Consider the following 71,895-nt stretch of genomic DNA (forward strand, 5'->3'; position numbering starts at 1 on the left):
TAGACTGGAAACAAAGGATCATTTAAGGCACCACTGTAGCCACCAAAGGAGGATGAAATGGCTTAGGAGTAGGGCGGGACTGTATAATGCTAGTAGATAGATCCCTCTGAAGATGTGGGAGGCTGGACAGATGTGTTCAAGCTCTTTCTCTATGGGCTCACTGTCACTCACTGCTTTTCAGAAGTTAGCATGCACCAGGAAACGCAACGGTCTGCAAACTGCAAATATGTAGTTTGCAACTTCACCATCTGGTGGACACACGGCTTCCTGCACTGACAGAGTGGCCAGATACTTTATGCCAGTTTAAGTGGAACACTAGATTCATGAAGGTGGACAGAAAGTGAAGAAGTTACATTTAAGGAAAGGCTTACTGTCTCATCACGGTCTATTTTAAGTATTAGGTAAGGCTTATCTTGGACAGCACAGGATTTATGAGACATCACAGTATGTGGTTTTTTTTCTTTAAAGATCAATACTCAGATCATCCTCTCAATGAATTAATCACTTCATCTCTTTGACCTTTTTATTGCAATCTATATTGGTATAGGAAGTCTTGTTATCTGTAGACTTTCAGCTATCTCAAGTCCACAGTGTCTCTGTGTTTGTACATATGAGAAAATCCACTCATGAAAATACAGATATATAAATGAAACCATTGTTATAAATATTTGCCCTTTAAACAAAAGGTATGCCATATATTTTTATTAAATCATAGAAAACATTTGCATACAAAATTTTCCATTTTGGGGAAACTAGAATGTTAAACATCTCAGTAACAAAAAAGCTTGAAGGATACATCATTCCTTAAGCAGAGACAACATTTAAGTAATTTTTTTAAGTTGAAATAATTGCTTACAGGTTGTTGGCTTCCTCTATCTTTAAGCCAGGGGGATAATATCTCTTATAACCATCAATTTCCTTTTAAGGATTTTTTAATTGAGTCAACATGAGTCAAACAGACAGTTAACTTGAACTCTGAATACAAAATCCACTTCTTTTAAAGCTGCATAGCCCTTTGACTACTGTAAATGCCTAATTCCAAGAGACATTCTCACTTCACAGGGCTGATTTCAAATCCTTTCTATAGTGGCAAACATGGGTAACAGTGTAGAATAGATCTTGGAATAAGTTAAATATTAAGACATAGAACAAGGCAGTAACGTCTCTACTTTACTTTCTACCAAATAAATTTCAAAGTTCATACAAACCTTATATATTTACCAATGGGTGAAGACTGAGGGATCCAGTGATATTGAAAATACTCAACAGCTATAAGAACCATGTTTTCTAAATAGCTTGGTGGCTATATACAAATGATTTAGTCAGAATCCCGCTTACACTCACCCCAGTGGGCCAACAGACACTGCAGTTCACCACCTGAAGACAGGCTGGTGCTCTGGAGCATAAGTTGTCTCTTGTTCTAACTCGGAACAGAGAGAGATTCAGAGGTGACAGGGACATGTTTGCACTCACACCAAATAGTTACATAATATAAACTCAAGTTAAATATTACCAAAAGAACTTTAAATTAAACTGAAGACCACTACTCTTAAGAGCATGAAATATTTTCCCTCTAGCTTTTAAAATGCACGTTACAGATTAAGACTTTGACAAGAAATGTGGAGGCCACCCAGCTTCCTTGGAGAACTCCCTGCCGTTCCATGAGAGACTGGAGGGAGCAATGACCAACTCCCAATGCAGGGACGGATGCTCTCTGAACTTCAATTCCCTAGACTCAAGTCTGGGTTTAAATGGGGAGGAGGACTTGAAAATGACATCTTTGGGACTGGTGTCATGCCCACGGTGATGGTGCTGTACTCCAGCGCACTTCTTTCCTGATACCCTTCATACTGCAGGCCTCATGTGTGCCTAGCTCCTGACCCCTACTCCCTCCAGTTAATCTGTAGACCTGGAGGTTTCCTAGGAAACATGTAAACAAATCTGGGAAATCTGGCTTTCTGTGTTTTCCTTGTGTCGGTGGAAAACTTTGTGGGCTAAGAAAAAAAAAATAATAGGAAGGGCTACCCCAGTGTCAGCTTCTCACAGCCGAGTCTTGCGCTTACCCTGCTGTAGAAGGCTGTAGAGTCAAAGCACTTTTGCTCGGCTTTTGGGAAATGGTATTAAACAGTCCAGCTACCTCATTCTTTGGATTATTTTATTCCTGAAATATGGCAAACACTTATAAGAGTCTTTGGCTTGTTACTGGAGGTGGCTTGGAGATGAAGCCAGGCTCTTGTGCAGGTTGGGATTCTGACTGTGTCTGTTTCTACTGCGAACAGATGAGAACATCGTGTTGCAGCCTGGCACTTTGCACTTGTGGAGCTGGCGGAGGTGCACGGTTTTGTAATGGGCTCTAAAGGTCCCTTTGTTACTGTATATCTTTTGGCAGAGATGACAGGTTATTGGCAAACCAGAGGGCAGGCTAGCAAGGCTCTGGTCTGCCTTCTCCATTAGGACACAGAGAGGGTATTCATCTTCCCCAGAGACAAGGCTCTGTCCTTCACAGTTGCCATCACTGTCCTCCATAAGGGCAGTGCCTTCCTCACTCACGCCATCAGAGTCCCAGGAGGAATGACTGCTGCTCTCTGACTTCATACTTGAGGTAGTGCTCAAATCCAGGATGGTGCCCTCGCTAGGGGGGCCAGAGTTGTAGCTCTCCAGGCTGGCACTGTGAACTTGAGATATTGGGTAAACCAGACTGCCCATGCCACTTGTTCCCTTGAAGATGACAGATGTCTGTGATGCTTGTGGCGTGAAAGCCACATCCTGATAGGCCTCCTTGGCCACATCTTGCAGAAGGTAAGCTGCACGAAAATGGTCCTCACTAGTCTCCAATGCTTCTTCATTCAGTACTTTCTGGTGGAGGCTTAGGTTCGAGCTGTGTCTGCAAGAGTGAACAGACAGTCAGAGGTGAGTGGCTTTGGTTGTTGTTAGAGCCATTATTCTGAGTAGAGAGACTCAACAGACACTAGGAAATCCTGTGGTGTGGCGGGAGTCACAGCCAGGGTTAAGCATCCTGTGAGCCAGGCTCTGTGGTCAGCGGACACTAGACCACCATGTGGTTATCAGAAGCCAGCATTCCACCCCACCCCCAGGAAAGCTAACAGTCTGGAAACTTCAATTTTCACCACCAGATTACACCTAACTGCCTTTATCTCAACCATAGAGGATGTCGAGACGACTTCAATTAGGCTAATGGGGAAATGAGGAACGATTACCATCTTTAAAACACACCATGTCATATGGCCATCGAACACTTGACACTGTCATATACAGAAATGATAGTATTTAAACTATATTGAATTAAACAGGTTATTAAACCTTACATTTCCCGATTCCTTTTTGCCCCTCTGGTGTGGTAGGTAAAACATTAGAGATTCCTAATGTGATTTCCCATCATCATCTTTCTATTGGATAGCACTGGTCTAGAGCAGGGGTACATGTGTCACTCCAGAAATCCTGTAGCTACAGCTGACAACCTAATCAGCTGGAAATCGTGTGTGTGTGTGTGTGTGTGTGTGTGTGTGTGTGTGTGTGTGTGTGTGTGTGTGTGTATGCTGGGGTAGGTCGTGTTTGCAATGTCTCATAAGGAACCAGACAGGAGTTTTGCAAATGCAGCAGTGTGAACACACTGCCAATCTTGCACCCAGTGATTTACTCCTAACAGGCAGATGATGAGCATCCATTATGGCGCATGCTGTTTACCCTCACGTTATCATGGATGTAACTTGTAAAATCAATGTTGCTCTTTCTTGGGATCCCCTGATCACTTCTGACAAGAAAAAAAAGAAAATCCCAATATCAAAAGGAGACAATCTTATAGGTGACAAGAGAATGATCCCAAAGAAGAAAGTGTCTCCCCTAATATAGATCAGAACTATGCCAGAGTCAAGAAAACACCTTCTCTATAAATAATTAAAATTTCCCTTCTAAATCTCTCAAGGTATGTGTATGAAGGAGACTTAATCACATTTCATAAAATGTAGATATTTTGTTATGCAGTTTTTTAGCCCTTTATACATTTTTGTGGATATAATGAGAATTATACCTCAAGATCACCCACTTTGCAAGCAGCTCTTCTCAGCTATAGCTCTGCCCTGTGATTATGTTAATGTTCCGCACTGAAGGGTTGGTACTTGTCTGGCAGAAAACCAGACAGCAGATGGACATATTAATTCCACTAAACTCAAGAGTTTTAAAAAAGTCAGACATTTGCAAGAACCTGGAACGTGAAGGTTCTACTACAATGTAAATTTCTTGGGTCTCCTGTCCAGTTCCTGGGTATCCAGTGAAGACTAACAGCGAACTCTTCCCTTCTTCTCAGGCCTTAGAGAGTTAGCCATTCCTAAGGTGCTAAAGCCATTCCCTATGAGCAGGAAATACTATGACTGTCTGGACCATGTACCAGGTTTTCTTCTCCAAGGACTTTGTAAATCTGCGGCCCCTGCCTCATCCTCTCTTCAACCTCCACCTCCCACTAAGGGTTCTCTCTCTCTCTCTCTCTCAGCTCTATTTAGTTGAGATCAGTGACCCTTAAAGCATGGTCTAAACAAGCCTAGCTCCCCACAGCCTTACAGTAGCTCCCAGGACAAGAGTTGACAACTAATTATTAATTCAGGGGAGTTTTCCAGGATGTATATAGCATGTGCTATTGGCAAAAGACTGAGAACCAACCTGTTTTCTACTGAAACAGATATTAGAGATCTGCAAATATGTAAAATAAAACTATTTACCTCACTATATCTGTCTGAGAAAAATAAAAGTCTTTTCCCATTAAAATGTTATATTGACATATAATATGTATATTCTTGTTTTAAAGAGACATGTCATTTTTTTCCAGTTTTACTTCCTAATATAGTAAGCAATGATTGCTACAACTTAATTAGAGAAAAGCTAAGGACTAGAAAATGTTATGGGACTAAGACATTTAATACTCGCTGGCTTGGACATTCCCCTTCATCCAGGGGGCCTGGATTAGCATACTGAGGAGCCTGGGTAAGCACCCTAATATGTGTCACCACAGCCTACACGACCTGACAGCAATCTTCATGGCCGCCTACGGTTAACTTGTGCTGTCTGTCTCTTCCACTAAACTGAAGACTTGTGTGAGCAAGGATTTTTCCTGAGTACCTAACAAAGAAAAGTTACTAGTCAACTCTGTCTCTGTTTGTCTGTCTGCCTGTTTTTCTCTCTCTCCCTCCCTCTTCTTCCTGGAGCTCTCAACCTTTGACTTAGCTGAAGAGACAGACCTGGGCCTGGGCTTACCCATAAAGTCCTACTTAAAATAGTGTTTTTGAAACTATAGATTTTTAGATAAATGTTCAGATTTCTTGACTTTCGGAATAAGTTGTATTGAAACATTTAGAACATAAGATGAGAATCTGTTATAGTTGAGACTTCTATACTTATAGGTCAGAACATAAGGAAACATTGACTGTATGAAAATGAAGTATCATGAAAAGAGCTGTTGATCTAGTCTGTGTTATAATCTAGTAGACCCTGCGGACTACAACAGTCTCACAAGCAGCAAAGATAACCTCACTGATATGAGTACCTCTTCCTTATAACAACAGCTTATTCATGAGCAAACCCTCCTCTTCTTGGAGGGCGAAGGAGAAGGGCTGGTTCACTAATTAGGGTATCCTAGTGGTTTGCTTTAAACATCCTAGCAACAGAAGCAGGAATTTTAACTAATATCTCCTGTGTCTTCAGTAAAGACAATGAGAGTGTTCTTATGAGCCCTAGCAAGGAATGTGTGTGGGAGTCTTTACATTTTCACCCTCTTAACAAATTAGGTGTTACAATTTGGACTAAGTTAGTGGTGATGCTGAGCTGCTTCAAGTCAAGCTTGTTTGAACAAACGCACTTTTCACATTCTCTGAGCCATTTATCACAATGTGTTCCGTCAGACAGCTGACCCTTTCATTACACCTCTTAGATCACCTTTGCGATACCTGCTCTCCCTTCCAGACGCTGGGAGGAGGCGCTCTAAATTATGACTGGTAGCCCACGTGCACAAAGAAAAGCCCAGTGCTGTGCTCCAGGACGATGAGCCCTGTGCGTGTGTGCTCTGAGACTAGTCCGTGTGCTTCAGGAAAAGAAAGCATCTTTCCAACATACATCATAGCCACTGAAATGAGCTGCCAATCATCTATATTTTTTGATAGGTTAACATTTTAAAAAGTCTCTAATCAAACTGCTATTTTTTTCCTGCAAATGTTGCTGGATGACTATAAGCCAGAGAAAAGTTTTCATGTGGTAGAGTCTCCATTTGGTGAAATGAAAATCAGGCTAGTTTTGAGAAATGGCATGATACTTTAAAAAGCCCTCCCTCCCTCCCTTCCTCCCTCCTCCCCACACTTGCCCTTCTGACCATCGCTAACCTGAGAACCAGCATACCATTAGCACACACACCTGGGGGCAGATGTGTTTCTCAATTTGGGATCTCTCAGACTAGAAAGGTAGAATGAATGATATGTGTGCTGAAATATATCAGAGTATCTATTAATAAATTAATATCAATACATTCATTAGTAATTCAATCATACCAAAGCTACATAAGCCCTTTAGAAGGTAATAGTGGAAATCTACCACAAAAAGCATCATGCCTTTCCAGGTCATGTTTTGTGGTTAAATACTTTTAGATTTTTGGAACTGAAAATTCATGAGTTTCCTCAGAATAACTACCAAATCATCTGGAAACTTGCTAGAAATGCAAACTCTCGTGTTTCACCCCTGACCTACAACAGTATATTTTAGGGTTAGCGTCCAGAAGCCTGCTTTCCTGACCTTTCGGGCCAATACGTGCTGAGGTTTAAAAACTGCTGGTTTGGGGCAGTGGTGGTGATGCCTTTAATCGCAGCACTTGGAAGGTAGAGTCAGACTGATCTCTGTGAGTTTGAGGCCAGCCACATCTACAGAGCTGTGCTTCAGGCCAGCTGGAGCTATACAGAGAAACTGTCTTGAGAAAAAGAAAACCAAGCAACCAAGCAACCAACCAACCTAGAGCTGCTGTCTGGGGAGAGGCCTGCTGACAGCCACCTTACCTGTCTCTGCTCCTACGGGAAGGGAAAGCAGCCCCGCAGCCCTCCACTGTGCACGCGTGTGTCTCTCGGGCGTGTGTGTTCTTCTCATGCGTCTTCATGCTGCAAGCGTTTTTAAAGGTCTTCTTGCAGATGTCACACTGGAAGCAAGCTTCTTCCTTCTGCCTCACTAGTGCATGCTCACCCAGGTGCTCCAGCTCTTTAGACTCTTCCAGAAAAGGAAAAGCCATCCCCCTGTTGGACAAAGCACCGAAGAGTCCCCCAGCAAGCAGGCGCTGCTGCAACTCCATGTAGTCAGGAAAAGGGATTTGGGGTACCAGGCCAGCTGTGAAATGGCGCTCGTGGCCACCATCCTCCACCTCTCTTGGCATCACTGAACTCAGTGCTACCTTCTGTTCAGCCTCCCTCTCAGTGAGCGTGGTCTGCTCAAGGGTTCTGCTGAGAGCTCCATGTGACTCAATCACAGATTCAAGATGGCAGGCTCTTTCTCCTTGTGGAAGAGGCTCCTCTAAGCTTAGCTGTGTATGCTGCTCCTCAGGTACTCTGTCTGACCTAGGACTGCTGTCCTCTGGCTCGTCTTCACTGACTACCTGCAGAGGCACCTCATCGTCTGAGCTGAGACTGTGTCTCTTCTCCTCAGCTATTTCCACAGCTTCTTTCTCTATTTTGATAGGCATACTGGACTTGCGGGATTTCTTCTTGGGAAGAGCATCGAATGGCATGTCTGTGGAAACCAGCTGTTCTGGGATCGAAGAGGACAACAGAGGGAGGGAAGGCAGCATGCCGGGTGTGTTGGCCAGCTCCGCGGGAGTGGCTGGACTGCGGTAGAAAGGAAGGACTGGCTGGACAGTCTTTAGATTAGGGAAAAGCACACCATTTTGCCCAATGCTTGAGAAAGCAGGTTGGCCTTTGGAGTCCTCCACGGAACCAGTGTAGCCAGGGAGGGGCCCACAGTCTGGAGACACCACTGTGAAACCTGGGCGCTTGTAGGTCTCAGAGCTTGCCAGGTTCAGGCTATTCCTGAGATCTTTGTCCCTGTTGTTTCTGTTCATTGGCATGTGCAGGCGAGGGTTGGGGTTGGCGCTGTGTCGGTTCCGGCTCCTCAGGGAGCTGAACACCATGTTACACCCTTCGATCGTGCACTTGTGCTTGATCTTTAGGTGGACGGCGTTGTAGTGGATCTTCAGAGTGCCTTTGTCATAGAATGTCTTCTCGCACGCCGTGCAGAACACCCGGCCCTTCTTAGCACTGAGGCTGTTCCTCTCAGGCTTCACCTTGGCCTCAGGGGACAGCTGTGTCCTTTCAAGCTTACTGGCAATGCTATATGAGCTGGAGTCGCTTAAGTGAGCACTGTCTTCCTTTTGGGGGACAGTTTCTGGACAGTTGAGGCACTGTTCTTTTTCAACCTGAAATGGGGTGGAAGTTAAGAAGCTGCTGTCCGAGAAGGGCCCATGGAGCTCCTGTTTGGGTTCCTGGCTTTGGTCCTGCCCCTGCTCCAGCATGTACTGTTCAGGCAGCGACCCTATCAGAGCAGGAGGCAGAGGGTTGAAGAACTGGAAAGGCAACATGAACGTCATGTTGCTTATAAGGTTCTCAAAGGGGTGCATGCCGCCAGGGCTTCCTTTGTCCACAGGAGTAGGGAGGCTGGCACTCCTGTGGCCGCAGCTCTCGATGAAAGCCCTGATGTCTACATTGGCCGTGGTGGGCGGTACGATGACAGACTGCTCTTCTTTCTCTTGGATTGCCATGAGTTCAACTATGGACTTGGTCTCTCCAAAGCGAAGGAACTGCTGCAAGGTAGCCACTTCCTCCTCACTGGTCATGATGCTCCAGTGATCCAGCACCTTCCCAGAGGCATCCTAAACACCAAGCAGAAGGTAAGAGAATGCCAGTCCACGGCTGCCTGCTCTCTCCCCATGCAGGCGTGTGTCATGGCGCCCCCCTCCAGACTGTAAGAGGGTATTGTGTGCACACTAGGAAAACACGACTGCGGATCAACACAGGGCTGAGCCTAATCGCTGCCCACCCCACTCCCCCAGGCCAGATACCCCGTGTAGATCATAAACTACACAAATGTAAAGAGCGGCCACACCACTGGCCTAGAAGAGCTAAGTAAATGTGTATTACTCAAACCCAAGTCAGGGAAATTTGGTAATTATTTCTCATCTTATTTCAAACTAGTTGGTTGTCATATATAATTTCTGTCACATATGAGGCACAATGATTTTCTTCACTAAAATAGGAGTATGTATCGTTTGAAAGACAGTAATATCTTCATCTAAAGAGTACAAGTGGGGCAGTGAAGTCTGGATATAGCTCAAGTATTCATTTGCTGCAGACTTAATCATCTCCTAAGCACCTACCTTCAACAAGCAAGTGAGCACATATTGATCTGCTACACGTGTTCATGAAGCAGAGCTATGGCTACGCTGGAGTGCTGCAGATCTGTCAAACTCTAGCAAGGCCTAACTTTTCCCAAAACTGCAATAAATATTTTATCACAGAACATGTATTCAATGGCCTACTGAGATTTTTCACAGTGCATGTGAGAGTTTTGAAGATGAGGAAGACTGTAACATCATAAATATTTCAAGCACCAGAGGTTCAAGGTAATTGATTCCACATTTTTAATCCTAACACTAGAAAGCAAGATTATTAGGATCATTAAATATTGATCTATATCATAATGCAAGACCATAATGCTACTCTACGTATGGCCATTTCTACTCAGCCGAGGGCCCCACACCAGAGGTGTGCTCACAGGATTCCAGGGCAAGATTACAGGCTTTAGAATTAGGAAGAAGTATGCTCATTTCTGGGTCTGCTCCATACTGGTGGAATAACTTTCAGCAAGAGCACTCACAGCCTTCTGGATTTTCAATTAGAAAACAAAGGTAAATGGGTTTAGTGCTGTATGTTTTTAATTCTAGCACTCAGGAGGCAGAGGCAGGTGGATCTCTGTGAGTTCAAGGCCAGCCCGGTATATATACAAATACAGAAATTATAGGCAAGCTAGGGCTACATAGTGAGACCCTATCTGAAAGAAAGAAAGAAAGAAAGAAAGAGAGAGAGAAAGAAAGAAAGAAAGAAAGAAAGAAAGAAAGAAAGAAAGAAAGAGAGAGAGAAACAAAGGAAGAAAGACAGACAGACAAACAGGGATACTATATTTATTTTATCATAAAAGTACTGGAAGAATATGTCCACTAATAAATAGTTATTGCCAATATATAATTGACCTAAAACTAAAGTTAATATTAGACTTGAAAATGCATGCATCTTTCATTTCACTGAAAAAAATTTTAACTGAAGCTTGCTGATATTTCCAGTGTAGTGGCAAGAAACAATCCTCTGATGCTGCAGAAAATGTGCTGTTTTCTCAGAAAAGTCTGATGGTCTGACTAAGAAACATTGCACCCATGATGTAACACAGAAAAAGAAGTTCAACTACTCTGGAAATAGATAAGGGAAAGAAGACTGAAGCGCTGAAGCAAAGAGGAGAACATGTGAGGAAGTTGAGAGAGAATTTGGTGTTGGTGGTGAAAAGAGGAGAAAGTGGGTGAAGAAGAGTCGATAGCAGGAAGGAGAGGACGGGATGGAGACAGAGAGGAAGGGTTAGCATATGAACACAACAACATCACACGTGGAGCCAAGACTTTCCAGAACAACAAAGGAACATCGGCCTGAGTGCTGTTTGCTGTGTAGTTCAGGCACGTAAGAGCCTTTTCTCGTCCCCCTGTTCTGACACACAGAACACCTCAGGTCAGTGGGCAGTTGGGTGTGATACATATAATGGAGGCAGCACCCCAAATAAAGCAAGTGGTTTTCTGTGGAAGTCAGATTAGTGAAATATGCTCAAGAGTTCACATAGTGCCCTCATAGCCTAAAGCTTCACAGAGACCTTAGGAAAGAACACAATTCCTCCCAGAACATGAGTCAGGGCCTTGGCACAGTGACTGGGAGGGCACTGGGTTACATCAGTTGCATGGGCACTCAAGGAGAAGAGCAGAGCCAGGTCACTGTACCTGTAACACATATCCACGGATGTAATCCTGAAGCGTCCAGTCCAGGGCATGGAGGATCTGTAGAACCTCATCTTGCTTCAGCACACTGAAGAGCCGGTCCAATAGGATTTTCAGGCGAACAGGGATAGCCTGGGTTCCATAGAGCATGAGGCTGCTAATATCGAACACCACATTGGACTGGACAATTTCCACTTGGCTTGTTGGATACACAGGGGGGATCCTCAGCTTACTCAGAGCTGAAAATCAAGTGCGAGACGTTTGGGAAAGCTCTAATTTTAGGAGAAGCAATGCATAGAAAGAATTTAAGAATAAGAAAGAACCATAGGGGTAGCTTGGGCTGTTCTTAGTTTTCTGTATCAACAGGGGGTGCAGGGGGGGGGGAGACCCAAAAATCCATAAAGGACTAATATCTGTAAGAGCCATAGGGCTTCACATTCTTCACAGAGACTTCTAAAATAAAAGGGGCAGATTTAAGATTTTTCTCCCATTCTTGTGACATGCCTGAGAAGGAAAATGTTCACACACCGGGGAAGGGAGAAAGAAGGGAACACAGAAGCAGCAAGGACAGAATCAGAGACCAGACAGTTGAGAGTCAAGAGTCTGGAGGTGAAGATAGCCTTAGGAACTTCAAAGATCTAGGCCCGGGGCCTAATCTGCGGTGTGGGACTGGGGCTTTAGAAATTAAGCCAACTAAATCCAGTCTGTTCAACACAAGAGTTACCAGCCTCTGGGGGCTATTTACATGAAATCAATCAAAGTTAAAGAAAGGTGGTAACACCGCCCTCCAGCAGCCTGTGCCACATTCCAGCACTCACCAGTTCCAAGTGGCTCATGACTGTCAGAGTTGGCGAATGCAAAAGCAGGATGTCCAGTTATAAATTTCAGCTAAATCATGAATAAGGGGCATGCTTGTATCAGGACACATTTCAGCCAAAAAAATACCAGAGGCTAATTGTGACTGTGGAACATGTCTATCACTGTCATACAACAGCACCTGAAGGATCTGTTTTGACATATTTAGAATGGAGTTAATAATATGTAAGTTAAAATGTGAAGATATACCTTATATAGCCTGTTACCTGGGACATACTAGAAATGACTACTTAGTTTAGGAGTCAGCTGTCAGTGTTTGATATGAAATCAGTTCCTCTATAAATTTAAGTTATTAAGAAAGGCCACTGAAGGGTGAGAGGGAAGAAATAAAATTACCATGAGCCACCCATCCGTGCCTGCACTGTTCACACTGACGGTGGTTTATCTTCCCAGGTTTGAAACATTGGCAACTGCAGTTCAGAGTACAGCCGATAGCCTGCAAGAGAGAACACATGCATGGGTATGACGTCAGAGCTACGTGCAGGGTATGCTGCGTTTATTAAACAAAGGGACTTCCCACACTCATAAGCATTCGCTCAGCAGTGGGTGCCTTGTGCCAGGCCAAAGGTGCGCAGTATGCATTAGGAAAGAGAAGCAGGGAATCCAGCACTTGAGAGACCATGAACTTCAACACAGATACTTTGCATATGATAATTAGCAAGACTCTATAAGGATTTCTTAGAAAATATTATGGTTTGAAACCTTGCTCTTATGAAAAAAAAATAAAAATAATATTTTTACCAAATTTCTGAGCTGATCAGAGCAGCAACTCTGAAAGAATAAAGATTAGTTTGGAACCAGCAAAAAGAAAAATCTGAAGCAACAGTGGTCCATGTACAGATCTGTTCCCCTCAGATGCTTACGATACGATAGAAGCTGAAAGGCTTAAATAGATTTGAGGACGCAGAATGGCTGATCATATTACATGACTGTTAGAGACAGATATAGGTCAGGCAAATCCTGCACTGATGCCTCAGGTTTTATATATGTGCATGCATGTACATGTATGTTTTCTGCAATGTTCAAAAAAGTACAGTGGAAATAGAAAACAGAGATGCATGTGTTCAACAAAGTCCCAGTGTTACGATTGAGGAGACACATGTCTAATGTTTTCTGTGTGAGTGTGTGTGCATGGTATTGTACATTTATGTGTGCATTCATGTATGGGTCTGAATATGTGTGTGTGTGTGTGTATGTGCTTGTGTGTGTGTGTTTGTGTGTGTGTGTGTGTACGGATGGCCCAGGCGTCTTTCTCAGTTAGCCTCCACCTTGTCATGAGTCAGGGTCTCACAGCAAACCCAAAGCTCACCAATTCATACAGACGGGCTGACCAGTGAGCTCCTACAGAGTCTTCTGTTCCATCCCCAGCAGCCCCTGTCCCACTCCTGGGGTTACAAGTCTGCGCTAGGATTTTACATGGGTCCTGAGGTTCTAAATTCAGGTCCTCCTGCTTGCATGCCAAGTACTTTACTAACCCATCTTGTCAAGAGTTTCTCACAAGCTAGAGGCCTAAAGGATATAATCTATTACTATAGCAAACCAACAAGACCCCTTAAAGGAGCTCAGTCAGTGAGGCTCCAACTCAGTTACTTGTATTTTTTTTTATATGTTTAAAGCTATAAAGTATGCTTCTCGGTGAAATTTGTATGGTTTGAGAGCTTTGAAACTGGGAGAATGTGTGTTTGGGGAAGAGACAATAGGCCTCTGACTTTGGGCTTAAACCTCTAGTCTGCCAGTGAAGGAACTGTGAGGCACAGTGTGAAGGACAAGGAAGGAGAATCTGGTCAAGGATTTGGGAAATTCACTCCATGGTTTAGTACAACCTGTCTCCTTCAAAAAAAAAAAAAAATCATCTGCTTGTAGTCCCGTGAAATGTACAGACACTCTGGGACAGTTTGGTAGCTTCTTTAAATGTCAAGCATAGAGTTACTGTATGACCCAGAAATTCTGCTCCTCCATATACAGCCAAGAGAACAAAAAACGTGTGTCCATCCCCAAATCATCCACACGAGTGTTTGTAGCACTATGCACAGCAGTGAAGGTGGAAACAATCCCAGTACCCACCAACAGATGAATAGGCAAGATGCAGTCTACCCACCAATGGAGTGAAGAAGTCAGGCATAAACGTCACACGGTCCTATGCTTCTATTTACATGAAATGTCAGGAGGTCAATTCATAGAGGCAGAGAGCAGAGGGGTGACTACGGAACAAATGGAGCAGGGGTGACTGTGGGGAACGGAGCAGCGGGAGAAGAGACTGGATGAAAGCGGAAGTGTACTCTTCGGGTTACATAAAGGAATATTTTTGCTTTGCGCTATGTTCATTTACTGAGCTTGCAAATACTGCACTTTTTAACCAACTAAAAATTAGTGACAAAACTATGTTTGTTAGCACTGCTTTTCCAACATCTCAGTGTTATCCATAGTTTTAAAAGCAATACACTGTGATTCAATTAAGGTGTACACACATAACTGGTATTTCACACTGAAAAGACTATAGCATAACTTAACTTTCACGTACACAGAAAACTACAACAAATGTATGATTTGCTGTGCTTTGTAGATTAAGCACAGTCTCATTAAGACACGCCTGTAGTAACTCTGTTTAACTTGTGGAGAAACTACTGTCAGGATGTTTTGGGAAGCAGTTGGGTTGTTCTAGATTCCCATAGTAACACATGAGGGATTCATCAACACCCGCTAGTATTTCAAGACAGGATTTTTCGAAGCCCAGACAGGTCTCAAACATAGCCCAGGATGACCTTGAACTCCTGACTCTCCTGCCTCCATCTGCTAAAAGCTGGGACTGCAGGCTCCTGTCGCCTCACACGTTTGCTTGTGCTTTGTTTTTTGTTTTTAATAGCTGTCCTTGTGATTCTTGTGGATGTAAGTGAAATCTCATTGTGGTTTGGTTCACACTTCCCTGATGACCGATGGGTTAGCATCTTTTCTGTGTTTACCGGCTATTTGTGTCTATTCTTTGGAGACATATCTGTTAGATCATTTGAGTAGTTTTTAATATAAGGTTATGTTTGTTGGTACTATGCTGTATGCATTAGTTTATTTTCCAAGTTCAAGTCTGTTACCAGATACATTATTTCAAATGTGTTCTCCCACCTGTTTCTCTTTCTTAGTGGTATCTTTTGAAACACAGAGGTTTCAGATTTTGAGTAGGTTTTAAGGTGGTGAAGTGTCCTAAAATTAGATGATAATGGTGGCCGTACAAACAAAGTAATCATTTGTTGATTGCTAAATGCTAACAGAACACTATATAACATTATATAAAGCTGAAGTAATTCACAATCCAGACTTAACAAATACTGCTTAAGAAGAAAATATTTTAAAAGGAAGAACATTTCTTTCACCTCTGTTTTTTGAGATATCATTTAATCTTTTAGAAAAAGGTATGGATGGCTAGGCATAGTAACACATGCCTTTAATCCCAGGACTCAGTAGGCAAAGGTAGGCAGGTCTATGAGTTCAAGGATAGGCTGGTATATATTAGTGAGTTCAGACTAGCCAAGGTTATATAAGGAGACCCTGTCTCAAAAAACAAAAACAAAAACAAATATAGTTATGGAAATATACAAATAAACTTACATTTCATTTATTTTGAAAATTAAGCCTGTTTTAAGAGAAGGAAATGTTGCTCAAAAGATTTTGCTCAAAAGACCGAGGCTCACGCAAAGTTCCTAGAAATACTGTGACTCTGTTTCCCATTCAGCAGAATGAAACCCCGAGGGACAATCCCAGGCATATTCCCTAACCAAGGACTGACACCTATATTCTCCATCTCTCGCCATTCCACTTCTATGTCCCAACTCAGACAACTGACATTTCAGGTGCAGAGATCTCTGTGCTTCCCTGTGTGTTAGTCAGTGACAGTGGCCCTGGCCTCTGCCTCACCATATGTCAAGGAAACTCCTTTATACATTTCCAAATGCCCTATGACCTATGTCATCTGTTGTTGAGACCACTGACTCAATTTGGTCATTCCCATATAGCAGCTTCTACCTAAGGAACAGAACATAACCACAGTATCCACAAGTCTCATTTATAAGTGTTCATTTATGAAAAACAGTCACGTGGTTGCACATGAAGCTATTTGAATAAGGCTTAATAAAGCTTGTTAAGCATCTATAGAAATAAATGTCAGAGGAATTATTTGTGAACTAGGAGAACCTAATTAGAATAACGAAAAATTCTGATGTAGAGACCATTAGATTTTTCCACATAGCTCTGAATTCCACAAAGTCAAGTTATAGCATCCTTAGCTGAAGATAAATTAAATCTTCTCAAATGAAATTTTAAAAAAAATCATCTAATTACAAGATGAAAGTCCTCATGTAAATCAAATGGAAAACTTGAAATTTACATGTTTTCATTTGGGTGCCTAATTCTCTCTCCATTCCTCAGAAGGAAAGCAGACGATTCCAGCAATCCAAACTCAACAAGACATGATTATCCAGTCTTAGCCTCTTGTCCTAATCAGATGATCTCCAGAGCTGTTACTAGCCACTTTGATGAGATACAAATCCACATCTAAAGTTCTGCCTTGCTGACTTACAACCATCACGTGATCATTCATTCACAGCTTGTATGTGACACATTTGGTCATTTACTGCCTAGGCCTAGACTTTAGCTAGCTTGATGGATCTGTTTAATCTCCCAGACACCCCTGTTCCACCTTTAGCTTGGGGAGATGCTTCCACAGGCTTTTGCTAGAGGGGCTGAGTACCCATCCCAAGCACACAGTGGGGTAGATGCAGATATCCAACACTGGACAATGAAAGCCTGTTTCGGGATTTGAACTGACCCCGATAATAAAAACCATTCAAAACTACTGTCACCGCTACAATATGTATATATTTTAATATTATATATTTTCATAATTTTAAAGTGGTAAGTATGAGATCTCCGTGTTTGTTGCACTGACTTTTTGGAGGGTCACGTTATCTAGCCGTGCAGCTTTGTCAGCTTTTGTCTTCAATGTCTAGACCACTAGCTGCACTTGACATGTGAGATCTAACTACTGGGATTTAAAGTCAGTTCCTTGGTCACACCGGTCATACTTGGTGCTGTGCTTGTAGCTACAACAATGGACAGTGGTGATGCCATCATTGCAGAAAGTTCTCTGGGCCGGTGCTAAGCTCAGGAGTGAGGCCAGCCAGGCCATGAGACCAGCCATAATTTCATTTAGTCCTTACTATCACGCTGTGAGGACGGAATTATTTTATAACACTTAAATTAATGGAAGATTTATAACTTACTCAGGGTCACACAGCTAGTCAGTGTTACTAAACATTTATTATGTGTGAGACAATGCATCAAAGAGCACCCATGTGTAACTTGTATCTCCTCCTCATAACCACTAGGGGAGTTTGGTGCTACCATTCCTCTTTTATATACCAAGAGGCTGAAGAATTTACAGGCTATCCAGGTGGTCTAAAATCTGAATAGTCAGGGTACGTTCTGCCTTAAAAGTATCAGTATTTTGTGCTAAGCACAGTAGCACTCAGTTGCAATACTTTTTGGGGTTGGGTATTACACTATGCACAAGATCAAGAAGTTAAAGTTTCATACGGTAAAGAAACTTCACTTGGTAAGTATTTCTTGGACGTGAGTGAGACATCACTCTGGACTGTTGAGGCTGCAGTACTGAACAGGACTGCAGAGGCCTGGACCTTCCTGGGGCTTAAATCTAGAGGAGGTAGATGATGAGAAGGCAAGTAAGAATTTCACAATAAAGTGAGTGTTGGGAAAGAGCTGAGCAGACCTCAGTGCTAAAACCTGCTGGCATGCAGAGTATCAACAAGTCGGTATGTAGAGCCATCTGTCATCTAAGGCCTCAGAGGAGGACGTCAAGCCAAGTGCCAAGGGGATAGAGAGGATGGAGCGAGTACCTCAGAAAGAAAGCTCAGCAAGGGCAAAGGCCATAAGATATGAGAGAGACCGGTGAGTTTAGGAGAGAGAAAGGAGGCCAGTGTGCCTAGCAGAGTGAAGTGAAGGGTAGAAAATAAGTCATAGAGGCACCGGGGACCACTCTGTACAGGGCCTTGTGGGACAAGCCAAGAGCTCGGATTCTGTTCTAACAGTGAGCCTTCTGGAAACAAGACAAGTGAACGTGGTCTGATGTTACAAAGAGAACTCTAGCGACACAGGTGAACACCTTTCACATCATTGAGCGCTTTCACTGAGTGTAATAAAATCTACAACTTTCCCTATCCTATGTCATACTTCTAGCTCAGTCTTCAGCTTATGCTGCTAGGCATTCCTGCTCTCCTCAGGCCAGTCAGCCATATTAGCGGATATACAGCTGAGGAATGAAGAAACAGATACACAGTCTGACCGTGCTTCTTGCTGCCATGTCCACAAGTAGGTTCTCAGGTCCTCTGGCTCTAGTGGTTTGACTCTGCATAGACACAACCACCATAAGTCGACAGAAGATAGAAATGTTCCCAAAAGTCTCTCCCCAGTTCAGAAAAAAAGGTGATTCAACAGTTAGAACACCTATTGACTAGCAGAGTCCCATGTTTGGTAAATCCTCCACTGTGCTACCTGAGTGGAGAAGTGAATGACTGACCAATGCAAAGTTTACCTTGCGTACTGATTACAGAAGTCCATCTAGTTTCCTTACACTTTTATTTATTTATTTACTTTATCATGCACAGGCACACTTGCCACAGTGTAAATGTGGAGGTCAGAGAGTATGTGGGAGTTTGCTCTCTCCTTCCACCATGTGGGTTCAATTCCGGCCATCGGGCTTGGCGGCTTTACCCACTGAGCCATCTTGTTGTCCCATGATATCCTTTTCTTCTGATCTGCCTTGGTAAAAAGAATTTTAGCTGGGCCTCATGATGCAGGCCTATAAATCCCAGTTACACGTGAGACTAAGGCAGGAGGGGTTACAGGTTCAAGGCTTGCTAGTAATTCAAAGTGAATTAGAGGCCAGTCTGGCCAACTCAGTGAAGCCCCGTCTCAAGCTGGAAACTAAACAGAAGGCTGAGGATATGGCTCAGTGGTAGAGTGACTGCTTAATGTGTGGGCCTTAGGTTCAACCTCTAGTAGGATAAGTAAGAAAAAAGGAATTTTCAATCACTGATGGGCAGGCAGCTAAGCACTGGTGCATGGTGGACAGTAGAACTTCCTGGGTAGAATGTCAATTCCTTTGTCCTTCCTCCATCTTGGAACAAAACTAGGGTGGCTAGACACCAGAGGGCATTCTGTAACCATTAGGCAACCTGGAGGGCCCACCGCAAGGATGGCTGAGAAAAAAACATGGTCACTATTATCTTGGTGCCTTTTACTAGTAGTCAAATGCACTTTCTAGTTTGCACTTACACAGTGATCTCCCACTGTCTATTAAAAGGGTCACAAAATCAAAACAAAACAAAAGCCACCTAGAAAATGGTTCACAAGGAGAGATGGCTGAGCCTAAGTTTGGAGTCTGAGGACCTATCTTAATGATAGAATATTAAGACTCTGCCAGATCCCCAGTGGTAAAAATATCATTAAGATCTCAACTTGGAATCAAAGGACCCCAGGCTGCCAAACCACAGCTCACCTACAATTCACAAGGTTTTGGGACAGAAAGGCTTCAGGCTTTTCCAGCTTGTATTTTTAAACACTGGATATAGATAACTGCTGTTGCTTTGTGTGAGTCCTGGAAATTTCACTGTCCATCCAAAACTGCTAATCAGAACATAATTTAAAGTCGCTAGGATGCCCTGTGAGAGGGTGGCTTTGTTTCCCATTCTCCTCCCTATGGGGCTACAGTCTGGCTCTCCTGGCTCTGAAAACCAAACATTCAAAGCTGGGAGTCCTCATCTTGGAGCCACGCTGACACTGTAGTTCTGTACTCGTCATTTTTCTTACCAGAGCCAGGTTTGCCCTTTGATTCTGACCTCCCCACTCCCTTTCCACAGATTTCTTTTATTTTTTATTTTCTCCATCAATTTTATCATATATGAAACCTCACAGGAGTGCAACTAAGATTCTGAAAATACTATTGTCATTTGTCAGACGGGCAGTCAGGACAACCTGGAGCAGGAAGAGAGCCACTGAGGTCCTCCTCTTGTGTGTGTGTGTGTGTGTGTGTGTGTGTGTGTGTGTGTGTGTGTGTGTGGCAGCCTCCCTGGCCGACAGTGCTAAGCAGGAGCCCACGTGACAAGCACACAGAACAGATACCTGCTCATCCCACAGTGCATCCACCATGCCTTCGCCTTGCACAGCCTCAGCCAGGCAAGAAGTGGCAGGGCTAGCACTGCAGAGATGGCTCAGTGGTTCAGAGCTCTGGCTGCTCTTCCAGAAGACGCAGGCTCAACTCCGAGCACCCACACGGCAGCTCACAGCTGTCTTTACCTCCAGTTCCAGGGCATCCGACACCCTCACACAGACACATGCACAGGTCAAATACCAATGCACAGAAAATAAAATTAATTATTAAAAAGAAAAAAGCCCAGCAGTGACTATGATTGATCAGTCAGCTTGTATCATTTACAGGTGAAAACTCAAGGCTTCAAAACGTACTCAAAACAAATACGAAAGTCACTGGCAGCAGTTAGAGACTTCTGGGAGACCAACAAACTGTTTTGAAAACCAGTAAACTAGAGGAAGAGGGAAGCAGGTGTTCTTTCTTATAGGACTTGAGGCCCAGGGAAGCCAACCCATTGACAAGACAGGTTCTCTTGAGTCAAATCGGGGAAGAACTAAGACGCTCCCATTTCACAGCTCTTAATAAAAGGAGGACAGCAATCGGCCCCATCAGACTCTGAATACATCTCATTGCACATGTGGTATTTTGTCAAAACATCCAAACCTATGGCTGAGCAAGGTTCTTCGCCAACACTGAATCTGGAAGATACAGGAGGCAGAAATATATGGAGATGGCATCACAAGAAAGGAACTATTAGAACTCAGACTAGCATTCTCCTTTTCAACAGATAATGGCAAGGCTGAAAAAAACAAAGCCTATAAACCTAGAAATTAGAAGATACAGATAGTATATACACTTGTATTCTAATCTGAACAAACCAATGGTAATATAAAGTTTATAAAACAATCTAGGGAATTTGAACACTGCCTGGAAATGTAATGACATTAAGGAGTTATGATAATTAACTAGCATTACTTTCTGGTGCCAAGGCTTGGACCTAAGGCCCTGAACATGTTAAGCATGTGCCCCACCACTGAGCCACGCCCCCAAGTTATTTTAAGGTGTTTTATGGTATATTGGATTTGTTTCTAAAAGGGAATGTTTTTATATTTTACAGCAACATATAAAATATTTTTAATGAAATTGTATGACAGCTAGAACCTCCTTTAAAGTAATCTGAGATTTCTAGTCATAAGAAATAGGAAATGCAGATGAAGAAGATTAACTCTTGACGTCCCAAACACACATTCACCAAGTTTCAGTACAGCTTAATTCTCTTTATTTAAAATTTTCTATAATAAAAAGTGAAAAAGTAAACTATGTGAAGGCTCCCATTTCCTTCAAAATTTCAATTTGCACTAGCCAACAGAGAGTAGCCTGTGTAGAGAGGCCAGAGAAGTCTTCTTCCTCCAGGAGAAAGCAGACATGTTCTCTGTGTACAAGCAATATCCTGGGTTGGTGTGCTGAGTGCAGTAACATGGCCCACAAAACATAGGTTTCTGTTTGGCCAGTGAGAGCCAATCTTGAAAAGCAACGTAGGTGGGGTTGAGGGATGGGAAGCCCTGATGGACAGTCAAGAGTCTCTCTGTTGGGTCTTCTAGGGCTCTGAACAATGGAAGGCACTGCTTACCACTATCAGGAGTGAAAGCCATGATCGAAATGGGGGATACCGGGCGCCTCAGGATGTAGTTAGTATTTGCAATGTAAAAATGACACTGAAAGAGAACTGACAGACTGTGATATCTCACTGCAAGCTAGGGCTGAAGAGAGAATACAGAAGCAACAGGGCACAGAGATGGGCCTGCAAGAGAGAGTTAGGGAGCTAGATGCCCTTCAGGGGACGGATGTTGGACTAAGTCCACCTCTGAGCAAAAGGTACACAGGACACCTCTTAAAGTTCCCTTGGTGCTTAGTTCAAAGAGGATAATGGGGAAAATACTTATTCTTTTGATGTTTATAAATCAAAGCCTAAATCCTATGCCAAAACAATTTAACATCTACACCCTTTTTTTCATATTATTAGTTTTTAAAACTGAAAATGTGAAAAATTGTAGGAAATATACAAACATCTTAGAAATTAAGCTGAATATTTCCTTTTTTTAAAAAAAGCTTTAAAACACACAGCAATATAAATGATATGGGCATATTTTTTCCTTATAACCTACATGTAGACAAACTCAGAAGTCTTCATAAACCTTAGATAACAAGGCTAAATAGACATCAGTGATATGTAACATACAATTAGCCATGGAAAGTGGGAATTAAAAAACACTTCAAAATTTTAGTTAAGGTAGTTTAAATACTTCACACAAATTTATTACTGATGATGATGTAAAAGCCAAGTGTGAATGAACATTATTTAAATAAAACCATTTTAAGGATTCAAAGGGAACTAAAAAACAACTTTTTTGTCAAGATAAACTCAAATTCAGTTATTTCTGCCATTCCACCCCCACCTTAAGACCCAGCATAGTGCATCCTGAAATGTTACAGTTGGGAGGTAAGAAAGCTTGAATGTCATAATAATTCCAGAAACAGGTGGAAGGCTACGGAGGGACAATGCCGTCTCTAGAAGCTGGGAAAGAGCAGAAAACCGTTTCCCACATTCCAGTACATGAAATGCTCACACAATCCGCAGGAAGGGACAGCCGCATCAATATAATGAATGGGAAGAACAGTTAAAAGTGTAAATTAGAGTTCCCCTAAGGTAAGCATTCTGCTCTACACAGGTCTGCTCCAGCCCAGCTTTTACATCTTATTTTCCCAACCTCTCCCTTCCTTTACATTAGTGGAGAGAAATGGGGATCGCCTCTAAGCTAGAGCCCTTTTACAATTGGTTAGGTTGATTTATAATAAACGGCCCGTGTGTGGACAGGAACCGAGAGAGCTTTTTTTCCAAGTAACTATGTATGGCTGAGGAGGCCCCAAACTGGACTCTGGAGAAACAGGGCTGCTTTGTGTTTGGACTCAGCTTCCTTGGCTAAAAGAGGCATACGGGTGGATATAGAGAGCGGGAGTGCCACACTGCAATCTTGGAAACTCCAGAAGGAGGGAGAAAAGACTTCAAAGGATGATGAGATAAGAAAGAAGGGTTTCTGCTAGAAACCAACTAACAAGGGAGGAGGGTCCCAGCACTTCCTGACGCTGCTTCTGTGCCACCCCCAGTTATCTTGAACATCCCACAAAAAAGTCACCAACAGTAGACAAGCAGTCATGATCTTTACTGACATACAATAAGGGAAAGGACAAAAAGAGCCTATGACTTCCTAAACCTTGATCTTAGCAAAGCCAGAGCCACGTCAGATCATCAGATTGGAGAACCTGGGGGAATGGCATTTCTAGTTTCTTTCTAACCAGACTGTGTCTGACAAAAGTAACTACCTCACTCTAAGTGACATCTGTAGAGGAGAAAATCCACCCTGGGGTGAAGCACACTCCTCCTGCAAGTAATTTACCTTGCAAGCCTTCAGGGCAACTCCTCTTAATGGCCACCGTCAAAATAACTTCCAAAGCCATATACAGAAGCTCAAAGACATTTCTGGCCCCTTGGTACTGCAGTTTCATTTTACTAACAAAGTTTTAAAACGTTCCCTCACATTTCTTGGCATCCCGAAGTGACAAGTGTGTGCTTAAGAGACAATTATTTGTTGTGTGAGGAAAACTAGATGGCTTTTTCTCACCACAGGGCAGGGTCACTTTTCCAAGCTGATGATCTGAGGTATAAAATATGAGTATGGGCCTGGGATACAGGTCTAACTTCTTCTAGGGGAAAGGTCATAAAAACCAAATCATCCTCTGTATAAACCATATATTTCTAAGGCAATGGATTTATGTGAGCTAAGATTTCTTATGTGAATTCCAACCCAGGTGCACAGATCACTGGATCACTGGTGTGTGTGTGTGTGTGTGTATCCTAGGAAATATTCATGGGCAGGTTATTCAAACTAGTAACCATTTTCTCTGTGACAGACAGAGCTCCAGGGAATCCTTACCAGTCTGCATGGGTGGACATGAGAGTACAAATTAAGTTATGCAGCTGTCTGAACACAATCTGAGTTCTCAAACTCTGAGGAGCTCACACCTTAAAAGAGTCCATCAAAGTGTCTGAGGATTCAGCTACAACAGAACACAGTCAACACCTGAGTGGAGACAGTTACAGTTTCTGTAAAACTGAAGTTTGTGAACTTGCAACAATAAATAAGATAATGAGTCATATTTTTTAACTATCTGAAAGTATGCTAAAAAGAACAGTTATTAAAATTCTCCAGAGAAAGAAGGGCAGCTGTCTGTATCTATTTTAAAAGAAAAATAAAATACAGCACAAATTGTAACACTTGAAGTAATGTGCAAAATTACACTTTGATGCATACAATTTTAAGAAAGGTATAATAATATGCATCAACAAATTTGGGGAGGGGCGAATGAGAAAGTTACATGTTTCACTACTTAACAAAAGTTTTAACGCACAAACATCAATTTGTAAACTAAACCTCTGTTAAATTCGAAAAGATCCCATGAAATCTAACAGCACAGTGAAGACAACGAGCAAGTAAAAACAGACTGCCAAAAAAGATTTGCCAAAATGCTGTTTTTCAGTTCACCTATACTGTCACACCAAAATCTTGTTGCTTTAATAAGAAAAATTTACTTCTTATTGTTGATATATCTGTTCTGTGTTTCCATGCAGTAACAGGTTCTCTCTCTCTCTCTCTCTCTCTCTCTCTCTCTCTCTCTCTCTCTCTCTCTCTCTCTCTCTCTCTCTCTCACACACACACTCTGACAGGGATTCCCAGGACACCAGTGGGGCCTCTTTCAAGCCCCTTAAGTGTTAACAGCAGAGGCCTGGCTGTGACCAGGCGTCTGGCCCGATTTAAATGCCCTCATCTTCAGAGGTCTGCGGTGAGCCTAGCCATAAAACTAGGGGACATTACCGAACCCCAGAGTGTCTGATCTTCCCCCCCCCCCCCGCACTGCATACAACTTCACTCATACAATTAAGGCTGCTAGTTGGCATTCCATTTAACTGTCAAACTCAGGCTGGTGGCAGCCCCACAGCCACAAAGAGATGCCTTAAACGAGAAGAACATGTTTCTACACCGCATTTGAGAAAGTTTGGCTCCGAGCTATGTACTGATTGATATCAGATCTCTCTCACTTGCCTCTCCAATCTTGTCACATCTGGCTGACAAATCCCCAGGAGTTTATCCGAAGTCGTGAGGCCAGTAGGGTTAAGGGGCTCCCCTGGGGAAGCAGCGCCCGTGGACAGCGGACACCCGAAGCGGATGCTGGGGTACGCCCGGCTGGAACCCCGCTGCGGGGTGGACAGTCACTGGGCCACTAAGCACCTCACCTCTGCATTGCCAGGATCCCTTCCTGTCACTCTCAGGTAAACCATCTCCAAAGAGACTGGACCTTGGCCCTCTGGCTTCCCCATCAGCATCCGGATGCGCTCCTCCAAGTCCCTGAGCGACCGGAGGGCACGAACACCCCTCACTGTCCCACGCTCGACAAGCCAGGCGGAACGCCGGCAAACCAACGCACTCCTTCAGCGCGGTTCAACTGCGAGCATCCGTCCTCTTCAGACACGTCTAACTAAGCTGACGGTTTGCGGCGCTTTTGGTCTTTTGTCTCTTCCCTTTTAAAAAAGCAAGGATTTGTCCCTCAGGGGACCGGCGCCCCCTCCACGCCCCTCGGGCGTCTCCGCGACTCTCCTCCCGGGATGACCGAAGGTCACGGCTTGAAATACCAGACAGATGGACGTCCCTGCGCCAACAGCGGTTGGACAGGGGCTCTGGGGTGTAAGAGAAACGGGGCGCCGCTCACGGGTCACCTCGCTGCGACCGGGCACAGGCTGCGAGGAACTGCAGTTCGGCCTCCCGGGACGCACACACGGCGCCGACGACGAGCAGGTGGCCCTCGTAGGGCGGCCCCGCGCCCGTCGCCCGCGCGACCGCTTACCTCAGCCATCCTGCAGCCGCTGCGGAGCCGGCCTTCCCGGCGCGCGTCCCCTGCCCGGGCCGCTCCGCGTCCGCCCCGGCTCGGCGACCGCCGCATCCACGCTCTGGCCGTCTGGGCCACCCCCGCCCCCCCTGCGCAGGAGAAGTGGGCGGCTCCCCGCGGCGCCGGGTGACCGCGCCGGCCCTTGCGCCCCTCGTGCACCCTCGCGTCCGCCCCGCGCCCCGGGGTCCGCCCCTCCGCTCGCCCCGCCCCGCGCCCCTACTCCGGCCGCCGGGGGCTGCGGGCGACGCTCGAGGGGGTGTGGGGAGGCCACGCAGAGTCGCCTCGGTTGAGGCCAGGCCGCGGCCCCCCGCGCACAGCGGAGACCTCGGCGGCCGCGGGCGCGGAGGTGTCTGCCCCCGGCGGGCTTGAAGGCACTTGTTGAGAAGGAGACAGACGTGTCGGTGTTTGCCTCTCCCCGGCGAGGGCGAAACGCTCTCTGAAGTTCCCTGGCTCTGCTCTCTCGGGCTGATGCAGCCTCCCTCGCCTCCCCCGGAGGCGCCTCGGGTCCCGGTGTGGACCAGGCAGAAGGCTGCACTGCCCCCGCCCCCACCGGGAACTTTTTATTTCCACAGATGTGGGGACTTGGGTCGGGTCGTGGAGGCTTGATTGGGAACTCAAACACCCCGGTCTCTTGTGTGCTCTGTGTTAAAGTCCCGGTGTTACCGCTTGCCTGGGACAGGTGACTTCGCTCTCAGAGTTGGAAAGCGGGATTAGACTTAACTAGGTTCTAAGGAGACACGGAGATGAAGTGATAAATCAAACAAGAGTTTCGTCCCCTGGGAGCCGATGGGGAGGGGCTCGCCAGGAGAACCTGCTTTCCGGGGCCTGAGGACAAAGAAAAAGAATCCTTCGGCCCTAAGAACAGGGGAAGATTGTCCACAGCTGGTGTGAAACAGAACCAGGTTTTACTATATAGCTCTTGGGCAGGGCGGGACCTGAGACCTGAAGAGAGGCCAAAGTGTTTGGCTTTTTGGGTCTGTCCTTTTTAGAAGTAAGAGAGCCTAGACTTGGAGTGGCAGGTCCTGTTTCTTTTTTTTTTTTTTTTTTTTCTTTTTTTTTCCCCCAATTTGTTGCACCTGCTTCGCTGCTGGTGGGCGTCCTTGAAAAGGGAACACAGTCCTGCACAAATCAGAGATGCCGGGACAAAGAAAGAGTTGCAAACAGAAGACAGGATGCCAGTTACCCCACGTGCTGACAACAGGCTTCAGAGGGGGGAAAGGTGAGAACAGGACACATGACAGAAAAAAAAGTGTGGGCATCTGTGCTGCACGGGGTCCGGAAACTGGACACCTGGATTTCCCCCAGGTGCCTGTTCTGGGTCTACCTGGTGGTACTTTTCCTTGCAGGCATGAAGTTGCCTAGCCATTGCGATAACATTGACCTGGAGATGCGCATTAATATTGCCACATGGCAAACTTCATTATGAAGCCTTGTTTTATTAATGACCAAGCTAAACTGGTTGGTTACCTTCTGTTTGCTCTTTCCCAAACAGCTACAGTCCACCACACCACCCAACGTTTTAGGCCTTTCTTCTGGTCCTTTCTTTTGTGGCTATTGTTTCAAGGTGTTCTCTTCAGAGAGGATTGTGTCCCTGGCTCAGAAGCCTTCCCTGACCCACCAGGCCTCCACTCCACATATTTCTGCACCCTTCACTTGTTTCTGCCTCCCTCCATGCTTACTGCATTTTGAAGCCTAGAGGTGTTTCCTTGTCCTAATTTCTTGGCCATTGCACATCTTAGTGGATTCTGTGCAATGAGTTGCTGTAGCTGACAGGACACTTGCTTAGGAGTTAGAGTGACCTGGGCTTGTTCTCAACAAGTGGAAACTGCTGGAGGAAGCTAGCCAATTCGGTCTCCCTTTTCTGATCTGTAAAAGTGGACCTGAAACCACCTCTAAATTCAGGCTGGCAAGCTAAATAAAATAATCTCTCTTACTACATGTAGAGCTTATTTTTATTAACTAAATTAATTAACTAACTCTTGTAGAAGTTTAGAACATTTATATTTCCTTGTTATACATGCACCAAAATGTCTAAATCCCAGTAAATGGTCCATTTAAATATTCTAAATGTTTTTCAAAGTTTGTGTTCATTGCAAATGATTTAGTAAAGCCTTCCACCAGTGACAGATACTGGAGTCAACGTGTTAACTTTATTCCTGCTTACAAACACAGGGACGATTTGGGATGGGTTTGAACACATGAAAACAGGCTGCCTCTCTCAAAATGTATTACATTTTACCTACAGGGAATGAATAGGTCTAGATGAAAATTACTAATCAATCTCCCGAAGGTTCTTTTAGAATAACATATCTTACAATACAACGTGGCTTCTGAAATCGCTCTTAGCACACTCTACTGAGCTAATGGGCTGGCTTCTCTCTACCACCTCTTGGAAACAGATACTCAGAAACAGGGAGAAAGAAGCCACTTGTGGCTAGAGGAAGGCATGTGGTGCAGGCTGGGTGAAGATGGCACAGACCATGCTTCCCTTTTCATTTTCTCATCAGCAGAGGGATCTGGCACAGCTCGCCCCCTCTCTCGACCTCAGCCATCCTCATCTGGCAAATGAGTGTGTCTATCCCTGGCCCTTCACATTGCTCTCTCAAACCTAAACCTCAGCATTTCCTTTTGAAATCCAGCCTTGCTCTTTTCCCTTTGTGTCTAGTTTCTTCTCTTAGCAAGGAGTAAAACAATGCATCCCCAACCCTGCCAGGAATTTTTAAAACCCAATCTATTAAAAAGAGCAAAAATTAAGAAGACACAAAACAAATCTTTGTGATCTTAAGGAAACAAGAGTCGGCTCTTGAAGGACAAGGGACCAGATTGGGTCCCTCTTGTCTCTGAGTCCTTTCTCAGAGTAGATGTGCTATGATCCCCAATTCTAAGGGGGACTGGCTGTTTGGGTCTTGGGTCAGGGGCAGCAGGGAAGGTATGGGCTGTAGGGACAGAGGGCCAATGCTGTCTGAAGTGGGCACTTGTTGCTCTACTCGTCATCAGCTGGGAATGTGGGCTCAGTTTTGCCAGATTTTCTGAGTTTTCAAGAAAGGCTGGAAACATTCTGATATTTAAAAGTTGCCAACGAATTCAAGTTTTTGATAAATATAGTATGAGTCAAACAGCATGTTTGCAAGCTGAATCTGGCCAGTGTAGCCGTCATTCGTATCCTCTGGCGAGTAGTGATGTCTTCCTGAGGTCCAGCCTTGTAGCACACAACAGGTTGGCAGGGAGTTCTTTGCTGAGCAGGTAAGATTCCTGCTCCAGAACAGCTCCTCGCCACTTGGGTCTTAAACATGTCTTGAAAAACCATGCTGAGTTTAGATTCAACCTTGTGTTGGACTCAGTTTACAAACGAGCTGGTAAGAGTTTCTAATATTTTCCCTCTGGAAGAACATCTCTGGTGTTCACAAATGCTGTTAAAATACAGAACAGCTTCTTAGGAAAATAATATTTAGAAACATTTCCTCCGGGGGAGGGAATGGGATGAAAAATGAGCTTGAAAAAAATGTAAATTAAAAAAAACATTTTAAATCACTTAGATTATTGTATTTTAAAATCCTCTCATACCAGCTAGGAGGGTTGGACAGTAAAGATGGGAACATCCTCTAACAGTAGGGTAAGCAGGTAACCTGCCCAAGGAGACAGCCACCTCTCACCTGAGCCCATCAGCGGCCTGAGGGAGGAGGAGCCAGCCCTGGGGCTGTTGGCAAGAGGACAGAGTAAGGGCCAAAAGGGTAGGGCAGGCAGAGGCTCTGTTCTAGAGTGTGGGCAGAGAGATGTAGCCTGGTGGTGGTGGTGGCCTCCCAGAGTCATCCACATTCCTCTGAGGACAGTGTCGGGAAACAGCAGCAGGCAAGAGTCACCTCCCGGCCCAGACACAGACACCTGGTGGCGGCAGGTCTGGGCACATCTGAAAGCTCAGATCCGTGTTGGAGCCTGACTAAGCAGTGCTTGAGCCAACTGGGCCCCCCCACGTGGCTGCCTGCTGCGGGGCAGGCTGGCCTGCTGCAAGCTTGGCGCAGGTGTTGCAACCTCCCACCCCCCTCTAGCTCCAGAGCTGTTTGCTGTGGAGATAGACCGATGATGAGGCCATTCTGAAGATGATATGGGGTGCTAGTAACATTCCTACCCTTTTACCCGTCACACAAGTCAAGCCTAGGGCTGAAAGCACGCAAATGCACTGCCTCCAACACAGACATGAGTGCACTGCCCCTGGTAGTTTGGGCTTTGGAGTCCAAGACTGTATGGGGCGGGGGCGGGGGTGGGGGATGGGGGGGTGGGGGTATCAACGGAAGCAGGATAAAGAGAGTAGTAAATTCCAAAGAGAAAACAGACCCAGGCCTAACTGACTCTCTGAATGCTTCAGCAAGCATGTGGCTTGAACACACCAGTGGCCCTTTCTGCAATCAGGGGAAAAATTACCTCTTTTTAATATGGACAAGCTGGAGAGACTTATCATTCTTTCAAGTGTTACACTCCGGGGTGGGGTGGTTTGCAGATGTACTGATCATAGCTTGGGAATGTCTGAGTTGGGTTCCCAGTTGGCTGGTCCCGTGTCTGTGGCCTTTTTATGTGCACATGTATGGAAGTCACAGGTAGATTAACATTGAGCATCTTCCTCAGCCACTCTTCAGCATACCCTCCCCCCTTTTACTAGATCTGCTGGCTAGTGAGCAGCAGGGGTCAGCTTGTTCCCTCCCAGGCCCCTCAGCATTGGGGTTACAAATATATGCTGTCGCACACAGCTCTCTGAGGGTCCTGGGGATCCAAACTCCGGTCCTTGTGCCTGTGTGGTAAGCACTTCGCTGGCTGAGCCATCTCTCCAGTTCCTCTGTGACCTTTAAGCAGTTACAAGAGAGTTGTGGCCTGCCTTCCAAACCATTCTCTCTTCTCTAGAAGGTGCTGGGAAGAAATCACCTCCCTGGCTACTTTGTTTGGTGTTACAATTACATCTCTGAGCTCAGGGAGCCCCTTAGTGTGGAAGAACTATTCAGTCGCTGGAAATCTCCTGGACAGTTTACAGATGAGCTGATGAATTTGGGGTGAGTTTTATGAGGACAAGACCAGTACCGCTTTGATATATCTAGGGAGTGGCGGTAAAGCTGGTGAACAGACAGCAGGAAACTTTTAAGGTATATTATTTAAGACACCCTGAACACTGATCTATTATCCAAGATAAAGGAGAAAATAGTTGGGCTGCCTTAAGTGAGAATTCCAGATAGATTCATACTTCTATTGGAAATTGGGATGAATGGGGTAGGAAACATGAGCAAGAGGATGGATTTTATTTTTAAAAAGATTTATTTATTATATGTAAGTATGTAAGTACACTGTAGCTGTCTTCAGACACACCAGAAGAGGGCGTCAGATCTTGTTACGGATGGTTGTGAGCCACCATGTGGTTGCTGGGAATTGAACTCAGGACCTTCGGAAGAGCACTAGATGCTCTTAGCCACTGAGCCATCTCTCCAGCCCAAGGGGATAGATTTTAAAGTCGTCTTCAATTATTCAAAGTATATATAAAAAATGTTTCTTTGAGTATCACTGAATATTAGGAGGAGAGAGAGTTAGGGGAAAAATTCAACAACCCCCCACCAGGCCAGGCAGGTGACAAATGCCTACATTTCCAGTATGTAAGAGACTGAGGCAGGAGGATTACATGAATGAGGTCAGTCTGGGTTATACAGTGAATTACTAGCTAGATTGGGTTCCAATAGTGAGACTATCTCTCAAAGCCAGAACTGCTTAGTCGTTTGTTTGTTTAAAGAAGTAAAACTACCTTTCAATGTCTAACTTAGCAAGTTTAGTTGAGATAATGCTTGTGACGAGAGGTTATCTCTGATATTAAATAAAAGCCAATCATCGTTCTAGAATCCACACTAGAGAAGGATCAGAGCATCTTGTCTGATGGCCTCCTCATCCTCCATGTTATTCCTCTCAGTTTATGTAGGGACAACGTCTTTTCAATTGTTACACAATCCTAGTCCTACAGTTGACTGGCTCAGCAAGCAGTCAGCACCAAGGGGTTTTTCCCACAACAGGAGTTAGGTCTAGGTAACCCACTCACTCATTTTATAGCCTGGGACTTTGGTGGATTTAAGGAGCAAAACACTTTTTTTAAACCCGTAGGTGTGAAGAAGAGACTCTGTGACTCCTGTTGGACTCTGTGACACTCGTTGCTACTGTCCTTCACTTTGTGAACAATGAGGGTCAGTCTGGTAATGCAACTGACAGGCAAAGACTCAAATCATGGGAGGACCAGGTGAAACTCTGATTAAAGCGTTCCCAAAGTCCGTGGCCCCCGGAAAAATCTGAAAATTAAATTACTCTCGTCATTTAAATGGAGATGGTTTCCAATAAAGAGCTGTTCAACCAAAACACAGACACTCATGCCCACTGTGGCTACGAGGTCCTAGGTGGAAGAAAAAGCAGAGCGCCGGCGTCCCAGGAGCCATTCTTGGCTCAGTCTTGGAACTTTTAAGTAGCATTGGCGTTAGGAGGTTAGGAATCTTTGACATAGACCCATGATTCATAAACCCGAGGCCAGGCAAGGTTCTTCCAGGTAGAGTCTCCTTCTGGCTATAGCCATGTTCTTTTCCTTCAGCCAAAGTAAAAGGAAAAAAAAATACTCTGAGACATACATGGACCAATACTTTAACTTTTAGAAGAGGCTTTTCTTCACTGGATTTTGAGAATGTGATGGGTAAGGACTTCCGATTTTTACTGTATCTGGCACAGTGCAATGCTTTTACGTACATAGGAGGTGCTTTGAAAAAAGAAGGACTTTACCTATACCAGTGTGGGTGAGGAGACTTAAATGGCACATTCTGGATTTGTAGACTCTTAAAATTTCATTCCCATCAATGACACGATGTAAGACTTCTAAAAATGTCATTGCTAACTGTGCCCGGAAAATCCACTTTGTTGAACTGTGGCTTCTAACACTTTTGTCTCCAACACCAAATCAGTTCTGATACTTCCATTTCCCAGAGGTGTGGCTTTTAATCCTCAAATTACAACACAAGTTTTAACAGGCAAGTTCAGTCTGTCACCAGGAGTTTGGTAATTAACAAAACGCCACAGCTCTAATGGTTTATCAAAAGGCTAGTAAGCAAGCAAGAGACATGATACAGGAAACAGATCTGGCATGTTCACTGAATTCATTTAAGGAACACCCCACTTCTCTGTGATGCTTCATTCGGGGTCAGTCAGTGGAAGCTCAAAATTGGCCATAAATCCTGGGTATGAACAAAGCCAAACTGCAGGAATCACACGTGTCGGACTCATTTCACAGCTGCAGCTATTTTGCAACAGCCTTTGCTGCAAAATACCTTCCATAAAAGTTAGTGGTTTCCTTGGGAGTTCGAAACAGGGCACATAATAGCCAGTGAGTAACCTACAAGTAATGCCTGTGGTGACAATTTTGCTTTGTTCCCTTGGAGTGTAAGAAGCCGAGTCAAGACACGATTGCTCCCCGTGAGTGTTGAGAAAGGAGAGGACACACACTCCAAGCAAGTTGTTCTCTTTATCTGAGGGAGCCTCCAAGCCTTAAATACGAAGGGTATACACGTAGATGGACTTACATAAAGAGGAGACACAGATGTTTTGATGATAACTTGGTAGAAGCCAGGAAAAGAAGAGGAACTGGGTGATCTGACAAAGATGTAAGCTTAGCCCTGCAGAGGTCCCTTCTTCAGAGCTTTGTTGTCCTTGAAGCCAGGCAGAAAGCCTGGACACACCAGGCTGGCTTTTCTCCAGAGCAGACTCTCTGCCTGAACCTCTCCTCTCACTTTCTCTCATCAGGACATCACTAATGGATTGCAGATGTCCCGCTTGGTTAGAAGCACGTCTCAGATACATCTGCCCTCCTTGCTTTTATGGAAAAAACACCTGCAAATCTTTATCTTTGGTTAGATTTACCACACATTTGAAGCTTTGAAATTTGGGTCCAGTGGGAAAGAGGAACATGTCACCACCCTCCTTCTTAAGCTGAATTCCGTAGCTGACAATAGCTTTCGGGGAAGATGTTTTCATTTTTTTCTTTAAGGATATTAGTCAGTAAGACTTTAACAGCCTCAAACCTATGCAGTGGAAAGTTAATTTATTAATTTCTTTAATCCTAGAGCTCATGAAAAAAGTCCATAGTGACTATGGGCAGACAGGGTTGTTGTTCTCTTCTCTCTCCCACCCCCCCCTCTCTCTCTCTCTGTGTGTGTGTGTGTGTGTGTGTGTGTGTGTGTGTGTGTTGGTGCATCTTCCTCATCTTCTGGTTCTTAAAGACATTGATAGCATGGTGCCAGGCAAGGGAGGAGAGAACAGCAGAACTCTGGCAATCTGGCTAGGATATGGTTACAGGACTGGCTTCTTTGCACTACATTGAAAAGACATGTAGTGAATAAGTCCTTCTGGGCCTCTAGGAAGGTTCTAACCACTCCCTTTATTCAACTTTAGGGCATTTAGTCCCGTCATCCCATGAATGACAATGCCATTTAATATAGTCATGAGACAATAAAATACCAAGTTGCCTCTGGGAACCTTGAGAAGGATCTCTCACTGGGTGTGACTTTGTAAGGAGGTAGGAAGCTCTGGCTCACTGGACACCAGTCCTGTGACTTTCAGTAATACATTTAACCTTTCGGAGTCTTGCTAGGCTCATCTGAAAAGTGAAGGAGATGGAAGTCTTTTGTTAATTCCATGAAGAATTAGTGTTGTCTGCATACTCTGGACTGCTTACAGCAGATCTAGGTCCTGTATTCATGAGCAGCACCCCTCAGCAATTCTGCCACTTCTGGGACACTCCCAAGTCACACCAACACCAAAACACACCCACCCTGCCTCACTCTTCATTTATTTCCAACAGCTTCTCAGTACAATTGTTTGACTTCTTTGCTTCCCCATGTTCATTATTATATCTATCTATCTATCTATCTATCTATCCATCTATCTTCCATTTATCTTTCATCTGTCTGTCTATCATCTATCTTTCATCTGTTTGTCTGTCTCTATCTTTCATCTATCTATCTTGCTCTCATCTGTCTGTCTCCTGGTCTCTATCTTTTATCTATCTGTGTATCTTTCATCTATCTGTCTGTCTTCCTATCTATCATCTATATATCTTTCTTTCATTTATCTTTCATCTGTTTACCTGTTTGTCTGTCTACCTATCTATCATCTATCTATCTTTCATCTGTCTGTCTGTCTCTCTTTATATATCTTTCATCTATCCATCTGTCTGCCTGCCTATTTATCATCTATCTATTATCTATTATCCATCTTTCATATGTCTGTTTCTCTATGTCTCTATCATCTATCTTTCATCTGTCTATCTACCTTACATCTATCTATCTATCTATCTATCCATCTATCTATCTACCTATCTACCTATCTCTGTCTTTTGCCCTCTTTATTCAAATCAAGTGTACTTGAGTCTACAGAGGAACTCTCTGCTTCTCCTGTCATTTTCTCCTGGGCTCTTTTGCTTATGCATATGGACTTAGGACCTTTTTTCTAGTGTGTTCGTTTGTCTCACTAATTCATACAGGCTGGCCTGGGACCTATGGTCCTTCTGCCTCAGTCTCCTGACTAATGGAATTCCTACACATTCTATGCATCTGTCCATACTTCTAAGACTACTGCTTCAATTTCCTCACTGATTCAATAAGAACACAAAGCACCATTGACATTTTTACTTATTTATTTAGTGTATGTCATGGCATGCATGCGGAGGTCAGAGGACAACTCACAGGAGTTGATTTTCTCCTTTGACCATTTATCTCCAGGGATTGAACTTGAGCCAGGGCAGCAAATGCCTTTACTTGGTGACATCACACTACTGAGCATACCCATTTTAATCTCTCTTTTTCTCTAACCTGAGAAGATGCCATCCCCTTCCCTCGAGTCTCTATCTAGTAAGAATCTCTCTTTGCTTTAACCCATCCCCACCATCTCCTTTTCAATTAGTTTCTTTTAGGCTCAGCCTAGAAAAATTTGACGTTCTATACCAAGGGGAAACATCCCCACCTTTGTAGTGGGCTATTATCATGACAGGCATCTCTTCCTCAATTCTCCCAGTATCACACCCTTGAGCAATACCCTCCTCTAGGGATTTAAACTTGACTGAAAGGCTAGATTTGGTTTAAAAGTTATTAGCAGGTATGATACAAATAGAGTCTTGGTAAGTGCTTGCCCACCAGATCTCTCTCACTTCGATCATTCCTGTTTGGAGCCCAGCTGCCATGTTACTAGAAAGCTCACAGTGTTCTGATGGGGAGACAACTATATGGAATTGGCCCTAGAACCTGAAATTCTCTATATGCTCTGAAGGCATATAGAGATGCCTGAGACGAACCCAGGCCAACCAGATGACTTGGCTAAGAGTACACCTAAGAGTGGCCAAAAGAGAGAAAGAGCTGAAGAATGACTCAAATATTAGGATACTGAGAAATAAATTATTCTTTTAAGCCATAAGCTTCAGAGCAACTTGTAGCAGGAAAGGAAAACAACCCTGAGACAAGCAAACAAACGCACCCCAAACCCACTTTAATCTCCACCCTCTCCACCCTCTCTTTTTGTCTAAGCCTTTGGAGGTGCCCTGTAAGCGGTGTGAAAAAATCCCTCAATTCCTAATCTAAGGACTGCTCTTCAGAACTGCCTCTCTCTCCTTGTCTCCTCTCCTGGATCACTCTTCCCCCAGTCTCTGCGACTCCTCAAGCTCCAGGGTCTCCACATTCTTCTCTCCCCACGCATTTTCTGTTTCCTAAGGCCTCCTCTTTCTCTGCCTGCCCTGTCCGTATCCTCGGGGTTCATTCTCAGCCAGCTGTTTTTATTTTTTTAATGTTTCACACTTCCCCTTCTGCCTGGATGATCTCTCGATGTATGATTTGAACCATAACCATATGTAGGCTGCTAAATCCAGGTGCTGGATGTTAGTTTAGACAATATGAAAAACAGGCATGTGTCTAAACCTGCAGGCCAATGAGTATGCAGGAGTTTTCTGTAAGCACCAGGCCATTTCCTGTCTCTCATGCCTCCAGTCTCATCTTCTCGGCCCTGAGTACCTCACCTGCAGCACGTTGCTTCCAAACCCCTCCCTCCCAAGTACACTCACCTCTAGATCTTTGTCCATAGCCCCCCTTCCCTTCCCATGCTGGGCTGGGCAGCCCATCTCATGGCTGTGCTTTGGCTGTAGATTTGTGTGTGTGTGTGCAATACACTTTAATTGTTCTAAATGTGTTCTTTCCTATTTAATTCTAAGCTTGCTGAGCGCAAGGACCGTGCTTTACTAATTATTATCTCTTGGCATTTAAGCACAGTGCTCAGTGTCCCATCTGCACCTGGTCAAAGGTGTTTACCAAGGGCTTGTCAGAGGGCTGAATTATAAGCTCTTCTCTTAAGGTTCCATGGAGTTCTACCTGAGTTAAGATTTTTCATATCTATGTTTTTAGAAGGGAAATTGGCCTATAATTGCATGTGTGTAAATCAAAGAACTTCAGCGTCCACTGACACATTTAATTTATAAAGTAAATTGGGGAAGAGGTGGGGAAATGGCTCAGGGGATAAGTGTTTGCTGAGTAAGCATGAAAACCTGAGTTCAAATTCCCAGAACATATATAGAAACCAGATGTGGTGGCACACATCTGTAATCTCAGCCCTGGTGGGTGGTGGCAGTCAGAAAAAGGCGGCAGATCCCAGGGGCTTTCTGGCCAACCAGTCTAGTCAGAATGGCCAGCTCCAGGTCCAGTGAGATTTACTGTGTCAAACATAATGTGTCCAGCAATAGAACAATATCAACCTCTGGCCTCCACGCAGGTATAATTCAGGGAACACACATGCACACACGAATGCATGCACACATTCACATGATTTCCATGTTAGAAAAGAAATACTTTTCTAACATGGAAATCAGAACTCCCTCTAAGTACCTGTTGATGGAGGTAGTTTTTAAATATATTTTTCTTCAAGTTTTTTATATCTAGCATTTTAAATTACTTGTCTAGTTTTTAGTGATTAGTATTTGTCTAATTGCTATTTTTAAATCTAAGAACATATTTGTGTAGGGTTATATAATTGAAAATATAGCTATTATTGTATAATTCTTCTCAAGTCTAAATTTGCTTTCTCTTTAAATTAGAGCCGTAACTACAGCTGGGCCTGGGGCATGTGCCTGTGACTACAGCTGGGCCTGGGGCATGTCCCTGTGACTACAGCTGGGCCTGGGGCATGTCCCTGTGACTACAGCTGTGCACGGGGCATGTGCCTGCAGTCCTGGCACTCTGGAGGCTGAGGGGGAGAACAGTTTATTTGTTCTTTAATGTAAGACAACATTCTACACTTTTTTAGTGCCCAGCCCCTTCCCCTTAGGGTCTCTGTTGTGTACTACCCAGAGAAGTTTAAATACTGAGTCGATTCTCTTAGAATCATCTCATACACTCTGCTCTAAGAATGTCATTAGCTACATTTCCTATGTTTGCTTATTGGATGTTTTTCTAAATGGCATCTTATTGTGTTATTAATATTTTCACTGAAGCAAATGCCATACAAGGATGTCCAGTGCATTAATAATCTTGTCTCTTAATTCCCATGGTTCCTCATTTTATTGGACTATGAGCAGATCATACCAACATAATCTTACTCATTTGAGTCTACTGGGGACTTATATAAAATGAGTTTTTGTTTGTGTTTATGAAGTATATATAAACCCTGTGTTAAAGTGATAGTGTGACTATGTTCTGAGTGTTTTGGTACAATATTCTATTTCCTTTGCCACAGCTTAATAACAATGAATAAAACAACTCCACTGTTGTCCTGGTGCCACCATGATCCCTGCAGACACCAAATAAGTAACTGTTGTTGGACTCTCTCTTGTGAAATGCATTTGGGAGAGGTTGTTCTCTACAACAGGACCTGTCTAGCTCTTGCACTTACTTGAGCCCCAGGGACTTAACTGTAGCCCTCAAAGCCTTTCTCTTCTATTTTCAGTCTGACATCTGAAGTAGACTCTCCTTACCTTCAGCTATTTGGAAGCCTGACACTATATTTTTAAGCAAAGTAATAATTTTCATAAAGCAACATGCTTTTCCTTTTCTGTTTTATAATTAAAACTGACATCTTTTCACTTGCTTTCATGGCAGAATGTTTATATAATATAATATAATATAATATAATTGTAGGTACATTAATTCTGTATTGCCACCAGTTATTCAAAAGTTGAATGGTTCAAAACAGTAAAGGTGTTTGTTTGCTTTTGTAAATTCCAACTGTAAAATGATACAATGATACAACTCCCATTTCAAATGCTATTCTAACTGTACAGAAGTTAACTGAGATGCATTGATTTTGGATCTGTTTAATTTGGGCGTATGATGTTTTTTATTTGCAATGTTTCTTATAGTAAAGTTTATAAGATCATAAAACATTTATTTAGAAAACAGTTTTCGTGCTTCAGAATATGGGTTAGTTGTGTTTTACAGCTAAGGATCATAGCTAATTTTGCAATGAAGAAGTTAGTCATGGCTACAGTCTTTTAAAGGTTCAACCATGTAAGGATTTGCTTCTAAGTTCACTCATGTGATGGCTGGCAGGCATCAGGTCCTGCCTGGATGCTGGAAGGGGTAGCAGTTCCTGCCGTAAAGGTCTGTCCACAGAGATGCTCCAATAGGGCAGTGCTTATGGCAAAATGAGAGAGCCAGAGCCAGAGTTGTACAGCAAGACCATAATGGACTGTAACCTAATCTCAGAAGTGACATCCTGTCAGCTGTGCCCCCATTTTATTTGCTAGAAAAGAGTAAAGATACTGTTCACCCTGCTGGGAGGCCCAAACATCAGGAGGAAGGGGTTGAGGAAGCTGCCATCTTGGAAGCTGCTTAGCTTAGCAGAAGGCTCCCTCTTTGTTCTTTCAAAACTGCATTTCCCTTTTGCTATTGTATCTGTATTTATCATTCAGACATAACAACACTCCTTGCCTTTTACTTTAAAGCACAATGTAGCTCATTTAATCTCCAGGGCAATCACTATTTCTTTTTCAATTATAAGTTAATTCTGACCATAATGCTCGTATTCGCTTGACATGTGCAAACAACCCTGAGGGTGTAAATGTTTTCAGTCTCTGGAGATCTTCTGATATTGTCTTATCTATCAACACCGCAAGGCCAGGCGAACTCCAGGGTCACTCCTGTGCTTTGGTGGGCTGAAGATGCCTCCTCCTCTTTCAGCTTTCATAGTTTCAGGAGATGTATATGAAGCTTGCTTCTTTCTTTCTTTTTTTTTTAATTTATTTTTTTTAATTAGGTATTTTCTTCATTTACATTTCGAATGCTATCCCAAAAGTACCCCAGGCCCTCCCCCCCTCTCCCCCCCACTCCCACTTCTTAGCCCTGGCATTCCCCTGTACTGAGGCATATAAAGTTTGCAAGACCAAGGTAAGCTAATCACAAAAGAACTCACATGATATGTACTCACTGATAAGTGGATGGATATTAGTCCAGAAACTTAGAATTTGGGGTTGCAAATACAATTTGCAAAACACATGAAACTCAAGAATAACGAAGACCAAAGTGTGGACACTTTGCCCCTTCTTAGAATTGGGAACAAAACATCCATGGAAGGAGTTACAGAGACAAAGTTTGGAGCTGAGAAGAAAGGATGGACCATCTAGAGACTGCCATACCCGGGGATCCATCCCATAATCATCCTCCAAACGCTGACACCATTGCACACACCAGCAAGATTTTGCTGAAAAGACCCTGATATAGCTGTCTCTTGTGAGACTATGCCGGGGCCTGGCAAACAGAGAAGTGGATGCTCACAGTCATCTATAGGATGGATTCTCTTATCTCTTTGGAAATACAAAACAGATCTATCTTCACATTAACTTCCTTGGGGAGGAAGGTTTTCCTTTGGGGAAATCTTATATAATCTTTAGTGCTGCAACATTTCCCCCCACCACACTCCTTTTTCTTTTGAGTTTGGCTTCCCCCCCCCCACCCCCCAAAAAAAGTTTTTACTGTGTTTGTCAAGAAGACCTGAGGGATTGGAGTGAAAAGAAAAGAAAGAAAGAAAAACCCAACCACATCCCATGATTCATTTGAACAGGAAGAGTTCTCCCTGGGGCTGGTGCCAAAGGTTCAATCAAAAGCTGCGAACGGCTCCCTTAGGAAGTTCCTGGATCTGGAAATGAAGGCTAGACCAGGAATAGCTTCAGGTTAGCTAATCTGAATCTTACTTGGAATAATACTGGACTATAAATCAATCAATACATGCAGGTCACTCATCTCTCCTCTGCTGAGTGGCTGGCCAAAGAGAATATTAAGGAGACCAGTTTATTTTTATTAATGCTGGTGAATTATTTCTTTGTTTTGGCACATGTCTGGGCATTTCCTCTCTATCTTATGCTTCTTCAGGTAAATTCTGGTCCAAATTTACATGCAGTGTTTAACCTACCGATGTATTTCTCCTTGCTGGCGATTTCTACCTTTCTTCACAAACCATTCCATCCTCCCAGGTTCATTTTTCTTTTAGCTGAAGTAAATCCTTGGGTAGTCTTTTCAGTGGAGACTGGAAGTTGCAAATACTCTTAGATATCATACATGTGAAAAGGCCTTTCTTGTTATTTTTGTTCTCAATGCCATTAAAGTTTGCCTGTGTGCAGCGTTTGAGCGGTTGCTACCCCACCCCCACCCCTTAGTGAGCTGGTTGGTTCTTAGTGTTGCGGCCTGATCTCCCCACCCTCTCTGGTCAGTGATTTGCTCTGTCTCTGTGGCTTTGTGTCTCTATATTAGTTTTCTGAAGTTTCTAAGACTGTACCTGGGAACAATTTCTGTTATCTTGCTCAACATTTGGATACATTCTTACAATATGAGGGAAAATTCTCATTTTGCATTTTTTCTGTCCTTTGTTTGCTCTGGATTCTTTGTCTTTTCTCAGAATAATTCAGGAATCTGTGTGTCAGTCTGAGTTTCTGAATTGCTTCTGGTTTGTGATTTGTTTTGTTTTTCTCTCATTGGTTTTGTTTGTTTTGTTTTTGTTTTTAGCCTTTTTTGTTCTATATTTGGTTCTGGATAAATTCTTGGTAATTTTTTTTTCAGTTTGTTACTTTTCATTTTACATCCAATATGAAGTGTTGTTTGTCAATGAATAAATGGTTCATTTCTGAAACTTATTATAAATTTTTTTATCCCTTATTTCATTTTTGTCTATTTTTAGTTTGGTAACTCTCTGTTCTTTTATTTCTTTGAAGCCCCTAAAATAGTCATTTTAACAACATTTTTTTTTGGATAATTATATTGTCATTTCATCCTGAATAAATTAGTCTACTGATGCTGATTTAAAAGACACTCTCTAAGATGACCATATAAACCTGAGCTTACAGCAGGATGGTCCTACCCTATAATGAACTCTGGGACAATCTATTTTTATTTACTTTTATTCATATTTGTAGGTAGGTGGGAGAAATACCACCTTGCACACAACCAGGACCTGAGAAAAGCCATGTCATTCCCCAGTGTTTGGCTTCTTGCTGCTTGTTCAGTGATTTGACAGTCAAGGTACCTATTTCTCCTGGGATTCACTGCTTAACTGTGGTGCTTAATGTGGCTTTGAGTATGAGCATATCTGAATGGCATTCCATTTCCACATGTATCCATCACTGCACCATGTTGAGAGTTAGAGAGGGACTCTGGGTATGATCTTAACTCAGTTTTGACTCTCGGTGCTGTTTCCAGTGTATAATCTGCTACAGAGATTTGGTATCGGCTTCCTGTCTTCAGGGTCTACATTTCAAAAAGGTATTTTCATTTCCAACAGAAACGAAAACTTAGTTTCTAAATACACATTAGACTGGATTCTTTAATTTTCAAGTCTTATTTTATTAGCTCTCTATAGTTTAAATTATCATAATCATTCTATACACTATCCTCCCTTCCACTACTTCTATCAAGTCTAAATGGTTTATCAATCTGACTTCTGATATATGTAAAGGGATATGATCACAATGTTAAACAATTCCCAGTAGATTATCACTATTAAATCTGTTGATACAAATTTGGCTAAGTCTCTCAGGGAGAGACACTGTTCATGACTTTGCTCCTGGCCAAGTACAATACGGGAGCCTTGGGCCAATCAAGAATGTTAGACATAGGGTCACAAAAGCCCTTCTGAACCCAGGGCTGCTCTGGTAAATACCTTTATTCCGATGAGGTCGCAGAATTTCTTCTGTGTAATTGCCAGAACATAACCAGGGCCGAGGTGTCCTTGTGGGTGACCAGAGGACAAAGCAAGGAGATAGTCACTTAGATGCTTTCCTCTCCTTTCCCACAGTTACCAAGGTGCAGTTGCAACCCCACTTCTTGGCTTCTTTCACACCAAGCTGTATGTGCATATGTGTATGCACATGCATATACACATATGCACATGTGAAGGTATACCTCCCGCTATGGTAAAATGTTTTCAGAGAAATGTTGTGGACCCCTCTGGTCTGCGCTAGAGGAAGGGCTCCTCTTCTGTTCTGGGAATAGTATGAGGAGCACAGATCTGAAGGGCTCACAGTAGCAGCTCAGTATGCTCCAGTGGACAGTGAAGCCAGGGGCCAGAACATGGCCTTCTGGGTTTTATTTGTTTGTTTGAGACAAGGTTTTATGATGTAGCCAAGACTGGGCTAAAATCTCTTATGCTTCTGCCCACCCACCTAGCTCTATTATCATGTGTCCCAATGAGCTTGTGCATATTCTGATTATGCTGGAGAATGGCAGATACCCTGGGAAATGTGGCCAGAAGGAACAGTACTTCTGTAATTCTCTTCCATTTCTTATTTTGGGGTGTTAAGCTGAGATGAGTCAGATAAAGATTAACTAGCTAGTCTATGCCTACCGTAATGCTTACAGTACATGCAGCATAAAGATGGGGCTGAGTTCCCTAAAGTCTGTTTCCTATTAACCGTGTGTGTGTGTGTGTGTGTGTGTGTGTGTACATGAAACTGTATATTAGTATGTAGAAGTCAGGGGTGGACACTGGGTTTATTCCTTTAGTGCCTTCTCCCCGCTTCCTTCCTCTGACCCTCCTCCATCTTCTTGTCCCTATTTAAGACTTTATAAGTGGCTGAGTGGTGGCAGCAGTGGCAGCACACATCTTTAGCCCCAGTGTGCTTGTGTGTCAGAAGCAGACAGATCTCTGTGGTTTGACGACAGCCTGGTCTATAGAGGACAGCCAGGGCTATACAGAGAAACCCTGTTTTGAAAACACACACATAGACACACACACACACACATACACACACTCACACACAACTCTGCTCTCTTATTCAGCTCTAGCTACTCTTTCTATTAGAATTTTTTCTTTTTAAAAGGTCTGCTAAGTCGGGCAGTGGTGGCACACGCCTTTAATCCCAGCACTTGGGAGGCAGAGGCAGGTAGATTTCTGAGTTCAAGTTCAAGGCCAGCCTGGTCTACAGAGTGAGTCCCAGGACAGCCAGGGCTACCAGGGCTATACAGAGAAACCCTGTCTCGAAAAACCAAAAAAAAAAAAAAAAAAAAAAAAAAAAAGGTCTGCTAATGTCAGTCAGGCCTACTTAGAAAACTTATGCAGGTGGAGTCTAAGTTCAAGAATGGTTGGGGCAGCAGAATGAGTTCAAGCCCAAGTCAACTCAATGCCACACTGTCTCAAAATAAAAGCTAAGAGAGGAGTAGGACTATTTTTCTCAGTGGCAGAACACTTGCTTCATATGTAGACGGCTCTGCATTCAACCCACAGCCACCAACCATCAGGTGGACGAATACAACGGGTGTATCCAATGGAGTATTATTCAGCCTTAGAAAGGAAGGGAATCTTGTCATGTGCTAAACATGTATCCGCCTTGAGGATGCTATACCAAGAGGAAAAAGCCACTTACAAAAACGCAGAATCTCTGTGAGTCCCTAAAGGAGCTGACGTCCCAAGAGAGAGGTCAGAATGGGGCCTAAGGGGACTGCTTAGTGGACTCAGATGAAGGTTTTTGGAGAGGGGCTGCACAGCAGGGTGACTGCACTGATCAAGGTTAAAACATTTAAAAACATTTTATCAGGACAAAAATAAAATGCCCCAGACAACACATATTATGCATCTTATGCATCTTATGACAAAGCTTCTGTGGGAACACACCAGGGTGGGTTCTGCCTGACTCAGACTCGGTCAGGGCAATCTCCCCTGAGGACTGAAAGGCAAGACCTAAGCTGTGAATGGATCAACCAGAAAGTACAGAAGAGCTGAAGCAACTCTAGACAGCACAGGGTGTATGTGTGTGTGTGTGTGTGTGTGTGTGTGTGTGTGTGTGTGTGTGTGTGTGTGTGAGACTAACTTCCCAAGCTCTAGACAGCACGGTGTGTGTGTGTGTGTGTGTGTGTGTGTGCTCACCCTGTGCGGGTTATTACATTCAAACAGTTTCCGTCTCTTTCTGTCTACACCCTGATGCCAGGTTGATTTTTTTTTTTTTTCACAACACCACCTGGATCATGTCACCCTCCCACCTTCCTGGTTAATCCTTCTAGAGTCCTTTTCACCTGGCCCCACCCAGGCTCTCCATAGCTGCTCTTCGGTTGTTCCCTTGAGTGAACTCTTGCCCCGGTTCTATCGCTCTGTGATCCTCAAACATTGCTTATTCGTTCCTGTTTCGCAGCCTTCTTCGCTTATGTAACGTCCTCCTTCAAGAGCGCTCTCCCTCTCCTCAGGCCCTGCTTCTGTCCTGCATGTTCCTTCAGGGCTCACCTTCCACTCCTCCAAGACTATTTTCTTCTGGCTCTGTAACTCATCATTTCTTGCTGGCTGTCTTCTCCCTTAACTGCACCCTTCCCCTCCCCCACGCTTACACGAATTACTTGAGAACCTCATCTTACTCATGTCTGAGTCCCTAGTGCTTAGTGGCACATCCAAGGGGCCAATAACACTTAACACATACCAGGCGTCCACTGGTAATTATTCCCCACCATCAGCCGCTTAGACCTGGCCAGTGGGAGCTGGCCGACTCAGGCTGAGGTTCACTTGAGAAGTAGCCTGTTTACCCTCAGCACTGCCCCCGTCCACCTTCAGCAACCCTTCTATCTACTTCTGACATTCTTGAGCTGAACATCTCCTGGCCAGACCCTCCAGATGCTTAGCAGGCTTATCTGCCTCACAGGGCATGCTTCGCAGGCCGAGACTTCATCAGGGAGATGCAGAGGCTAGAAAAGGCAAGAAGGCACATTTTTCTAAAGTTCAAAGCTCTGAGGCCCTTCAAGGATACTCCTCCGGTTGCAAGGGAACCAGGTGAGAGAGTCCTGCGCTGATTAAACCAAAGCAAGTGGTTTAAACTCAGGAGAGCAGCTGCTTCCATAGCCTGGCGTTGGGCAGAACCATTCTGCTGGCTGCAGAGGAGTGGGGGCGGGAGAAGGAGGCGGGGCCGGGGTGGAGAAACCCACCTGGATGCCATCAGTCTTGTCAGAGTAAACAGAACTGACAGGAGTACTCGCCGGCCGCCTGGTACAGGTTAGGGGGGGTCACCATAGCGGCCCGGTGACCTGCTTGCCTTAAGGTAGAGCTGCTCTGGAGTCTGTCACCGAGGACAGAGCTGAAAGCTCATTCCTCCCAGAATGAACCTGGCATTCCACACGGTTGGGAGTGTATAGGCCTTAAAATGTTCTCAATGTAAATCGGAGCTGGGCTCAAATGTGCACATTTAAAGCAAAACAAACAAACAAACAAAAGATCCCATTTGTACCACTCAAAAGTAGGACCTAGATCATAGATGTTCCTAGCCATAAAAAATAATTTTTCAAAAGCTCTACCATTTTCTTACAGCTTGGAGAGTTTAGAAGGAATAGTCCAGTTTATAAGGAGAATCCCACGACTTAATTATCTAGAATTTCCCCAGCACAATGGCAGGTTCTAACTTAAGCAAAGTTTTTTTTTTTTTTAATCTGAAGTCTTATGATAATATATGAAAAAAATCCCTTAATAATATGGGAGGTAGACATCTCCCCCCACCCCCCATAAGAACATGGGACTTCAGAGATGGCCCAGCCCTTAAGAACACTTGCTACTCTTCCAGAGAGCCAGAGGTCAGTTCCAAACACTTCTATGAGGTGGTTCAGCAGGCTATAATTCTAGCTGCAGCTGCCTTCTGGTCTCTGTGGGTACCCAAATTTACCTGCACCGCAAATACTCAATTCTTCTTCAAAATGATACACAGGAAAGTGACAGCTCTGTCATGATCCACACACCTCATAAGAGTCTTCTTCCAAATGGAAGGGAAACTGAGTGAAGGTTTGGGTAATCAAGGTTTCGAACTGGAAACCCTAGTGAGACTATTTCTTTCTGTTGTCCCCTACCTCCACTCCCCAGCAACCACCAAGGGCCCATGATGTGCACAGAATGTCTCAGGACTATACAATGGTCGCCAAGCATCTAAAACCATGATCATAGTTCTCTAGCACCACCCCACCCCCACCCCCGACACAAAAATGGCACCTTACAGGGTTGAAGGAAGTCAGTCGTCTCCCAAACCTGCCTGTGATCTCCAAGATGTCCCACTGACTTGTTATGTGACCTTGGGCAAGTCACTTCACCAGCCCCTGTCTTGTTTCTTTACCTATAAAACAAAGATAGTAAGGCACTGGTGCCTCCCGGGGATTCCTGGCACTAATGAAGGCTCATAAAATGCTTTGAGATCCCCAGGATGAAAGTCTCTTGAGAATAGTAAAGCCTGATTATTATGCTACAAACATGACATTCCCAGGAAAACCTCAGACTCTTACCCCACCTCGCAGGGAAGATTTAAGAGTGTGGAGAATTGTCATAAGTTTTAAAAGATGGAGACCTCCATTATGGCTACAAAATATGCTGCGGCAAACTAGTATATTAAGGGCTATTATCATGAATAATTAAGGCCAAGTTCTCCTTACAGATGAATGAGCCATGCGTACGTGGCAATGCAGTGGGTTTTCACTGTGGCCTCCTCCTCCAAGCAGCTACTGTCGCAGAATTCATTTACTCTCAGCGGATCCTCCAGTTTGCATGGATTAGCAGGTTCACTTTGCATAATAGGTTGGCCAAAAGTATACTTCTGAGGGCTACTTATATATCTGCTCTAAGAAATAAACCCAATTAGAGGCCTCTTCCCTTCTTAGTACAGAAGACAAGGTTCATTAATGATAATGAGGGTCTGAGCTACATCAGGCCCTAGGTTTGTAATTAATCTTGTACAGGCTTTCCCGCTTGAAAATATTGAAGAATATCAAAGTCGTGAAGATCGCCCCCGGCTAGAACTCAAGCACGTGAAAAAGGAAGGGCAGGCTCCTACACAGCGTTTTGGCTGGTCTTGGACAATGTTACTTCTGACGATGCGCTCAGCTTGGAAGGCGTAACCATAATTAGGTCAAATGAAAGCCTTTAGATAACTCAACAGGATTGACTATGAAAAATCCATACTTTCTATATTCGATGGCATTGAAAGAGATGTCCAGAATAAGTGACAAAGCACAGGAGCACAGAGCTTTAAAGACATGGCTTGCTGGGCTCTGGTCAAAGACCCCCCAATTCAAAATGGCTTGCCAGCTCTAGATTCAGTCAAAGATTGAAGGTGGGGAGAGATTGAGGAGACAGCGCACACTGACCTCTGGCCCCCCACATGCACCATACACAAATGTTCATACATATGAACGATTTTACACACACACACACACACACACACACACACACACACCACAAACACTGGGTCAAGAGGAACTGAAGATACCAGTGGTTGGTTTTAAGATTATGCATATCTCCAAATGACTTAAATCAAATATCTCAAGTATTAGTGGCACGCTGTGTACTCTTTTTCTGTGATTTCTTCTCTTCCTATGATTATTTTTCTATAATGATGTTGCCTTTGGAACCAGTTAGTATAAAGTAATTTGCAATGCTAGTGTGCCCTGTGACTGTATTTAGTGTGTGTGTGTGTGTGTGTGTGTGTGTGTGGAGGGGGAGGATTGCTTTCTTATAGAGATAAGGGCCATGCTCAGATTTCTGGAGTGCTCTTTGAAAATTGAGAGATGCTAAGTAACAGAGAAGGGGTTTTGTCACCTTAGTGAGCACTGTCCCTGTAGCAAAGAAAACAAAAATCTGCAATGTGATGTGAAAAACAAGACCATTCGTAAGGTTTATAGATGGCAGGATGGACTAAGTTTCAAGGGAAATGCAGTGCTTTTTGTATGCAACACCGAGTTTTCCAAAGGTCTGCTGTGCAGTGGACACACCCACTCCTTTACTCCACTAGGTTTGACCATCCCTAAGCATCCTTCTCTGCCTGGAGCAAGCCTGCTCACCATTTTGCCTACAGTTCTAACTCTCATTGCTTTGTGCAGCCTTTCTCAGTGGTGCAGAGGGTGATGAAGGTGCTTCTCCAAAGCACTCACAATACTGTGGCAGGAGTGGCCGGTGTGTGTGTGTGTGTGTGTGTGTGTGTGTGTGTGCGTGTGCGTGTGTGTGCGCGCGCACGCGCGCGCACCCACTTCTACTATCCTGTATCTTGTCTTATCACAAGTATTTCTGGGTCTGTTTATTTCCCCTTCAGGGCTTAAGTGACAGACAAGAGGAAGCCCATGTTAATCAAACTGGTTGTCAGAAGGGTGAGAAAGCTCCTGGAGCCTAACACAAATCCATTGACCAAGAGCTAAGTGGTCACCACCCAATGTGGCAAAGCTCTGACCAATCGGAACAGATGCTGGCTATCAGCCGTCCCCAGGGCTGTGCTGGAGCAAGGCGCTCTGCAGGCCGCAGAACAGGTGAGAATTCTTTTTTTTTTTTTTTTTTTTTAAAGATTTATTTATTTATTACATGTAAGTACACTGTAGCTGTCTTCAGAAGAGGGCGTCATATCTCGTTACAGATGGTTGCGAGCCACCATGTGGTTGCTGGGATTTGAACTCTGGACCTTCGGAAGAGCAGTCGGGTGCTCTTACCCACTGAGCCATCTCACCAGCCCCAGGTGAGAATTCTTACTGTAATCAGTTTATTGGGTGCCTGAGTGACTGAGGACACCTTGGGGGTTTACAGTCACAGGACGAAAGCCTCCACTCTCCTGCCTTTAAAACAGGGAGGGAGGAGGTAGAACCCTTTTCCCTGATGTTGCTATCAATCTGTGTAAAGAATTAGACAAGTGGATTGGCTATGCTGATAGCCAGAATCACCTCTCATTTAGCAGAGAGGTTGCTACTAACCTATCAGGAATGGCTCTGGAAGGTTGGCATGGAGTCTATCATAGAATATTGAGTCCAAGGGTCTGGATGAGGTGGGCGGTCCCTCCCTTCTGCAGGTGGCCCAGCAGCAGGTAAAGAGTTAATTTGAAGACAAGCAGTAGCTGGCGGAACACACCCTGGCACTTCAAACCTTTAGCTACATTGCTTTCCCAGAGGATGCTGCACCTCACATCTTGCTGTGATGTGAGTAGAACCATTCTGGGTCTTTTTAAAATTCCCCTTGCTGGGCATCATGAGACAGGTTTAATTGCTATCTCTGGGATTGGACTCAAGCGTGGATATTTTCTGACGCGTTGAAGTTTGAGGACCGAACTGACAGCCCACGGAGGCTCCGCAGGTGGTGTAAGACAACAGGGAACAGTGGGGATTGTGGTAAACTGGAAAGCACAGGTCTCACTTAGGGATTTCCAGCTTTCAGAAAATGAATTCACGGTTCTGGCCAAATGCAACACAGCTGGCAGCTGGATTTTTAGCCCATGGGCCATTGATTTGCAAATCCTGCCTGTGATAATATTGCCTGTGAGGCTAGGGAAGGTTCTCGAGATAGGTCAGAGCCTGGGCTCAGGAAGTGCTGCTAAAGCGAAGGGCTTTGAGCTCCTAAGGATTTCCCCTCCATTCCATTCTTTTCTCCTCAAGGGACAGCTCCCTAGACGCAATTGCCGATTGGCATTTATTTATTTATTTAATACGCCTTTACATTTCAGATGCCTTGAAAATGAATCATAAAGTGCCACTGTAGGACATGTCCTCAGCTTGAATTTCAGCTTGGCAGAATTCTCCGAGCGATTTCTGCTGACAAGGCGCGCTCGCTCACCAAAGCTTTCCTACAAGTCCTGTGTAAAGCGAGGAGGCAGAACCGCCAGCGGTACCTTTCTGAAGCAACCCCCCAGGTATTCCTTTCCTTTCCCAGACCACCCTTTCCCACCGGGGGTCACTCTCCAGGTTGAGAGGGTAGGTTGCTATATTTTCTTAAGCCCTCCCCCACCCTGTCCCTTGTCCCAAGCGCAGACTCCGCTGTGTTACTTTCCTGTTCTTAGGGTTCAAAAGTCTTTGACTAAACTGGGTGTGGCCTGGACAAGGCTGAACGAGTCCCGTCACATTTTCCTCCCAGCTCCTCCCTGCCCGTTATTAGTAAGTAATTCCCTTACTGCACCTAAGCCTCAGCAAAGTCCTTATCACACAGCCACTGCTGTTGTCATCAGACTCTGTCCCCTGATGAAGATGACCTGAGTTTCATTTCCTCTGTCACTTCCACAGTCACCACAGAGGTTAATTAGTGCCCGCACCCCATCTGAATTTCTTGGCAGAAATTTCCCACTTTGTGTTGAATTTCGACTTCTTTCTCAGCCTTCCAATTTACCTAATGGAATTACTTAGGTTAATAACAGTGAACAAGTAACTTGTCATAATGGCAGTTCCATAATAAATAACGCACCTAGAACAAATGAATGAATGGATGGATGGATGGATGGATGCCTCACCCCGGACCACAAGCTGATAACAGGGCTTCACAGGGAAAGAGAAGGACAGTGTGTGGTTCCACTTTCTTGTGGGTGACGTGTGGGGGGGGGGAATGGGGAGTAGGTTGAGGGGTGGGGATGGGTTTTGGGGTTTTTTTGTTTTCTTTTAAGTGTCTGATCTGTCACTCAGATGTCAGAACCAGGAACAGAGATGAGCAAGTAAGTTGCTGCCCTCAGGGAGCTCCCTTAAGAGTGGGGTGATCCAAGAGGTTCACCCGCCAGGCCAGCGCTCTGACAAAGAGGTGTGTGTACAGAGTGCTGTGGGAGCCCAAGAAGGAAGTGACTAACTCTGCCTTGGGGCACTGGGAAAGTCTCAGAGAAGCTGGGACATCAGGGCTGGGCTTCAGAGACACTCCCTTTCCCAGCAGGAGCCTGACTCTCAATTTGGGGACATCTTTCCCAGGTCTGTCCTCCCCTCAGACAATCTCTATGAGTACAAAGGGAGCAGTCGTAGGTGTTCAAGACCACTCCTTTTCCCTTCTCTTAAAATACACTTGTCTTCCCACCTCACACCTCCCAGAGGGAGGTCAGACATAGTAAAATGCTAGAACACAGACACACTAAGAATGAGAGTGGTGCTGAGCCCAGGCCCAAGACTAGCTGCTAGGCCCGAGGCTAGCGGGTGTTCACCGGCCTATCACACTGGAGTAGCCCTTGTTTAGAGCTGTCTGTTAGTGATAGAAAGAAGCATACACACTTGCAGTTCCTCATTGCTTTGGAGTTCTCTGTGGACAATGCACCTTCTCATTTCCTGCACCCTAGGTGGACTCCTCCCTTGTCCTCACCCTGTCTGTCACCGGATACATTAATTTTCTGTAAGTTCAAACCTGGGTGTCGAATGCTGGCTTGGAACTTCTAGTAAGTTCTGGTTTGCAATGTGCACAGCCTGTGGCAACTGGTGTAGACACTAGGGCATTGACCCCTCCCCCAGGAAACAGTGCCATGAAGGTCCATTATACCAAAAGCCAATCCTGTTGCTCAATCCTGTCTTGCCCTCTGGATGCAGACCACGGACAATGAACTGGGGGCATGAGAAGGAGCCTCAGGGCCTCAGGATTAGGGGCAGGTCAGTTGAGACGATGTAGGTCCTTTCTCCAGGACCACTGCAACCTTTCAGGGAGAGCAATCCTGACTTTGGAGGCAACTAAGCAGTTTTCTCTAGTGACCAAGGTAAGGTGCTTGATCCTAGAACTGGAGAGTTGATTCTAAAGTCTGTGTCAAGCCAGGGGATCCAACACCCTCTCCTGGGATCCAAAGGTCACATGGCACACATACACACATACAGGCAGACAGTTATGTCCACACACACAAGAAAGGTAATCTTTGTAAAGAAGCTGCTTGTTCCATAGCGTTGCCTGCGACATTGTCCGTTAGTCTGGTGTCTAAATTCTATACAAGGTATTTAGGGAAATAAATCCTTCTGTAAGCATCTTCTTGACATTGACATTCTAGGAAGTAGAGCATATTTGGTTGTCAGAATCCTGTATTACTGCAGTAGGAAAACAACACTAAGAACATTTCTGAAGGAATACAACAGAGACTGAACAGACAGACAGCCCTACTTTGTTCTATACTTTATAGCATTAGTCTTGGTTTCCATTTTCTGTACTCAGAGGGTTGTCTCATAAAGAGAAGAGTCTGCCTCAATTTTATGCTATAGACCCCTTTAAAGTGAAAGGTAATTATTTCTGTATTACAAAAACACCATGTAGTATTTCAGAAAAAACATTTAAAAGTCTTCTAAATATGCCTTACATTTGTGGTCACATATGTTGGGTAATATTTTCTTTTCTTTGTGTGTGTGTGTGTGTGTGAAAGAGAGACAGAGACATAGACACAGAGGTGTGATAGATGTGCCTGTGTGTGTGTGTGTGTGTGTGTGTGTGAGTGAGAGAGAGAGTAGAGGACAGTCCATACCATTCCACTTAATTTCAGTTGAAGTCTCTGTACTACTGTGTAAGTCAGACTAGTTGGCTCCTAAGTTTCCAAAAGAGTCTCTTGTGCCCCACCCCCACCCAAACCCCAGTTCCTGTAGTTCCAATGGATTAGACACTGTGCTATTGCATTCGTCTTTAACATAGGTTCTGGGGACCTGAGGTCAGGTCATCAGGCTTGTACAGTAAGCACTCTCCCCCTGAGCCTTCTCCTCAGTCCTTGAATGACGTTTGCTAACTTGTCTTTTTTTACTTAACTATCATGAGCATCCTTCTATAGCAGCAAATCTGAAACATCATTTTTAGTGACAGATCATTTTATATTTTGCTTTTTTGGTTGGTTGGTTGTTTTGGTTTTTGTTGCATGATTTTTTTCCCTGGCTTTTCTGGAACTCACTCTGTAAACCAAGCTGACCCCAGACTCAGAGATCTGCCTGCTTTTGCCTCCCAAGTGCTGGGATTAAAGGTGTGTATCACCTCCACCTGACTTTATAAACAGATTTTTAAAAAAAAAAAAACATGGTTTCTTTCCAATTTGCAAAATCTTTACAAGAGTTATCAGCCAACTATGTGAAAAATGAGTATTAGAAGTGTCCATTCCTAACTATTTCCTTAGTCAAAGACTATGTTCACATCAATAGTTTGGTATGCATAGTTCCTGATTGTCCCTTGGACCTGAGAATCATTGAGATTGCCACCTAGGAAAGATGTGGAGAAAGTGTATTTGCTGTGTCCTGGGAAGGTGGCTCAACAGGCAAGAGTGCTTGCCACATAAGCATGAGGACCAGAGTTCAAATCCCCATCACCCATGTAAAAAGCCAGGTGTGGTTGTATGCCTTAACACCAGTGCTGGCACTGGGGTGAAGACAGGAGGATTGCTGGAGGTTGCTGGCCACCAGCTGCTCTTCAGGCTTGGTGAGAGACCCTGACTTAAAGGATGTAGCAGAGAAATGATAGTGTGAGGCACCCAATGCTCCCCGCTGGATACAGCCATAGTTTGTTTCTTTTCATTGTTTCCTGTATGAATATACTACATTGTCTGTCCCTTCACCAGTTCATATAATTCTGCAATACATTTTGTAGTGGAGAACAGACAATTCCAGTGGTTCATAAGGTGTGGTCCATGGACCATCAGCATCCCTGAGGATCATGTTAGAGATGTGTGTTCTCAGGACTCATCCCAGACCTTGTGAATTACTACCATGCCTGCGAAGGAGCTTGGATATGCATCTCCCAGGGCCTATTGACAACCTAGGTCCACAGTTGTTGAACTATTGGAGTGTTTACTTATGCATTCTTTTGGTTGTTCTAGATTGGTAAATTACTAGCTTAAGCCCAGCATATTGGAATATAAATCTAATATATTAATTTCATAAATTGTTAAAATCTTAGATAGATGTAGTCCTATCAGTCAGCCAGGAGGCTGAGGCAGGAGGATTCCGGGGTTGAAACCAGCCTGGACCATACAGTGAGTTCCAGGCCAGCTTAGACCAGGGAAATGTTGTCATAACAAATAACCTAAAGAACAAAATAAAACAAAGGCCCAGGTTGCCTCTCACTCACACTTTATTTTTGTACTAGAGTTGACAATTGAGGAATTAAAGATTTCCCTCCGTCTTTGCACACTCTTAATTACAACTTCAGTGTGAAGTTTTAGAATCCAGATATTGTTGTTGTTTACAGCCTAAAGCTATGGTCTTTTGCATGTTAAGCAAGTGTTCTACCACTGGGCTATATCTGTCATTCTTAAATAAAAAACAAAATTATTATCACTATTAGTGTGTGTGTGTGATGTGTAGGTGTGTGCCTATGCGTAGGTGTACTCGCCACAGCATGTTAAAGGTCAGAGACAATTGGATGGCAGATGGCATTGTGTGTTTCCTTCCACCTTCACATGGTGGCTTAGTTTTCTATCACTGTTATAGGATACCTCAAAAAAGCCAATTGAGGGAAAATGAGTGGTGGCAGGACCATGATGCCAGCAGTCCTAAGTCAGATAGAAAACAGGAAGTGGGGACAGGCTATAAAACCCCAAGGTTCCCCCAGTCCCACCCAGTGACAAACTTCCCTCAGCAAGGCTCTTTCTCCGACAGGTTCAATAACCTTCCTAAACAGTGCCACCAGCTAGGGACCAAGTGTTCAAAGACATGTGCCTGTGGGTGACATTTCACATTCAGACCACAAGATTGACCTCAGGTCACCAGGCTTGCTCGGCAGGCACCTTTACCTGAGCCTCCTCACTGGCCCTCCTCCTAGCGACTGTTATTGTTTGTTATTGATATCTTTGTTCTTTTTGTTTTGTTTTTTTGTTTGTTTTTTGGGTTTTTGTTTGTTTGTTTGTTTTTTGTTTTTTTTTTTCGAGACAGGGTTTCTCTGTGTAGCCCTGGCTGTCCTGGAACTCACTCTGTAGACCAGGCTGGCCTCGAACTCAGAAATCCGCCTGCCTCTGCCTCCCAAGTGCTGGGATTAAAGGCGTGTGCCATCACTGCATCGTTAGTTTTAAAGAGCAGACTCTCTTCAAGAAAAGCACATTCACATCTATATTATATTTTATTTTATTCTATTCAGGATTGTCTCCATTTTAGCTGGTTTTAGAGCTCAGCATAATTTCCCCTTTCTCAGGCTCTTAACTTTTTTTTTTTTTTTTTTTAACATTTTGAATGCCTCTAAAGCATAAAACTACAATTCCCAGAATACACTGCTTTTGGTTCTTGTGTCCACTTGCCTCACATGCATAGATCATGTGATCTGCTATGCCTCTACTGTGTAGATCTTAAGATGTAAGCATGTGTCAGTAAGTCAGTCACTTACTGCCAGGGTGGTCTTTCTCTCTCTGGGTGTAGAGACAGTTCTCCTGGGGGTGGGGGTGGGATGGGAGGAGGACGAGGTGCTTGTTTTCCCAGTGATGACAGGGAAGATGCAAAGATCTTCCTCCCTTTCTTTAATGGTCCATGGATTGACAATTAAAGTTAGGCAATGCTTTTTTTTCTGACCACCTTAAGTCTACCATCTGTCCTTTCAAGAATTTGTATTTTTAGAGTGAGTTCCAGGACAGCCAGGGCTACACAGAGAAACCCTGTCTCGGACAAAGAAAAAAAGGAAAAAAAAAAAAGAATTTATATTTTTCAAACTCATTGTTTTCAGCATGAAACAAATAAAAAAGGCTTTCCTCGTGTTTTCAGGTTGAAGGCTGTTCCGAGGTGTGATGGTTGCTCCTATAGCAGGGTCTCGTTTTGTGGTCTGTGAATGAGCAGAGAATCTCTTGTCTGGGTTCAGGAGGCACGGCATTGCTTTCATTATACTTTGGTTTTAAGATCATACTTGGACAAAGGGAAGTCTTTGGACTCCCAGAATGCTGTTGGCGAGAAGGAAGCAAGTGAGAAAACAACGTGGCTGTCTTCATGGACAAAAGAGAAAAACCAGAAAGTAGAGCCAAGAGGTATAAATATCCTTTCTGAGCAGAAATAGGACTGAATCCTAATCAAGGGGCTTCCAACCTTCTCCCAGTTGGATTTCCGAACTGCTAGAGACTAGCAACTCATTAGGAACAAGGCTCTAAGCCCAGACCACTGACTTCTGGCCTGCTTTCAAATCAGGAACATCCAAAATGCTTCCCTATGCAGTTCTTACTACTGTTAGGTTAGAAGCTGGTGCAGATGATGTGTAAGCATCTCAGGTGTTCTGAATGAGAGGAGCCAGGCCCAGGGGTCGCTTCACTTAAGCTAAGGACACACACGTGCAGCATCTGGCCTTGATGTAGATGAAATGATTCTGAGCATCAGGTTGGTGCTATACATCCTGTGGTCATGAAAAGATCCTTAGTAAGAGGCAAAGGTGTGAGTAATTCATAGTCAGAGGGTAAACTTCCATGGTTTTGAAAATACATCCACAAATTATTTGTTATTTTATGTTATGTTTCATCAAGACGTGAACTCTGATTCCCTTGAGGATCCCCTGGACTGAGTGAGTAATTTCTAATGAATGGAATACGTAAAGGATGGCATGAGACTTCTAAGACTAAGTCATGAAAGATGTTTTAACTTCTTTCTCCACATTCCTTCTCATTCTTTTCTGGGGGGAGCTGGCTGCCAGGTTGTCAAGCAACCCTATGGGGAAATACATATGGGACCAACTGGCTTCTTGTTCACAACCATGGAAGTGAATTAGATGGACTCTCTTGTTGTGAGGTATTCAACAGGGAATACTGTTCAGACATGGGTTCAAGCCAATAGAAAGTCTCTATTAGCTGTCCAGTGACTACCCTAGGTGTTTGGGATCCCAGTATAGCACTGGGCCTTTCTCAGGGTAAGCTTTTAAGCCCCCAAAATACAAAACAAAACAAAACAAAACACCGTGTTCTGGGTTGACATACTCCCCCTAACTAGTACAGTTAGCCAGAAGCTAAAAAGCAAAGTTAGTACATTTTAGGACTTTCCCAAAAGTATATGGACTTTGATGGTTTAGGTCTTTGTTTTAGTTTTGGCAGGTGGTGTTGTCAACTTGGTGAGTTTTACAGCCAGTATAGTACTTCCATCATGGAGTCAGTTGTGCTAAGGTCTGGGGACCTCCTAAGGTCTGAGGCCCTGTTACACCTCTGAAGTATATGAAGATGATGGCAGCTCCTGACAACATATTGGCTGCAGCTTCATGAGAGATTCTGAGTTAGAACTAGTCAACTTATTTGCTCCAGATTCCTGACCAACAAAGGCAATTGCATAATTAATGCTTAGAGTTTTAGCCAACATGTCCTGGGGTACTCCATGATACAGCACTAGGTAATTAATGCACACATATACTGTCATTCCAACACCCTTCTGATTCCAGTCATGGATCAGGAAAGAGGTCCTGAACAGGGTCCTTTTGGAGACAGTGCTTACAGGATTTCCAGAGAGAGAGGGCACTGCACTGAACTTGCAGCAGAATAGCTGCCTATAAACCAAATATTTGTGTAACTAGCACCCAAAATAAAAAACACAGCCCTCTGAATTCCTTTTCAGATCCAGCCATTACTCCTCCAAGGGAAGCCACTATCTTGACTATGCACAGCAAAGATTAGTTATGCTTGCTTTTGTTCTTTACATAAACATGGACTCATACCTTCTCTGTCTGGCTTCTAATACCCAGCATTGTGTTAATGAGATCCACCGAAATCATTTCATGTAGCTGTAGATTGCTCACTGTAATTACTCTGCCTTATCCTATTGTGCGAAATCCCACAATTTATTTATTATCCATCAACTAGTGATGGGCATTTGGAGAATTTCCAGTTTGGGGCTATTACAAATAGTCTAACTATGAACATGTAAAGATTAGTTTTATGATAACAATGTCTAAGGATTACAAATGAGTGTGTAGCCTACCTTTCCCAGTTTACCTTTGAGGCAGGGCAAAGAAGAAACTTCAGGTTGTAAAACTAACGGAAATTAAGTGTTCCCATGAGCTAATCTGAATCACTTCTAGAAAGCAACACATAGAAACCACCCATTCCACTTCTGCCCCACTGGGTGCTTGGGTCTGAAGGCGAGAAGCTATCCTGTCCTTCAGGTGCTGTCTCACACCGAGGTAATGACAGGGCAAGGTCCTGCATGCTGAGATTCAGGACAGTCCTCACGAAAAGCCAAGATAATCAAGAAAAGCCTTAATCAAGAAAGATAAAAAGGGCTTCCAGGCCAGTGGGTTTTGGATAATAGACACAGTTAGGTCTCAGTTTGGGGATGAGAAAGAAATAGGGAGAGGAAACTCACAGAGGTGGTCATTATCTGAAGTTCACCCATTTTAAAAATGACTTGAACATTTTCAAAATAGGAGAAAAAAACTGACTCTATACCATGTTCTCCTTGCCAATTGTTAAAGAAGATGGAAATTTTCAGATGGGCCTTTTATTGTCCACAAAAGCTTGTTTTATTAAAGACTGACCTGTCATGTCTGTAATCTTTAAGTAGAGCACACCCATTCATCCACTGAATATCTGTCTCCTGAGTGAGTTACTAGCCTACACCACCAGGAGTAGAAATGAATGAAGGGTGGCCAAGGACAAAGCCACTGAATGATTTTCGGTCCTGCAGCTGGCATGGTTGGGAAATGGTTAAGCTGATTCCTGAGTATGCTTTGCCACAGGAAGCCTGGTGAAGCTGATGATGTCTTCACGGTGGGGGAGACATTTTCAAGTTGTTCTCAGCCTGGAAATAGTTCTCTTCCCCCAAAACACCAGATGCTGTAAAACTTCCCTCACAGCTGCAGTGGTGATCAGAGGCTCAGACTGGAGTTTATAGGGTAAAAAGTGTTTGGTAGCAAGATGTGCACCCAAACCATGCAGTGGGCATTTAGTAGTGGGTGCACCACAACTTATGCCACAACACACAGGTCTGTGCGATAGCCACTAGGAACAGATCTACATGGACTTGTGTGACTTGCGTTGGTTAAGATGTACTCCAAGTGTAATCTCTGAGCAACTGCAGATACAGAGACCTACCATGGTTGTTGTGGATGCCAAGGAGGGAGATTCCCAAACAACCCCTGTGAAACGTGGCATAACTAAGACCAGAGAGGCCATAAGAGTAGTAGAAATCTAAGTCAACAACAGGAGATTCAGACAGCCTGTGTGCAGTTGCCACATATGGCTGAGGACCTCCAACAGGGCTAAAGTGAATATAAACATAGAACCCAGATGGCTCTGATGGTAACACTCTCTCTCTCTCTCACTCACTCACTCACACACACACATACACACACACACACACACACACACACACTGATTAAAATTTCTAGAAGCTGTCTGAATAAGGACACATTGCATAAGATCAATTCAGTCCATCCAACATGCCTAACAGAGGCCAAATAAGCCCATGCTGTGCTTAAAGCCCCAACAATGCTCTGTCTCAGTGGATTTCCATGTGAGATGCTCTCTGCTCGGTGTCCAGAGCCTACTGTTCACGATGCAGTGTCTTTAAGGGGTGCTCTGGTCTTTAGAGTGAGGATTCCCACACCTTAGTAAAGAACACCTTTGAGTGCTCTATTTCAGGTATATGCTCTCCTTCTGGCAAAACTAGACCAGCCATCAATGGAATGTCATTCTGCAGGCAGCTGGGCAAATGACATACACAGACGATGAACCTGAGCATTGAAGAGCAAATGGAACCTGAGCATTGAAGAGCAAATGTCGGGGCTGGAGAGACGGCTTAGTGGGTAAAGTGCTTGTAGTGTAAACAAGAGGACCCAAATTTACATTCTAGCACCCATGAAAAGCTGGCCATGATGGTGTGCTTTAGTCATCACAGTGTTGGGAGGTGGAGTCAGGAGGCTCCCAGGGGCTTCCTAACCAGCCAGTCTAGTCAGTTGGGGAACTCCAGGTTCGGTGAGAAAGACACTGTTTCATGGAATACAGTGAGGGGCTGGGGAGGTGGCTCATAGGTAAAAGCACTTCTGGCCATGCACATCTGTAATTCTAGGGCTCCTGTGGTGAGATAGAAGAGTCCTCAGAAACTCCCAAGTCAGCTAGCCTGGTATACACAGTAGCGAAACAAGGGGATCTTGTCTCCAATAAGATGGAAGGCAAAGACCAACCCCCAAGGTTGCCTTCTACTATAGAATGTGACTGTCCTCAAAAAACAAACACACAAACACACATTCCTACACTCCTCCACACATACATACAAACCTTTTAAAAGTTACAATAAAATCAAGGGGTACCCAGTGTCAACCTCTGGCTTCCATATATGCACACAAAGGTAAATATATTCCTCCCACAGCGCGCGCATGCGCGCGCGCGCACACACACACACACACCTAAACACACCACATGCACAGGGGTGGAGGTAGGAAAAAAGGAAGAAAGAAAGAAATACAGAAAAGAAGAGTCACCTCTTTATATACACAGCAAAAGCATCCTCCTGCTCTCAGTACTAGGAGTTCCCAGCATTCTCTGCAGGTCCCTGTGGTGCCCAAGTCCTGAAAGTGCTGACCACCTCCCCCACCCGACTCCCCACCACAGTAAATAAAACAGGAAGTGTGCCCTCTTTTCATCCAGTGGCCAAGTGTCATTTGAGCATTGCATTTTGTACAAGGGGAGCTGGAAACAGAGAAGGGGTTCTCAATGGCCCTTAGAGGGTCTGTGTCATACCTGAGCAGCCTTTGCTACTGTCTCCCCCAAATCTCTCCTGTTAGAACCACTCCAAATTTAACCAAAGAGCTTTCCTAGTGGCTACCTTCAAATATAAAACAGAGCAGCAAAGAGTTAAAGTCCCCCAGAGGATGTGTCCCCGATGCTGAGGTTAGTGTACCCTGAGGAAAGTCACAGGGAAGATGCATGTCCACCCAGTCTAACCACACCAGCTACCAGACACAGGGCATTGGAAGACTTAGGGGGGTTTAATCTTGTCTCCCGCAGGCTTGTCTCTTGGTATTTATTTCCTAAGGACAGAGTAGGGCCTGCAGCAACTAGCTTTGGGTCTGACTAAGCGTTTTTCCTCCCCTGGTGAAGTGCAAGCTGCAACGAGGGCCTCATTCCTATGTGTGTAAGGCCGGGAGAGCCCTAGACAGACCTAGAGCTGGGCTCCTCACCTAGGGCCTGTGTGTCCTTCAAAGTGCAGGGACTCTGAAGGCAGGTGTCAAGAGATTTACACGTGCATGGGGTTGACTCCAAGATTCTAAGAGTCTTCTGAAACAAATATAAATCCAGACTTCTCCCTCATAACTAAGGATGAATGGTTTACTTGTGGCTGTATGTTCCTCCTTGGTTGCAAAACATTAGCTTTTGAGTAGGAAGAGAAGCCACCACACACACACACACACACACACACACACACACACACACACACACTCACTCACTCACTCACTCATAGATACATTGTATAAGATATGGGTGTTAAAAAAGTGTTTCATCTGAAGCATCTGTAGATCTTCATGTCAGGATGTGGCAATTTACATCCTTTGTGCATGGGGAGACGTGTTTGAAACCAGTGAGAACTTAAAATATGCCATTTTCACCTCTATGATGACAGAGACCAGGACAGTGGGAGTCTCTTGTAAATGGATTAACCACAGGGAGGAAGGTCAAGGAACCTTCTGGAGAGTTGAGACTGCGCTAAATCTTGGTCTAGATGACAACTCTATGGATATGTGGCTGAATGACAATGAAGAGCTGAGGGTGTCTCAAAATAAGAAAAAGGTCATTAAGATATGTGCTTGAGCTTGGTAGTGGTGGTGGTGCACGCCTTTAATCCCAGCACTTGGGAGGCAGAGGCAGGTGGATCTCTGAGTTCAAGGCCAGCCTGGTCTACAGAGCGAGTTCCAAGATAGCCAGGACTACACAGAGAAACCCTGTCTTGAAGAACAAAAACAAAAATAATAAATAAATAAATAAATAAACAAACAAACCGAAAAAAGGTATACCCTTGAGATCTATGCTTTTTATTCTATTTAAGTTATGCTTCTGTAAAAGAAATTTCAAATGCTTTGATAAACCAGCAGTTCAGAAAGGGAATATTCATTTTCATAAGCTAAACATGAGTAACTTGTATATTTCAAGCCACCTCTACACCCTCTCCTAGAATATTTTTCATGCCCAAGCTCTTCCCTTATAAAACATGACCAACTGACTTTTAAGGGTCAAAGATGATTTTTCTCCATCTGTCATGTTTGTCCGTGGCAAATGTGGACATGTCATTTGGAATGTAGCACGGAGGCCCTGATGAAATTAGAAAAGCATGCAGAGATAAAAATCACTCAGGGATGAATCCAGACACTTCCTGCCACTTGACAGATGTCACAGAGCTGGAAGCCACCCTCCTGGGGGGAAGTGATTCAGCCGGCCTCAGCCAGATGTGTAGGAAGCTCCTTGGACCTACATGTTAACACTGTCCCGATTGTGCAAAGCATATGCTTTCAGTCAAGAGTGAAGAGTTCAGCCAGGGCCACATGCCAGGAGTCTTTCAAGCATGGCCCACCAGTCAGCCTACAGCGCGACGCACTGATGCGTCCAGTCAGCAGATGTGTGTCACCACGACACAGGCCAGGGCTGGTTAAATGGCAACAGAGCTCAGTGACCTAACACACACACTCAGCCCTTCCTGAGAACCTGGTGCTGACGTTGTCACACTGTGGGATACGTGTCAGCTTGATGGTGAGGCTGCTTGGTACACGTGCTTAACCTGCATGGAGTGGCAGAAATGCCTTTCCCTGGGCTCAGCCTTTGTGTAACAGATTGCAGCCAGCAGCCCAGACATGCAGGTGCAACTTCTGTAACCCAAGGTTTGGGGGGACTCGGGAATGCAATTACATGATGGCCTGATTTGGGAAAACGGAGTAGTGACTGGGATCACTTTCCTAGTGTGGCCCTCTGGAGGCCCCCATTGCCTGCAGGTATGACCTCTTCCCTCTAGAAAGCCTACTCAGCCCCTCCCTTACATAGCAAGCACTGAGGGTTGAATTTATGCAAATGTTCTAAACTCACTCAAACTGACTTTGCTAGAGTTCTGCCTTCTCTGATGGTGAAAGGGGTGTAAACACGTGCAAGTGTCCCCAGCCACTCTTTTATATATTAGTGAGGACCACATAGTGTCACTCTGAGATGCTGATATGACACCACAGGGTAGCTGTGTACACTTGCAACCCCTTGGTTGGCCAATAACAGCAAATACTACATAAAGACAGAAAAAGTCCTGGCATGTTGTTCTCGTGGGTGGATACCGTTGAGCAGATATAGAGATATTTCTCAGCGGTTGCTGGTTGCTGCTACCAGTGTGGTGTCAAGTTATGTCTCCATTGCTTTCCCCTACAAACTTCCCAGCCTTAAATTTGCTGGTGCTGCGGAAGCCACACACAGCCCGAATACCTGGCTGTCATTTTTTGGCAAAGGTGCACACCTGTTGTGTTTCCATCCAGACACCAGGAAAGCCAAATTGTCTTCAATCATCACGCTAGCCCTTCAGAAACGACTGCCTTCCTGTCCACACAAAGTTCTTGCTTTGCATAATCATGGCTTTGGTTGTCTAAAAGCTGGTCCCTAGAAGGGCGAATGCTACAGAAGCTGTGTCATGTATGATGCTTCTCTTTACCTTTGGATCATGGAAGAACATATGTAGAGGCTGTGTGCCTCCACATACCTATAACGTACCGTTTCCATTCCACACACACACACAAAGCAGTCACCAAAAAGTTGGCTGTGCCTCATGTTTGTGGAGCGGATTCTGCTCGCCTGGCAGAGAGAATTCTCAGGGAGGGCAGCGGTCACGATAATACATACCTGTGGCTCATCACTAGTCATTTACTTGGCTTTAGAATTTGTTTTTGTGCTTACGCTGGAATATGGGTCTGCCTAAGGCTGTGGGAATTCACAGCACTTTAGATAAACTAAATGATCTTCCCCTAAAGACCTGAGTCAGGCAAAACTGAAGGAGGTTTTGTCTCTTGCTCTGCCACCCGCTCAGAACCAGGCTGGATTCAGAGGCAAGAGCCAGAAGCAAGATATTAGCCTAAAATGGGCTTCCCACCACCCAAGAACTATAAACTAAGTGTAAACTTGAAAGATGTCTGGCTGGTCTGTGACGTGAAGGATAACAGTCTTTCCTATGCCAGTGACCACTCAAGTAGTCTTACCTCCAACAAACAAGGCTCTTTACATAACCCCCATCCTCAAATCCCTGTTTCCTTCTCATGTTCCCAAGATGTCTTCACATCCTGCTAAATATTATAGACCCTGGCTTTATTTTCACACCAGTGACTTCAAGTTGAATATAACCACTGGCTAGATTATAGGGAGAACTTATTTAGAGGTTTAGTCAAACACTTACCTAGAGGTTGAAGAGAAGGTAGGTTGTAGGCATGGCTAATGGCCACACTCTGTGGACTTGAGGCAATTCCTCCCATAATCTGCAGGCCTTCCTTCAGTGGATCAAAGGCCTTAACAGCAAAGACTGTGATTTCCCAGAGAAGAAATTTTGCCTCAAAATTGTGGGTTTTTTTTTGTTTTGTTTTGTTTTTTAATCTTCCTAGTTGGGGCCTGAAGAGATGGCTTAGTGGTTAAGAGCACTAGCTGTTCCTCTAGAGGACCCAGGTTCAATTCCCAGCATGCACATGGCAGCTCACAACTGTAACTCCAGTTCAGGGGACCTGGCACCCTCACACAGATATACATACAGGCAAAACACCAGTGCACCTAAAATAAAAAGAAAGAAGTCTTAAAAATAAAACGTCTTCCTAGATTTGATGGCTTTTCAGATTTGATGGCCCTCCTAACTGTGTGGGCCAGTTCCTTGAATTGTAAGCTCTTAGTGTTCTCTCCCTGCTCCCTCTCTCTGTTCAGTTTTTTCTGGGTACCTGTAACACCCAACACAGTACACAGTCTATCCCCCAACTGTTCATTTCCCTCCCCTCCCAACACTAGGATCTGATGGAGGCTCTCCTGCCTAGATCATGCACACAGCCCTTCTCCTTTTGTCTTAATTCATATGCACCATTGGAAGACCTCCAGCTGTTTTCTAAGAAGGTCCAAGGTCTGTCCACCTTTACTACAGTTCCTTCCCTTAGTCCAACTTTACTTGTAGGCTGAGCCATGAATGGCCTTTCAGAGATGACTGTCTGACTATTTGTCTGAACACGGCTCTGAGGAATGTACAGGGAGCTTAGATGGAGGGGTCCAGGCCTCACAGGACACAGGATGAGGACAGTTCCCGGGGGGGGGGGGGGAGCCTGACATCAGGAAGTCTTTGAGGGCTGTCTGTAGGTAGCCCAAGGGTTTCTGGTTGCTGCAGAAGGACCACCCACCTGCAGCCCACCCTTGCTTTTCCTACCCTACCATGTGAGTGATAGGACTTGAACCTGGGTCCTCTAGAGGATCAGCCAGTGCTCTTAACCACTAAATCATCTACTCTCCAGCCCCTGGAGAATACCTGCTGTCTCCCAAAAGGGAGCCTGGTATTTCCAGTGTTACTTCCAAGTTGGACTCTGGATTTCTATGCAGGTTTGGTGGAAACTATTTAAGTTGGTTTTTGCCCTCAGAGAAAAGGCCTCAAGAGATAAAGCCGAGGTGGGAAACTGTAGGCAAGAGTTGGTACCGGAGACTGAACACCACAGCTCGAGTACTGCACCAGCATGTAAGACAGAGCTCCTTACACCACAGAGCATCGATAAACCTCACTGAACAAATGCAGGGTGTACGTCTGTTACAAAAGCCTTCTCATTTCCAGAAATCCAGGGTTTGATTTTTTTTTCCTTAAAAAGTATAAGCAAAACAAAGGTAAAAACAATATCCCTCAAAAAAAAAAAAAAAGCAAAAACAAACAAAAGAAAGCAAAACAAAGACAAAAACTTTTCACAAACCCTTAAAATGTTTAATTAACTTTTGATTCTCTGAGGAAAGAGCAAATAAAGGCTACTGGGATTTGTTAGCTCTTTCTGAATCCATCCTTACCCAGCATAGCCAAGCACTGGGTCCAAAACTCCTGAGACTTAAGCTGATGAAAGAATACAGCCCCACCCTCCAGGAGCTCCCATCCAATAGCAGACAGACAAGGGCCCTGATAATTACTACACAATGTGGTGAGTGTTCTCTGTCCTGGAGGGGGCTCCAGGAACCAGGGAGGGAGTGACTAACTTCTGACTGCCTGGGGGCTTTTGGGAAGGCTGGGACTTGAAGCCTCAACAGGAGTTCACATGCCTGGCAAGGGGCTGGAGAGGGAAAGAGTCCAAATTCCACCTTGGACCATGGCTCCATCAGATTACACACGCAGCAGAGTTGCTGACAAGGAGCCAAATGGACAAGCCAAAGTTGCCTCTTTTTTTTTTTTTTTTTTTTTCCTTTTCTCTTCTCTCCTGAGGAGAGAGGTACTAATGAGTAGCAGGGCCCAAAAGGCAGGTGAGAGTAAGGAAGAAACACAATAATGGGCCAAACGGACGGCCAGCCTCCACTAAATCATGTCGCCCTGCCCATACCAACGTCACCAACTAGAACTTGATAACCACATGACCGCTTGGTCACAGGCTATGGAGGAAGAAGTTCCTCTGTGACACCCACTTGGCTTAGCACTTGCAGAGAGCCGGCCGCTGGGGGCTCTTCCTCAGAAAGAAGGCTTGGGAGTAGGATAGACAGGGATTCGTGAGACAAAGGGTAACTGCCCTTGAGAGAGTGGGTGCTGCTAAAAACCTGTTGCCCGTTAATTGCCGTGGAGTGCAACATGCCAAAGTATCTTAATTCAAATCTTACCTCACCGTCCTAGGGACCTTTTGTTGCTGTAAGGATGGTCCTCGGTTCCAAGAAGAAAATTAAAGGCTGCTCCTGAGGTGAGCACAGTCATTTGGATGAAAGAAAACACATGGTTGCATTTAGAGATCAGATCTCAACAAGATGGGGCATCACCTTCTGCCCAGTGAGGAGCGGGCCACAGGATGAAAAACTGGAATTTATGCGAGACTACCTTGCTCCCATTATAGCATCTCTAGGTGAGCTTGACACACGTTTCTGGCACTAATTAGTTCTTGCATCTAATTGCTGTGGGTGCACAGTGTGCGTGCCCATTTTCCTGATGGAAGGACAGACAGGGGAGATGGGCAGAGGTGTTTTCAAAGGTGAATAATGCCACATCTGTTAAGTCTGTTTGCTCAGGGCAAACCACTCTTCCTGGTCTTGCCTGCGGGCTGTGTTTGCCATTGAACCCATAGGTTTGACCCTCCAGGATTTGCTTTTATCTTTTGTCCCTAAACTTGGAGTCAGAACGGCAGAGCTGCTATACATTGACAGCCAAGCCTGGGTGTCTACTCTAATGCTTAGCAGCTGTGCCCCCCCCCCAAGATTCCCAGTCAGACTTCATGCCTCAGTTTCTTCATCTCTAATATGAATTTGACAAGAGTGATTACCTCCTCATAGGCCCACCTTGGAGATTAGCTGAATATTGGTGCACTTCTTTTTGTTTGCTTTATTGTTGTCTTGGGACAAGGTATTATTGTAGCCCGGTGTGGTCTTGAACTCACTATGTAGTTAAAGAGGACCTTCAGCTACTGATCCTTCTGCCTCTACCTCTCAAGTGTTCAGAAGTTGAACATTTGCAAAGCTTCTGGAGAAATGCCTGACCCACAGTAAAGTATTGGGCTGATCATATAAAATTACCAACATTTATCCTCACTTTTATATAAAAAGCGGAAACTACCTGGCTCATTGTAGTATTTGTTTAATGATGAATAATACCATTTATGTACTTGTCATGTTTATAATATTCTAGTACTTGTATTATTATCATCGCTTAATTTGTAACCCTGCTACTATATTTGTATATATTGTAATATGACTGTCTTCATTAATTAATTAATTCAATGTACTTTAAAAACAGTATGCTAATTCTATTTATAAAGTTGTCACAGAATGGTGTTGGGTGACATATACTTGTAGGTAACTGGTGCCTATGTGTAATAAAAGGATCAAGAATTCCATGTTTTAGGGGCAGGGAACCATGACATGGGGCTGTTGGGAAAATCATGTCAACACCAGCTTCCACCCAGCCTCCATATTGGCTGTGAAGGAAGACATACCAGGTGGGGGTTAAAAACCATGGTTGGCCTCTTGGGCATTGGAGAGAGTTGTTTCTCTCTAAAAGCCAAAGCAAGGAGGCCACAGGGGAAACCCTAGTAAAGGCAGAAGGATGTGTGTTCTTTATACTCTTATTTTATCTAGGAGTCAGTGGGTCCCTAAACGTAGCCTGATGTAGCGATATCCAGTATACACATGAATGGAAGCCTTAGGAGTGGGAAGCACGGCAGGGCTGAAGTTAGGGAGAGGACAGGGCCCATCTTTCTGTCTTCTAGCCCCTGGACCTGGGTCTTGGTTTAAATTGGAATGTACGGTGAATTCTCGAGTGTTGGGTTGACTGCTGAGTTAGGTGAGCTGGGGCAGATGAGAATTTTTCCCTCTTGAGTCAAGTGAACTGACAGCCCTCTTCTATTTCTTCTTCCAGGCCCCAATACTGTCTTAGTTTGGAAAGATGGAAGAAGTGTAAGTAGCACGGGGAGGGACCTCTGAGTTGACGACAGCCACAGCAAAGTATGTGAGCATTGCCTCTCTTACCTGTCCTGCCTCAGCGCTCATAGCCTCCTCACTCATGTGAGAGTGGCAAACAGTTCCTATTGTCACTTCCACTCTACAGAGGAAGAAGGGTGGGGGGTGGGGGGGGGGCAGATGTTAGGACACGGAAGCCAAGCTCTCAGCAAGCCTCAGAGCCGTTCTTCCAGTCCAGACGGCCACATTTAAAATCTGGTTATTTGCTGACCAAGTGTGGGTGGGTGGGGGAGCATTCTCATAGAAGCAGGGGAGAGGGGATGGGATAGGGGAGTTCTGGAGGGGAAACCAGGAAAGGGGATATAACATTTGAAATGTAAATACATGAAATATCCCATTAAAGAACAAAGAAATAAAATGGTTCAAAGAAAAAAAGAAAAACAAACAAACAAAACCCAACAACCAACATAGGCAAGGAGGAAGAGTCATCATGGGCTATCAGTTAGGGGATACACAGTCTCAGGGAAGTGGGGCTTCCAAAAACAACTGGGAGATTTTAGATAAATAAAAGGACTTCTTGTTTCTCTCCCCCAGGGAGCTGAGACTCCTCAATAAGATATTTTTTTTTCTTGTTTCTTCTGTAAGCTTCGAAGGTGCTGCTAATCTCATTGTCAGACAAGGAAACTGAGTTCCATGAGATCACTTACAAGTGCGGAGTTACCTGTTTGACTTTGGTTCCTTGGACTTTAGAGTCTGAGCTTGAATCTCTGGGCACTATGAAGAATACCAGTGGATGGCCAGGGTAGATTTTAGCATGCTTTGTGGGTATAGTTATGCAAGGGAGATAAGCTGTAAGTGAAGGAGGAAGGGGGAGACCCAGGCAGTAGAGGAACCCATGTGATGTTTTGAATGGGAGGAGGAAAGAGGGATTCTATAGCCTCTCATAATCAGATAGGACTGAGTACATTGCACATTGTAAGGCAGTGACAGCAATCCCATTGTGGGTACTCACACAGTGCAGGATGTAATGGGTGTACATGATGTTAATTAAGTTAAGCATACTCATAGGTTAAAAACTCAAAGCTGGCTGGGCAGTGGTGGCGCACGCCTTTAATCCCAGTACTTGGGAGGCAGAGGCAGGCAGATTTCTGAGTTTGATGCCAGCCTGGTCTACAGAGTGCGTTCCAGGACAGCTGGGACTACACAGAGAAATCCTGTCTGGAAAAACAAAACAAAACAAAACAAAACAAAAACCCAAACAAACAAACCTCAAAGCTAAAGATAGTAAGCAAGTTTGTTTTTGTTTTTGTTTTTTTTTTCTAATTTTATATGATTACTGTACTGGCTAGTTTTGTGTCAACTTGACACAGCTGGAGTTATCACAGAGAAAGGAGCTTCAGTTGAAGAAATGCCTTCATGAGATCCAACTGTAAGGCATTTTCTCAATTAGTGATCAAGGGGCCCCTTGTGGGTGGTGCCATCCCTGGGCTGGTAGTCTTGGGTTCTATAAGAGAGCAGGCTGAGCAAGCCAGGGGAGGCAAGCCAGTAAAGAACATCCCTCCATGGCCTCTGCATCAGCTCCTGTTCCCTGACCTGCTTGAGTTCCAGTCCTGACTTCTTTCAGTGATGAACAGCAATGTGGAAATGTAAGCTGAATAAACCCTTTCCTCCCCAACTTGCTGCTTGGTCAAGATGTTTGTGCAGGAATAGAAACCCTGACTAAGACAATTACCCTTCAGATAATTGACCTTTTTAAAAATTTCCCATTAAATGCATTTAAATTTGTAAACTTCCTTTATCCATAGTTTAGGTTGTAGCCCACATATTGTGGCATCATACACCATTAAGACATAAAATATTTAGTTATTTGCACTATGGTATTTATTTGGTGTCTGTATAATTTTGGAAGTTATATACTTTGTGGGGTAGTTTACACTTGTAATCTCAGCACTTTGGAAACTGAAGCAGGAAAATGGCTTGATCTCAAGAGTTCAATACTAGCCTTAGCCAAGTAGCAGTGGTACATGCCTTTAATCACAGCATTCCAGAGGCAGAGGCAGAGAGGCAGAGAGGCAGAGGGGCAGAGGGGCAGAGGGGCAGAGGGGCAGAGGGGCAGAGGGGCAGAGGGGC

General features: G+C 44.3%; 1 protein-coding gene and 1 long non-coding RNA gene across 4 annotated transcripts; one reads left to right on the forward strand and one right to left on the reverse strand.

Moving 5' to 3' along the window:
• Nucleotides 1-513: 513 nt before the first annotated feature.
• On the reverse strand, nt 514-26,156 carry Bnc1 (basonuclin 1). Of its 3 annotated transcripts, none has more exons than XM_011250781.3 (5): nt 25,444-26,143; nt 12,275-12,374; nt 11,066-11,301; nt 7,047-8,902; nt 514-2,884 (listed from the first exon to the last, which is right to left on the reverse strand). In XM_011250781.3, exons 1-5 carry the CDS (start codon nt 25,531-25,533, stop codon nt 2,200-2,202), a joined length of 2,967 nt encoding a protein of 988 aa, XP_011249083.1. In that variant the 5' UTR covers nt 25,534-26,143; the 3' UTR covers nt 514-2,199. The 3 variants fall into 3 exon arrangements, with proteins under 3 accessions (XP_011249083.1, XP_011249084.1, NP_031588.2); XM_011250782.2 differs by lacking the exon at nt 25,444-26,143 and adding an exon at nt 25,118-25,419; NM_007562.2 differs by having other exon boundaries at nt 519-2,884; nt 26,052-26,156.
• A 20,123-nt stretch (nt 26,157-46,279) lies between these two features.
• Nucleotides 46,280-49,989, forward strand: Gm46013. Its single transcript, XR_003946811.1, has 3 exons — nt 46,280-46,358; nt 49,645-49,855; nt 49,960-49,989. It is a non-coding gene; the product is annotated as a predicted gene, 46013 (long non-coding RNA).
• Nucleotides 49,990-71,895: the final 21,906 nt, after the last annotated feature.

Source organism: Mus musculus, chromosome 7 (genome assembly GCF_000001635.26).
Source record: "Mus musculus strain C57BL/6J chromosome 7, GRCm38.p6 C57BL/6J".
NCBI lineage: Eukaryota > Metazoa > Chordata > Mammalia > Rodentia > Muridae > Mus > Mus musculus.

Excerpts from the sequence above, each read along its gene's own strand:
- Bnc1 (NM_007562.2), bottom strand. The coding sequence starts at position 26,147 with ATGCGGCGGTCGCCGAGCCGGGGCGGACGCGGAGCGGCCCGGGCAGGG. Across the intron at positions 11,302-12,274 it reads GCACGGATGGGTGGCTCATG|CTCTGAGTAAGCTGAGGATC; the intron begins GTAATTTTATTT and ends CTTGATTTTCAG. Across the intron at positions 8,903-11,065 it reads TCCGTGGATATGTGTTACAG|GATGCCTCTGGGAAGGTGCT; the intron begins GTACAGTGACCT and ends CTTGGTGTTTAG.